The sequence below is a fragment of the Mercenaria mercenaria genome, chromosome 10, assembly GCF_021730395.1.
Source record: "Mercenaria mercenaria strain notata chromosome 10, MADL_Memer_1, whole genome shotgun sequence".
NCBI lineage: Eukaryota > Metazoa > Mollusca > Bivalvia > Venerida > Veneridae > Mercenaria > Mercenaria mercenaria.
The window spans coordinates 45,979,377-46,051,465 of record NC_069370.1 but is presented as its reverse complement, the minus strand read 5'-3'; the positions used below and the strand labels follow the sequence as shown (position 1 = coordinate 46,051,465).

At 35.4% G+C, this 72,089-nt stretch overlaps 2 protein-coding genes across 4 annotated transcripts; one reads left to right on the top strand and one right to left on the bottom strand.

Moving 5' to 3' along the window:
- Nucleotides 1-2,461: 2,461 nt before the first annotated feature.
- LOC123561718 (haloacid dehalogenase-like hydrolase domain-containing protein 2) lies at nt 2,462-21,934 on the bottom strand. 2 transcript variants are annotated; one of them, XM_045354278.2, is made up of 8 exons: nt 21,780-21,934; nt 15,632-15,745; nt 13,305-13,513; nt 11,065-11,149; nt 10,275-10,357; nt 8,762-8,895; nt 5,291-5,354; nt 2,462-4,493 (listed from the first exon to the last, which is right to left on the bottom strand). In XM_045354278.2, the coding sequence occupies exons 2-8, from the start codon at nt 15,727-15,729 to the stop codon at nt 4,381-4,383; spliced, it is 786 nt and encodes a 261-aa protein (XP_045210213.2). In that variant the 5' UTR covers nt 15,730-15,745; nt 21,780-21,934; the 3' UTR covers nt 2,462-4,380. The 2 variants fall into 2 exon arrangements, with proteins under 2 accessions (XP_045210213.2, XP_053408947.1); XM_053552972.1 differs by lacking the exon at nt 21,780-21,934 and having other exon boundaries at nt 15,632-15,870.
- Nucleotides 21,935-36,932: 14,998 nt separating this feature from the next.
- LOC123561720 (heat shock 70 kDa protein 12A-like) lies at nt 36,933-70,207 on the top strand. 2 transcript variants are annotated; one of them, XM_045354281.2, is made up of 7 exons: nt 36,933-37,150; nt 38,414-38,612; nt 55,096-55,247; nt 56,756-56,980; nt 59,511-59,655; nt 65,752-65,886; nt 66,384-70,207. In XM_045354281.2, exons 2-7 carry the CDS (start codon nt 38,465-38,467, stop codon nt 67,310-67,312), a joined length of 1,734 nt encoding a protein of 577 aa, XP_045210216.2. In that variant the 5' UTR covers nt 36,933-37,150; nt 38,414-38,464; the 3' UTR covers nt 67,313-70,207. The 2 variants fall into 2 exon arrangements, with proteins under 2 accessions (XP_045210216.2, XP_045210214.2); XM_045354279.2 differs by lacking the exon at nt 36,933-37,150 and adding an exon at nt 38,055-38,236.
- Nucleotides 70,208-72,089: the final 1,882 nt, after the last annotated feature.

Here is a 72,089-nt window from a genome sequence, read left to right as displayed (position 1 = left end):
AAGATTTCTTGTGGCGCCTGGAAACATGAAACGTGCCTAAGAATATGACAAAGTTCGAATATAAAGTTCTATTTTCGTATACAATACCATTCATAGAAAATGGACGGAGTGTAAGTAGTTCCGAATGCTATATTCTATGAAGCTGACTCCTATGTAGTGTTTTATTCGTTTTGTAATTGTCTATAACTAAACAAAGTTCAAATTTTCTCAGATAACTAGACATAAAGTTGTGTATGAAGAAAATAACGGAGGTGCATCGATGCTTACCAGAATTATGACCCGTATTAACTTGTTTTACATGCTGTGTATGATAGCACACAGCTGGAACTGAGGCTTGTTACGCTCATTCGACTTCGATTGCCGTTTGCAAGGTTGTGGCCGAACTCCCTGTCCTCCGAAGACGGTCATGGCTAACATTTGCATGGTCTTGTATTCCTACCGTGAGAGGGTGCTATCTACTTAGGCAGTACTAGTGGCTAGGATTACGGCACCTACTTTGATCTAGTTTAATCAATTCATACGAGCCTCAGAGTTAGAGTAGGCTTATTGGTATATCATTTGTATTCTTTTAATGACATTGGTGGTGTAGTGCAACTGAAATTGAATTACATATAAAAGAAGTTTTCAAGGACCCATTGGAAAGGAACTGCCTTCATCAGGGGTCCTGCCTTCATCTCCTTGGGATAGTCTTGGCTCTCTCGACTAATGCGTCCACGTTGCATAAGCAGCCCAATTTTTAGTTCCTTCTTGTGTTGCCGAAGAACAAATTATGTTGTATTAAGAGACCGGTCTGGGCCATTAGAATTCACCATGACGACATCGGCCATATATATTCCTTAACGGCATCGGCCATTTAAATTCCGCTCGACGGTCTCGGTCATTAGATGTATAATTCTGAATTCGCACCACTGTTATTCTACTGCACATTTGTGGCACTGCATTTGTACATTTTTACATCAGTATGCATTTCTGTTCTCTGTGTTCTGTTTTCAAAGTTCAATCCTAGATTTTGTTTCCGTTGGGTATAAAGTCACATCGACATAATTTCGATCAAACGGCGATATTGCTAGGCATTGTTTAAGGAATGAGCGGCCACCTGAGTAGAAACATTCTCATAAGCCACATTAAAGGAAATAAGAACTAATTCTGAACAAATACCCCTTAAACAAATAGGTTATCAGAAAACAAGAGGGTCATGATGACCCTGGATCGCTCACCCGAGTAATATGAGCTACATGTTTCAAATGTCAAACTGATGCTAAAATATTAAGAAAGTAGGTCAGTAGGTCACATTCATGGTCACTGTTAGATCGGTGTGCAAAACTGTATATGTCATCCAAACTTCAGGGCTGTATCTTAAAAAACAAAAAAATAGGTCAGTAGGTCAAGGTCACAGTCAAGTGACCCCTAATTAATTGGGATCATCAGGTAATTATAATTAAACAGTCTAAGAAATATGATCAGATAATTTTGCAGTATTTTTTCCTATGTAACTCATATACAGGTGACACCGGGGCGGGACCTCTTTTCACCCCAGGGGCATAATTTGAAAATCTTGTTTGAGAACCACTAGGCAATGCTACATACCAAATATCAAAGGTATAGGCCTTGAACTTCCAGACAAGTTTTTTCCTACAAGTCTATGTAAAACTTGGGACCCCCAGGATAGGGCCTCTTTTCCACCCAGGGGTATAATTTGAACCGGTTTGGTAGAGAACCACTAGGCAATGCAACATACCAAATATCAAAAGCCGAGACCTTGCAGTTTCAGGCAAGAAGATTTTTAAAGTTTTTTTCCTATATATGTCTATGTAAAACTTGGGAACCCCGGGATGGGGCCTCTCTTCCTTTCAGGGGCATAATTTGGCCCACTAGGCAATGCAACACACCAAATATAAAAAGCCTAGGCCTTGCAGTTTCAGACAAGAAGATTTTTGAAGTTTTTTTTCTATATGTCTATGGGGCGGGGCCTCTTTTCACTCCAGGGTAATAATTTGAATAATCTTGGTAGAAGTCCACAAGGCAATGCTACATACCAAATATCAAAGGCCTAGGTCTTGTGGTTTCGGACAAGAAGATTTTTAAAGTTTTTTCCTATATAAGTCTATGTAAAATTTGGGACCCCCGGAGCGGGGCCTCTTTCATCCCAGCGGCATAATTTTGAACAATCGTCATTGAGGACCATTAGATGATGTCACATCAAGGCTCTATACCTTGCGGTTTTGGACAAGAAGATTTTTAAAGTTTTTCCTTTCCGTTGCCATGACAACCAGAGTTCTATGTGGAATTCTTTGAACAATTTTGAAAAGGGACTAACCAAGGATCATTCCTGTGAAGTTTGGTGTAAATCTGCCCAATTTTTTTCGAAGAAGATTTTTTTAGAAAGACAACTTACGACTGACATCGAGTGGTAACAAAAGCTCACCATGGTAACATCTTTCAAAAATAAGATTACACACACTGTGAATACTTCACTTTATTGTGATAACTGCACTTTAAATAGACACAAAAATAGACAGATAAATAGACTAAATTATGCTAGTTAACAGAACAGCTTTTTTTGATAAATATATGTCTTGCATGACAGCCAGTCATTAAACTGAGCATCTATTTTTCTCAAAACCTAGTATAACCAAATATAAAACCCTTTGTTTTAAGCTCAAAATATTGTAGTTTTAAAACTAAGAAAACTCCTTCCATGTAATTTCAAGTGTGTTAACAATACATCTTCCTTTTTTGTTAAATACGAGTTCACAATTTTTTCATGACTGCCGAAAATTACACTAGGTAAATGTTTGCTCTGAGTATGGAATTTCTTCATCAAAATGTTCATCAGTTGGACAATCCTAATGGACTCGTGCGATTTGCAGTAATTCATCAAAGGCATTTTTGTTTTACCATGACATGTTAATTACAGACTTCACAATAATGAGCAGTTTGTAAAACACACATGTCACATTAATAGCTTGTACCAGGCAAGAGGGTAGGTAAATTTGAAGCCGTGACCTTGACCTTTGACCGAACAACCTCAAGAACAAAAAATTATTTTCTACTGACTACAAGCAACCATCCTGACTTCAAAACAATCAGGGTCACCTACTGACCACAGGCAATCCTATGAATTAAATGAATGTAGGCAAACGCATTCTTTAACTAGAGATGCTTTTGAGAAAAGCGCATGTCTCCCACAACTGCGCCTATGAAAAATGTTAGTTTCTCTAGATGTTTAAGACGAGTGGATCCAATTAGATGGTCTGGATGAGTGGATCCAATCAGTAATTCAAGGGCCATAAATCAAAAGTGCCTGGGCGGATTTGGCTATTTATCGAACTTGGGTAAGGTCTTATGGCCAAACACATTTTGTTTAAGTTTGGTGAAGATCGGATGAGAAATGTTCGACTCAGAGAGCGGACAAGAGTAAACAGACGGATTTTTTTGGTAATTCAAGGGCCGTAACTCTAAAATGCCTGGACCGATTTGGCTAGTTATCGAACTTGGCCGAGGTCTCATGGTCAAACACATTTTGTTCAAGTTTGGTGAAGATCGGATGAGAAATGTTTGATTAAGAGTGCGGACATGAGTAAAAAGGCCAATTTTTTGATAATTCAAGGGCCGTAAGTCCAAAATGCCTGGACCGATTTGGCTAGTTATCGAACTTGGCCGAGGCTCATGGTCAAACACATTTTGTTTAAGTTTGGTGAAGATTGGATGAGAAATATTCAAATTAGAGTGCGGACAAAAGTAAAAAGACCGATTTTTGGTAATTCAAAGGCCATAACTCTGGACCGATTTGGCTAGTTATCGAACTTGGCCGAAGTCTTATGGTCAAACACATTTTGTTCAAGTTTGGTGAAAATCGGATGAGAAATGTTCGACTTAAGAGTGCGGACAAGCTTTGTGACAGACACACACACAGACACACTTACACACACAGACTGGAGTAAATCAATATGTCTCCCACACCACTGTGCAGAAACTGTTTTCAACCTCATGGCCACTTTGAACTTGACCTTTGACCTAGTGACCCCAAGTTCAACAACTGCTGGCCAACCCAGTGGAACCAATTTTTTTGTATCAAATACATTGTGACCTTGACCTTTCATATACTGACTACAGTAAACCCTTTGACTTAACATATGATTCCTTCATTTACCATACACAATCATTCATAAAATATGATGATTTTAAAGCAAATGGTTCTCCAGTCATTGATCTGACAGAACAACAAATGCACAGCAATATTCCTAAACTTTTCACAAGTAGTGAAAGGGAGAGAACAAATGGCTACATTTTTATCCTCTCATTGGTCTTTCAGTGTCATGATTTATCCCCTCTTTGTCTGTTAGAATCGCGTTTTATCATAAATTTGGTCCTTTCAAATCATGTTTTATCATGACTTTGGTCATTAAGAACTATGTCCACTGCCTCGCTGAAGCTATTCACTGTTATTCCATTTTCTGGCAGGTACATTTCATCACCATCTCTATATTTTCCTGAAAACAACACAACCAAAAGATCATTTTCATGGTGCTAGTAGCTACATCAATGTGGATAAACGAAGGACAATATTTAAATCGAATCTTAAATTTTGCTCAGTTTTACTGTGATGCATAAAAAATCATGACAATAGAAATCACATTACAAATATGTCTACACCTTGTTTGGGGAAATGTAAAGCAAGGTTATTCAGTACTGCACAATGTCTAAGAGTGAAGATCATTAACAAACTCAATAAATTGACACCATTGCTTTAACCTCTAGTCTGGTAAACAGACAATTATTGTTCAAGATTGCATTACTTCAAAAAGGAACCTGTTCCATCATTAATGAATAAATCTGAAATGGTTTCTCCCCTTACTAAAATAGATTTTTGCCAATTTAAGTAAACCTGGAAAGGATAAATAACAAGAATCAAACTGGTTATAATTTTGATCAGAGTTCGATGCCTGATATGACTGTACCTAGTGATTAAGCTTGATGAGCCTTCCAAAGTCTTTTGTATCATAATAGTACGTTTATCTAAGAAAAATTGCGGCAAATATACAAGTCAGTGCACATTTTATAAACTGTGTGAAATCATTTATGTTCACGGGGGACTAATTTGCATGGATTTCAAGGTAGCATCAATCCATGAAATTAAACCCCAGCAACCAAGTATGCAAAATTCCTGTTCTTTTATCACGGTATCTGGAAATCCGTGAATTCATATCCCAATAAGATAGCTGTTTTGGGCAAAACCACAAAATTTTACATTGTATAACATTATTTGATTTCACAGTATTATCATTACCTGTTTTCACCAGTATTCCTTTCATTCCAGAAGCCATGGCACCCACAATATCATCTCGTGCATCCTGAAATATTACCACACGGACTTACTAGTAATTGGGAACACAACGGCATGTTCATTTATATATTTAGAAAATACACTATTTTCAAAATTTGTTTCGCAAAATGTCTTCATGTAGTTATAACTCTCTACGGATATATCAATATCAAATTTCAGTGACTTTGGAATATTTTGTGCCTAACATATTTATTGTTTGCTAGGAAATGATATCAATGTCATTTCACAATGCTGACATTACAGTGAATTTAAAGGCTCATAATACCTTTGTTCATAGTATGTGGCAACCACATTTTTTTATTACAAACATAAAATACATCCATTCCTTGTGAAATCCTATTTTCGGTAATTGTTTTTTCTTATATTTGCCAAAGGTTTGTATACTGAACAACATATTACAAATTTTTATTGAATACACTGTTTTTGATTACCTCCCTTTACAGCTCTAAATGTATATGTTCATGTGCAGTATTTCAAAGAGCTCCTTTCTAATGCATAAAATATATTTGGAAAGCATTATCGTCTGTTTTCAATATAAAATTTTAAGCATTATGGGACTTTAATTAACATCAGCACAGCATAAACTGGAGGTGTGAAATTTTACATATGTACATTTAACAAACAGCCATGACAATTCTGATGATTGAGGTATTCCAAAGGTAAGATAGTTGTAGACTGCCATCATTGGTGACCTTGACATTGACCTGATACAACTGGAACATTGGTTCTGCATGTCCTCTTTAAAATATGGCCCTTCAAGGCATATTTCATAAATATATGCTTTTGAATGTGCTGACATTACATCTGAAAGTATGTGACATTGACCACTGGCCATCATGACTAAACCATGTGTTCAATTAATTGCCTTATTTTTGCCACTACTTTGTACTGTATACACCGCCTCGGTGGCACCACTAAGAGAAATTTGGTGGTTGGAAGTTTCAACATAATTACTGTTAATACCTAGGGATGATACATAAAACACAATATATACAAAGAAACTATTAACAAACACATCTGTAGTTTGTTCTATCTAGGAGTAATGTTAAGTTAGCAGAGCAAAACGGAATCAAACAATATTATTACACCCAGGTATTTACAACAAACATAAAACATGCAGAAAATAAAATCTATGCAAAAAAAAAATTTCATTTATTTACAAGAAATTAAATAATTTCATAACCTACAACACAGCACAAATACAATCAAGTACTTTCTACAAAACTAAACTCAACAAGATACCTCGAAAACAGTGAACTGTTCAGTGATATTTATAAAACATTAACTTTTTACAAAAAAAAGATTGCTAACCATGGAAAAAGTTTACTTTTCAAAACAAGAGGACCATGATGGTCCTGAATCGCTCACCTATCTCCACATGACCCAGTGTTCAACTGAGTATGACATCGTTATTTCTATATTTTTTGACATAGTGACCTAGTTTTTGAGCACATGTGACCTAGATATCATCAAGATAAAAAATTCTGACCAATTTTCATGAAGATCCATTGAAAAATATGGCCTCTAGAGAGGTCACAAGGTTTTTCTATTATTTGACCTAATGACCTAGTTTTTGAAGGCACGTGACCCACTTTTAAACTTGACCTAGATATCATCAAGGTGAACATTCTCACCAATTTTCATGAAGATCTCGTGAAAAATATGGCCTCTAGAGAGGTCACAAGGTTTTTCTATTTTTAGACCTACTGACCTAGTTTTTGACCGCACATGACCCAGTTACGAACCTGACCTAGATATCATCAAGCTGAATATTCTCACCAATTTTCATGAAGATCCATTGAGTAATATGGCCTCTAGAGAGGTCACAAGGTTTTTTCTATTTTTAGACCTACTGACCTAGTTTTTGACCCCACGTGACCCAGTTTCGAACCTGACCTAGATATCATCAAGATGAACATTCTGACCAATTTTCATGAAGATCCATTGAAAAATATGGCCTCTAGAGAGGTCACAAGGTTTTTCTATTTTCAGATCTACTGACCTAGTTTTTAACCCCACGTGACCCAGTTTCGAACTTGACCTAGATATCTTCAAGGTAAACATTCTGACCAATTTTCATGAAGATCCATTGAAAAATATCGCCTCTAGAGAGGTCACAAGGTTTTCCTATTTTTAGACCTACTGACCTAGTTTTTGACCGCACATGACCCAGTTTCGAACTTGACCTAGATATCATCAAGGTGAACATTCTGACCAATATTCATGAAGATCTCATGAAAAATATGGCCTCTACAGAGGTCACAAGGTTTTTCTATTTTTAGACCTAATGACCTAGTTTTTGACCCTACGTGACCCAGTTTCCAACTTGACCTAGATATCATCAAGATAAACATTCTGACCAATATTCATGAAGATCTCATGAAAAATATGGCCTCTAGAGAGGTCACAAGGTTTTTCTATTTTTAGACCTACTGACCTAGTTTTTGACCCCACGTGACCCAGTTTCGAACTTGACCTAGTTATCATCAAGGTGAACATTCTGACCAATTTTCATGAAGATCTTGTGAAATATATGGCCTCTAGAGAGGTCACAAGGTTTTTCTATTTTTAGACCTACTGACCTAGTTTTTGACGGCACGTGACCAAGTTTCGAACTTGACCTAGATATCATCAAGATGAACATTCTGACCAACTTTCATAAAGATCCCATGAAAAATGTGACCTCTAGAGTGGTCACAAGCAAAAGTTTACGGACGCACGGACGGACGACGGACACCGCGCGATCACAAAAGCTCACCTTGTCACTTTGTGACAGGTGAGCTAAAAAAATGTTAAAACCAACTCTCATCAACTTCATAACAAAGAAAAATTCCTAATTTATACAAACAACAATGCCCAGCTGAGAAACATACCTTTTTCTATGACACAAATTTCATGGCCGTGGTTAAAACAGATCTCACCTGGTATTTGTAAATATACTTTATTTTTAGCTATAAGAACTGGCCGACTGCGCTAATGTGGAATATGCATACTAAAATAGCACAATACCAGACCAACTAGGTAAAAATGCAGCAAAATGAATAACATTTAGCAACTGTCACTGTGTGTTACTGTTGGGCTTTCAGATCATTAATTCCTCTATCAAATATCAAGCAAGTCAAGCTTCTCTAAAAAAAAAACATTTTTGAACCACTGAAAACATACAAGGTCATGTGACTTACAATCATAAAGTAGGAAAACAGAATGAACACAAGGATATGCATGCTCATTGTTTATAGATGAAATGTAATGACTGGTCAAAGGGATGTAACACCAGATTGATTTAAAACCCAGAATTCTAAACCTACTTTCATTTGCCTATAAACTGGGATAAATATCCTGACTATAATGATTATAATTATTTTTTCTACTATTCCATCTGTATGTCTTTTTTCACAAATAAATATAACATACATCACCAATCATAACACAGTGTTCAGGCTGGACTCCCAGATCCTCAACAGCTGACAGGAAGAAAGATGACTCTGGTTTACCCACTATTTCTGCCTGCCTGCCTGTAGAATATTCTAGTGCTGAAACAAATGGACCTGAAAATATATAAGCCATGCCATGAATAAACCAACATAGTGACTGTGCGACCAGCATGGATCCAGACCAGCCTGCGCATCTGCGCAGTCTGGTCAGGATTAGTGGCAAAAGAAATGGACCTGAAAATATATGAGCCGTGCCACGAATAAACCAACATAGTGACTTCGTGACCAGCATGGATCCAGACCAGCCTGCACATCTGCGCAGTCTGGTCAGGATTAGTGGCGAAACAAATGGACCTGAAAATATATGAGCCGCCAAGAATAAACCAACATAGTGACTTTGCGACCAGCATTGATCCAGACCAGCCTGCGCATTTGCGCAGTCTGGTCAGGATTAGTGGCGAAACAAATGGACATGAAAATATATGAGCCGTGCCATGAATAAACCAACATGGAGGCTTTGCGACCAGCATGCCCATTCGCGCAGTCTGGTCAGGATCCATGCTATTCACTAACAGTTTCTCTAATTGCAATAGTCTTTGAAACAAACAGCACGGATCCTAACCAGACTGTGCAGATGCGCAGGCTGGTCTGGATCCATGCTTGTCACAAAGCCACTGTGTTGGTTTTCTCATGGCACAGCTCAAAATTATTTTATTTCTTTTTTCTTAAATTTGCATACTGATATCAGTTTATGAATTAAAAAGATAAGGCAATTATTATTGTTAAAATAACTACCAGTTAAACTTTGATTCTAAATATTAATCTTAGTGGGAAACAGTAGTATGTTTTGCTTTAATCTTGTAGATATTTTAATGTTCAAAGACCTTAACTCATGCATGGTTTTAATAAGCCTTCTGATATGTCGAAATATAACCCTAGACTGTTAGACTTATCACTTCTTATAATTTCCAACTCACGGTTCTGATGTAGCCATAATTATTTTTTTTTTATTTCATGTATTTTCAATTTCACAGCTTGTAGTTATACCACTGAAAATATTACCAGATATATTTTCATGTTAAATAATTCTTTCAAAAACACGGATAAAATCCTTACAGTGAAACACCTCTCATTGCAACACTCCAGTACCAAGGCTGACTCAAGCACTTTACACGGTTCATACATATTTTCCTTGTATTTTCAAAATTTGGATCCCTCAAAACCCTAGATAACTCTTAGTATTTTGCTAATCCCCAGGTGACTTCCAGCAATCAGAGTTTTGCTGCATTTCTATAATACAGCTGTAGCTCAGTACTTCAAACTCTCTTATCTCAAAATTCAGCTATCTAGAAAATATCTTCAAACATCATAATATCAAATATATATGTCAGATTTCCTTTATCTTGAAGTAAAACCCTTGATCCCTTAGAATTCGAGATCTAAAATTTTGACTGCATATCCAGAGACTGTAAAAGAAAAGATTACCATGGTACCTGGACCTAAGGCAAGCCCTTCTTTGGTCTTGTAGTATCTTGCTTTATGTATAGCTATGAGTGGAGCACCGTCAAGCACAAGTCTGAAAAATACAATCAAACAAATGTTAACCTTTACCCTGCTCACTTTCGAAAATGGACTGGTCTATCATTCAATTTGGGCAGTACCATCTATTATTTAAAGGAGTGTTTACTGAAAATTTACTAACTGAATAGCAAACAGTGCAGACTGATCTTTGTGTTATAGCAGAGGGAGCAGACTGATCTTTGTGTTATAGCAGAGAGTGCAGACTGATCTTTGTGTTATAGCAGAGAGTGCAGACTGATCTTTGTCTGCACTGGTCGCAAAGGCAAAATTACTTGCAGCCAGCAGGCTAAAGGTTAATATCACATCCTTGCTAAGGATAAAATAATCTGAATCAAGAACTGCATTTAAAAAACACAAATGCCCCCCAAATGTTCCACCCGGCAACGGGAATATTCATGGTTGTGTTTATCTGAAAGATAATTGTACACTTTTAAACAATCTTTTTTACAAACCAATCTCTAACAAAAATGCCCCGCCTGTGACCTTGAACCTTGGAGGTATTGACCTTATTCACATGCACAACACACTTTTTCATCATGCTTAAACTCTGTGTAAAATTTCATTGACATCTCAAGCATTGTTTAAAAGTTACAGCTGTGAGACCAACCATTTCGGATGGAAAAGCAGACTACTGTAAACTTAAGATGAACAAACAGATTACTATATGTCTCTTACTAGTAAAAACAAATGAATGAAACTAACCTGAATGCTTCATTCATGTTACTATAGTTAAACTTGTCTGGTGCAAGACCAACCAAAACAGAGTCAAACTTTTCCTGAGGTACTTCTGAAAAAGGAACAATAAACATAGTACACACAGGAAGTCTGATGAATTTATATACAAAGTTACTATGTTTTAAAACAAGGAAAAATTTGGATTTTTTTTCCAGAATTTGTTCTAATGACACTGTTTCTAATGACACTTTTCTGATAATACATATCTCCATGACTGTTTGTCATTCAAAGCTTCTGTCAAATTCTTATAAAGGCATTTGCATGACTGTGAATCTTAATGGGAACACTATTATACCCAGATGTATCGGTTTGGAAATCTTTTAACAGCTGAATCATTGCCAAGATGGTATGAGAGAAGAGGACAGTTTCCCTTTTAATGCTGAGCGCCAAGCAAAAGTGCTACTTGTACCATTTTTCACGTCTTTGGTATGAGGCGGCTGGGGATCGAACTTACTACCTCCTGCTCTCGAAGCAGACGCTCTACCACTAGGCTTTCATTTTTTTTTTGTTCATCATGATCTCTAATTCAAATCAGGGAATTATGCATCTTTACTTTAATATGCATTTGTGTTTATGGTCTTTTTGAGAATTTTTTCGTTATATGATAATGGTGTGTACTTGAAACAATGCACACACTGCCAATTTTATACTTTGAACTTGACCTCTGAACCCCAAAACAATCATGGGGTCATTTGCTAACCACAGGCAATCATTCTATGAAGTCTGACAATTGTAGGCCAGAGCACTTCTTAGATACTGAGCGGAAACCATTTTCAGTCTCAAGGTCACTGTAACCTTGATCTTTCATCAAACAAATCTTAATATGAAATGTATCATCTACTGCCCACGGGCAGTAATACTACAAAGTATGAAGATTGTAGGCCAAAGCTTCCTTATGATATTAAATGGAAAAGTTTTCAATCCCAAATCACTGTGACCTTAATCTTTAAGTTACTGACCTTCAAAAGGATAGGTGTCATCTACTGACCAGTGTGACCACTGGCAATCGTCCTATGAAGTTAAATATCTGGACCAAATTGTTTGAAATTTTAACAGCCTATTAAACTAACCGCTGGTTAAAGTTTGATTCGAAATGTCAGACATGGTGGGAAAAACTAATATAATGTTTTGATTTTAATGTAAAGACGTTTTAATGTTCATAATCCTAACTGATACTTTTGCTTTTCTAAGTCTTCTAAAATGTTGAAATATAACCTTAAAAGTTAATCGGCCATTAATTTAATCGCCTGTTAAAGTTTCGAACAACTGGGTCCTGTATGCCAGAGTGCTTTAGTTACAGGGCAGCAACCATTTTCAGCCTCAAGGTCATTGTAACATTTACATCTGACATACTGACAATAAAGCAATTAGATTATCTGCTGACCACAGGCAATGATCCTGTGATGTTTAACAACAGAAGACTAAAGGGTTCTTTAGTTATAATACTGAGAAAACCGTTTTCAGTCTCAAGGTCACTGTGTTTGTTTTGTTGGATTTAACGTCGCACCGACACATGATAGGTCATATGGCGACTTTCCAGCTTTATTGGTGGAGGAAGACCCCAGGTGCCCCTCCGTGCATTATTTCAACACGAGCGGGCACATGGGTAGAACCACCGACCTTCCGTAAGCCAGCTGGATGGCTTCCTCACAAGGTCACTGTGAGTTTGACTTTTGACTTAACGACTCCCCAAAAATAGGGTTCATCTACTGACTATGGACAATCATCTTGTGAAGTTCTTAGTCCAAGTGTTCTCTAGCTATTGATCAGAAACCTAATGTCAACAGACCAATTGACCTCCAGACTGACTGACAATTAGCAAAACAATGTCCCCTCTCTTCTCTGAAGGGGGCTTTAAAATCTGTGCTTGTTTTCATTAAAACACTGCTATACTAATGTCAAATCGACATATCATCTGATGCTACGTAGGTATTGAGAAAAAGTGCTACCTTGTTTGATCTGCTATCCTATCTAAAAGGCATTTCAGAACGCACTGATATAACAGAACAAGAACAGTGTTACACTTAATTCACTAAACTTTGAACTGGATATGAAGAGCAAAGAATTTTTTAATAGCTGTTTACACATTTCTAAGTTATTCAATGGAATGTGTAAGCACTGAAATATATTGTTAAACCGCACAAAAATATCATGATTAACAGCAGGTTGAAAACTCAAAAAACAGTCTATTCAATGGCTAGTTTTACCCTTAAATTCTTCCAGAGCTCTGTCATCTAGTAACATCAGGGGAGATAACCCCTTTGTGTCAATCAGCTTCCTTGCTGCAGTAAGTGAAGTAAATATTTCTTCACTGTTTATGCTAAAGCCAATTTTTGTCAGTCTTTCCAGCAAAAGCCTCTTTGATTCTTTAGTCGTATTTGTGACAAATTTCACTTTCAGTTGACTATTTTTAAGCCTGAAAATAATAACAAATCGTAACAGGTACCTACAATGTCTAAATGCATCCCTTCATGAACAATCAAATTTACATTACTAATGGAACTATAATCTATACTCAATTGTTTTTAACTCAATCTGTATAAATCTGTCTAAACAAGAACACTGCTTATTACAAGACCTCTAATATAAATCACTGGTTCATAATTTGTGACTGGTCTGTTATTCAACAGATGTTTGCTGGGCTAACCTAAAATACCACTTGTTAACATGCTCTCATATGAGACTTAAAACTTAACAAGAGCACCGCCTTGCGGGTGCTGACGCTCATCTGACTTTTTTTTTGTGTAATAGAAATATTGTCCTACCCATGATTTTCTAAGTCTAAAAAGGGGCATCATTCTTGCAAAAAGCAAGATAGAGTTATGTTTCTTGATGTTCAGTGTCCACATATGATGGTGAAAAACTGTTGCAAGTTTTAAAGCAATAGGTTTGATAGTTTATGAGAAAAGTGGACTTAAACATAATACTCAAGCAAGAAAATGATTTTCTAAGTCCAAAAGGGGCAATAATTATTGCAAAAAGCAGGATGGAGTTATGTTGCTTGCTGTACAGGGTCAGCTTATGATGGTGAACAAGTGTTGCAAGTTTCAAAGCAATAGCTTTGATAGTTTAAGAGAAAAAGCTGACCTAAACATAAAACTTAACCAAGAAATCTGATATTTTCTAAGTCCAAAAGGGGCCATAAATCTTGCAAAAAGCAGGATGGAGTTATGTTTCTTGCTGTACAGGGTCAACTTATGATGGTGAACAAGTGTTGCAAGTTTTAAAGCAATAGCTTTGACAGTTTAGGAGAAAAGCTGACCTAAACATAAAACTTAACCAAGAAAACTGATTTTCTAAGTCCAAAAGGGGCAATAATTATTGCAAAAAGCAGGATGGAGTTATGTTGTTTGCTGTACAGGGTCAGCTTATGATGGTGAACAAGTATTCCAAGTTTCAAAGCAATAGCTTTGATAGTTTAGGAGAAAAGTTGACCTAAACATAAAACTTAACCAAGAAATCTGATATTTTCTAAGTACAAAAGGGGCCATAAATCTTGCAAAAATCAAGATGGAGTTATGTTTCTTGCTATACAGGGTCAGTTTTATGATGGTGAACAAGTATTCCAAGTTTCAAAGCAATAGCTTTGATAGTTTAGGAGAAAAGCTGACCTAAACATAAAACTTAACCAGGCAACGCCGACGCAGACGCCGACGCCGACAACCGCTCAAGTGATGACAATAACTCATCATTTTTTTTTCAAAAAATCAGATGAGCTAAAAATGAGTATGAAGGTTAAACGTAGTAACTAGTATCTGCAATTGTTCAAAACATGGTACTGTACTCATTGTTTTTGTTGGGTTTAACATTGCACTGGCATATTATAGGGTATATGGCGAATTTCAAGCTTTGATGGTGGAGGAAGATCCCAGGTGCCCCTTTGTACATTATTTCATCACAGGCAGGCACCTGTCAGTGAGTAGAACCACAAACCTTCTGTTAGCCAGCCGGATGGCTTCCTAACATGAAAATGCCAATGCCCCAAAGTGAGACTCGAACCCACATCAGTGATGGGCAAGTAATTCGAAGTCAACGACTTTAACAACTCGATCAGAGGCCACCAATTGGTACTATACTCATTGAAAACATTTAAACAAAACTTCTAACTAAAAAGGGGCATAACTCTAGAATTATTGTTGATAGAGTTGCACATCTTGTCAAACTAATGTATTTTAATTGTCCCTATGAGCAAGTACAGCAAGTTTCAATTGAGCATTTAAGTAACGAAGAATATATTGGACAACTTAATAAACCAAAATTTTAGGGGGCATAATTCTGGAGATTTTGCAGTAGTTACATAACTTGTACCACTACAGAACCCAGTCACTATGAGCAAGTACAACAAGTCTCAGTTGAATATCTTAAGTAATGAAGAAGATTTTGGACAATATAAAAGACTTTATCCAATGCCGACGCCAGGGCTGGGGCGAGGGCAATAGCCCTCCTTATCCATTGGATAGACAGCTAAAAATGGTAGTAACAAACAAATTAAGATTGACTGACAATTATTCAGGCAATAAACACCCAATTTTACCTATTAACAGCTTGGACAGATCCACTAACTTCAGTGTCATCAATATGTATTGTTCCGCTGAGATCTACCAACACAGCAAGCAACTGTCTGAAAGCCATTGCTATAACATTTTTTCTGCAACAGATAATAAATATATAAACTATAACAAAAGAGATAACAAAACATTTCATGGAAACGTCTTAGTCTTTCTTTGATATTTCCATAAACCAAACCTTCCATTCATAAATGAGCCGTGCCATGGGAAAACCAACATAGTGGGTGTGTGACCAGCATGGATCCAGACCAGCCTGCGCATTCGCGCAGTCTGGTCAGGATCCATGCTGTTCGCTAACAGTTTCTCCAATTCCAATAGGCTTTAAAAGCGAACAGCATGGAGCCTGACCAGTCTGCGAGATGCGCAGGCTGGTCTGGATCCATGCTGGTCGCACACCCACTATGTTGGTTTTCCCATGGCACGGCTCAAATGGTCAATGAAATAATGTTATTATACCTAACAACTCCAACTGTGGCCTCTAGATTGTTAATACGTACAGTTTTTCTATGATTTGACTTAGCAGTCAGGGGTGTAACTGTTTTAAGTTATGTAACCTATTTAAGTTACTTTTTCAAGAATTTTATAACCTGTATTACTTATAAAATTTAGTTAACTCAGGTAAGTTATTCAAAGAAAGTCTTTTTGTTGTTCTCACAAAGGGACCTTTAAAGTGTAATTAGTAGCAAACTCACAGTGGTAATCAAATTCTCTTTTAGTCTGAGCATGACCTGATAAGCATAATGGGATATTAAGAGTTTTATACCTTTAAAATGTTCGCGTAAAACTTTATCAGCCTTGTGTAAAACTTTATCCTTGTGTAAAACTTTATCAGCCTTGCGTAAAATTTTTTACTGCATAGCTGGAAAGATAAAAGGTCAAGGAATCAGGAAATAATTGCATTAGTCTCATTAATAATGAGGAATTGGCACAGGAGGGCTTTGTAATATTTTATGATAACTGAAACAAGTTATGAAAGTTTAAGCAATAACTCAAATGGGTTATAAACTGCTATAACTTGAAACAGTTACACCCCTGACTGCTTAGTGACCTTAGAGTTTAAGATCTCAGGTAACCAAGTTTCAAATTTGATTTATGTTTATTATAGAGACAAACATTCTGACAAATACTTAACATGATCATTAAGAAAATGTACGTGGCCTCTAGAATGCTTATAAGGGTTTGCTATGATTTTCTATGATCTGTTCTAGTGACCTAGTTTAATATCTAAGGTAATCCAGTTTTAAACTTGATCTTGATTTGATAGAGACGTACATTCTGACAATGTTTTATGAGGATCAAATGAAAAATGTTGCCTCTGTAGAATATTAACAAGAGCTGTCTGATGACAGCGCGCTCGACTATTCGAAGAATTGATTGAAGAATGGGGTCAAAATATTTCTACGGATATTCAGACAAAAGAAATAAATAGATTAGACAAACAATGTTCCTGTATTACAATGATTTCGATAAGTCTTGCACTAAATGGCAATATATGAGGCAATTTCAAAGTCCAACAAGAGCTGTCGGAGGACAGCAACGCTCGACTATTCAACAGCCTTGTCAATTGAATGAATACAAAAGTTGAAAAAGGGGCATAATTTTGTAAAATGCAAAGTAGAGGTATTGAACCTCTGTACTGCATGTCATATCATGACAGTGAACAAGTGTGTGAAGTTTCAATCCTTTCCAATTTGTGGATACTGAGATACCAGCTTACATACAAAAACTTAACCAAAAACTGCTAAGTCAAAGGGGCATAATTTTGTAAAAATGCCAAGTAGAGTTATGGGACCTTCACAGTGCATGTTAGATCATGACAGTGAACAAGTGTGTGAAGTTTCAATCCATTCCAATTAGTAGATACTGAGATATCAGATTACATACAAAAATTTAACCAAAAACTGCTAAGTCGAAAAAGGGGCATAATTTTGAAAAAAAAAAGAGTAGAGTTATGGGACTTGCTTAGTGCATGTCAGATTATGACAGTGAACAAGTATGTGAAGTTTAAATCCATTCCTATTAGTAAGTACTGATATACCAGCTTACATACAAAACCTTAACCAAAAATTTCTAAGTCGAAAAAGGGGCATAATTTTGTAAAAAAGCAAAACAGAGTTATGGAACCTGTGCAATGTAGGTCAGTTCATCACAGTGAATAAGTGTGTGAAGTTTCAGTCCATTCCCACAAGTGGTTACTGAGTTACCAGCTTACATACAAAACCTTAACCAAAAATTTCTAAGTCGAAAAAGGGGCATAATTTTGTAAAAAAGCAAAATAGAGTTATGGAACCTGTGCAATGTAAGTCAGTTTGTCACAGTGAATAAGTGTATGAAGTTTCAATCCATTCCCACAAGTGGTTACTGAGAAACCAGCTTACATACAAAACCTTAACCAAAATCGGGACGCGGACGCGGACGCAGACGCCGACGCCGACGCATGGGCGAGTCCAATAGCTCTACTATTCTATGAATAGTCGAGCTAAAAAGGGCCATAATTCAGTCAAAATAGTTATGTACTCTTGCCTACAGATGGAAATCACAATGATAAACAAGTGTTCAAAGTTTAAAAGCCATATGTCAAATAGTTTTGACAAAACATAGACTTGTATGAAAACAGAACCAATTTCAAAGTCCAAAAAGGGCCATAATTCAGCCAAAATAGATGACAGAGTTATTTTTTCTTCCTACAGATAGAGACTATTATACTAAACAAGTGATAAAAGTTTCAAAGCCATATGTCAAACACTTTACAAAAAATATAAACTGGTACGAAAAACTTAACCAAGATTTCTAAGTTAAAAGGGGCCATATTTCGGCCAAAATCCTTGATGGAGTTATGTACTCTTGCCTATAACTGGACATGGTGATGGTAAACAGGTGTTGAAAGTTTCAAAGCTTTATCTTAAAAGACTTTGTCAAAATATGAACTGGTACAAAAAACTTAACCATGATTTCTAAGTCAAAAGGGGCCATAATTTAGCCAAAATCCTTGATGGAGTTATGTGCTCTTGCCTATAACTGGGCATGATGATGGTAAACAAGTGTTGAAAGTTTCAAAGCTTTATCTTAAAAGACTTTGTCAAAATATGAACTGGTACGAAAAACTTAACCATGATTTCTAAGTCAAAAGGGGCCATAATTCAGCCAAAATCCTTGATGGAGTTATGTGCTCTTGCCTATAACTGGGCATGATAATGGTAAACAAGTGTTGAAAGTTTCAAAGCTTTATCTTAAAAGACTTTGTCAAAATATGAACTGGTACGAAAAACTTAACCATGATTTCTAAGTCAAAAGGGGCCATAATTCAGCCAAAATCCTTGATGGAGTTATGTGCTCTTGCCTATAACTGGGCATGATGATGGTAAACAAGTGTTGAAAGTTTCAAAGCTTTATCTCAAAAGACTTTGTCAAAATGTGGACTGGTACGAAAAACTTAACCAAGGTGTGACGCCGACGCCGACGCCGACACCGACGCCGACGCCGACGCCGACGCCGTGGTGAGTAGGATAGCTCTACTTATTCTTCGAATAGTCGAGCTAAAAAGGTTTCTCTATGATTTGACCAAGTGGCCTAGGTTTTAATCTCTGGTATACATACCAGTTTTGAATTTTTCCTATATTCCATTCACATTCTGACAAATGATAATCAAGTACAAAATGTGACCTCTGGATTGTTAAAAAAGGTTTTTCTATGATTTGACCTAGTGACCTAGTTTAAGACATCAGGTATTAACCCAGTTTTAAACTTGACCTAGACTTCATAGAGACAAGTATAAATTTCTGATAAAGTTTAATGAAGATAAGACAGAAAACTTAATTAAGCAGGTATACGCAGTGTTAATTAACAAGGTTTTTCTATTTAACTGACCTATAGTGACATTTATGACGCTTCCTTTTCCAACCAACTGATTTGTATTAAATAGTCCTGGGAAGAAGATAGAAATTTATATCATTGCTCCAGAATAGTTGTAGTTTAGCTGGTATTGGATTTTCTCAAATCAGTGTATAAGGTACAAATATTGCCGATTTGTTATATAAACTATCAAAGTTTAACCTCCAATACATAAAATATTTCTTTGAAATGACAAGCCAAACTGATTCTATTTACTAATGACAGATATGTTAACATCGATCATTACGTATTAGATTTATGAAATAAGTTTGAATTTGAATTTGTGTTTATATATTTTGACATATTTCTTCTTCTTAATACTACACTCCCTCATAATAATGAAGATTATGTGTAGGCGCTGGTGTATTTAAAATAACTAAAAATATAGTGTTTGTACATACGGAAATTTATAGTACTGAGCTAAGCCTTTTTTTTTCTTTTTTTCTTATACAAATTAATTTAGAATAAAATATTTGTACAGTAGAATGAATAGTTGTTGCTTAATTAACTAATAATATTGGCTGAGACAACAACAGGCACAGTGACGATGGTCTTAAACATGTCAACCTTGGCTGCTTCATAAGCTGTAATAGGCAACATGTTCCACTCAGGCTAACAGTCCTAGGATAGAATGAAAATTTATACGAGTCTTTGGATGTTCCAATGTGCCTGAATGTGTATATGCTACCATACCTTGTTCTTAAGCCTGTAGGGACCAATAAATTATTTTCAGGGTAAATAGCTACAATATGATGGACTATTTTGTAAAACATGATGAGTCTTGCTCTAGTTCTTCTGATTTCTAGGGTTGGCCAATTCAAATTATTTAGCATGTCTGAGACCGAGCTAGTGTTATGATAACGGCTGGTGACAAATCTTGCGGCTCGTCTCTGGACCCTCTCAATCTGATTTATATGACTTTTAGTGTGTGAGTCCCAGACTGTCGAAGAGTATTCTAATTTGGGTCTAACTATAGCTTTATAGGCATGTTCTTTTACTTTTGAGGAACTAATTTTTAAATTTCTACGAAGAAAACCAAGTGACTGATTTGCCTTGTTTGTAACGGAATTGATGTGTTTGTCCCATTTTAAATTATTCTGGATTGTGACACCCAAGTATTTTGAAGATTCAACTTTTTCTAAAGCATGATTATGTAATTCATAGCAAAACTTGATGGGGTTCTTTTTCTGTGTCACGGATACTTAAATAATATTGCATTTATCTGGGTGGAAGTGCATCTAAGTCCTGTTCCCATTTACCAGCAGCTTCTAAGTCGGACTGAAGCAGTTTTGCATCTGTTATGTTTTTATCTTCTCTATTGATAATGCTGTCGTCTGCAAAAAGTCTAAGGGTACTATATTTAATATAATCGGCAATGCTAAATTGTGCAGTCTCTTTATAGAAAGGTTCGTTTGTACCGATAGCACGTGCATGAATCTTGGTAAAACCAGACGTAAACCGAGTTCCGGAGTAAATCTACTGAGCACAGCTTGGCAATGAAAACAACATGTCCTCCAAAACAGGTAGAAACTAAGGTTCACTGTGTGTAGCCTGGGGGAGCTTTCTCGATATCGACATTATAGGATAAATCCCGTTTTCCGGTATTAACCACCAATAAACACCCGTTCCCGTTTTCACGGAGAGGGGGGTATCGGCCATTACGCTATATAGCGGTAGTGTTTAGATTATCCCTTTTTTTAAGTTTTAAACATATGCATGACACTTACCAAGAAACAATGTGGATTTCGGCAGCATTATGCATAGAAATAAAATTCCGGTTCCCTAGCCTAAGCACGGTATTTTGCTTAGAGAACCGGTTCCGGACGAAAGTTCGCAGTCTGGGGAACCGATTCCGGTTCTCTAGCCACTGCCAACAAGCCATAACCAAAATAAACAAGACTTCGAAGTTCTTGCCCATTTAGCATGAAATTGCCAATTTTTTGACACAATAAGAAAATCTTTAATATTCACTTCTGATATTGTTGATAAATATATGAAAAAGAACACGTCATAAACTTAGTAACCTGTAAATAAAACATGAGATTTTAGATTACTTTGCTGTCATATGCGGTAATTACAGACTGATAGAGACTATGGTGAAGCTGGATCGTGACCTTTACATTGTTTGCCAACCGCCTCTGCTTCGTGCGTAATAATTCAAATAAAGACAAATTTAAATACTTAAACAGAAACAGCGCACACATCAGTTCTTTAAATACATACCAAACTAGATCTTAGTTTTAAATCAAATTTAATCCAAGCGGGTTTTTTTTCTCGTTTAAATCCGCTTTAAATCGAATTAAAAGATTAGCTGACAAGTATCATAACTGTTACATTATCTCACGCTTATACACATCTCTGTGAAACATTAAGAAAATTTTGAATAACTATGCGATTGAATATCATTTTTAAATGGGTGAATTGCGTTGACATAAAGTATATAGAACTTTTTCGATTTGGTTGATAAAAGCTTTTGTAAGTTATATTTGAAATACACCGTCGCTTTTTGAATTCCTTATGCAAACAAGTGAATGAAGTATTGCCATGCAATACAAAGTCCCCTACTGGAAGGCACCTAATTTTCTCTACTGCAGTATAACATAATGAACTGATATCTGTCAATGATGTATAAACAATATTGTACTACATATACAATATGTTACAACAACACATTTGGATTAAAATGTGCATATATAAAAACCCACAGTTGTTTTCATATTGAATTTTTTTGGCTGATTATAAAAATGTTATCATGTAAGTTATTTATAGTAACAACAAAGGGAAATTAATCTTTAAAAAAAAAAAATCTTTATAATATAAGTCCACAAGAAACTCTTTACCAGGTAGAGATAGGTCAAAATACACCTAAAAATTGGATGTAACATGCATGCTGTACCACAGAAAAGTGGTCTCGATTTTTCTCTACCGCCAGTAATAAAAAAGTTACAATAAAATCTATTTATAGTAACAACAAAGGGACGTAATTCTAAAAATAAGGGTGCCTCATGGTGGTGAACATTTGTTCCAAGTTACATCAAAATCCCTCCATGCATGAAGAAGAAATGTTCCGTACAAAGTCATTCTTGAATTTGACCTTTGACCTCTAAATATGACCTTGACCTTAGACCTAGGGACCTGGTTCTTGCGCATGACATGTTGTCTCATCCAGGGGAATATTTGTGCCAACTGATATCTAAATCCTGCTTTGCATGACAAAGTTATAGACCGGACAGGAAAAAAATCCTCTTGACCTTTGATCTCAAAGTGTGACCTTGACCTTTAAGCTAGGGTACTGGGTGTTGCGCATGACACGTCGTCTCATCATGGGAAACATTTGTGCCAAGTAATATTAAAATCCCTTCATGGATGGCACAGTTATGGACGGGACAGGAAAAAAACTCTGTTGACCTTTGACCCCCAATTGTGACCTTGACCTTTGAGCTAGGGGTCCGGGATTTGCGCATGACACGTCGTCTCATCATGGGGAACACTTGTGCTAAGTGGTATTAAAATCCCTTAATGAATGTCAGAGTTATGGACCGGACACGAAAAAGACCCTGTTCATGCTATGTTAACATTTGACTGCTTAGTGTGACCTTGACCTTTGAGCTAGGGGTCTGAAAGTTGTGCATGACACATCGTCTTATTATGAGGTACATTTCTGCCAAGTAATATTAAAATCCCTTCATAGATGGGAGAGTTACGGACCGGACAGGAAAAAAGCCTTGTTGACCTTTGACCTCCAATTGTGACCTTGACCTTTAAGCTAGGGGTCCAGGTTTTGCGCATGACACGTCGTCTCCTCATGGGGAAAATTTGTGCCAAGTAATATTAAAATCTCTTCATGGATGGAAGAGTTATGGACCGGACAGGAGAAAAGCTCTGTTGACCTTTGACCTCCAATTGTGACCTTGACCTTTAAGCTAGGGGTCCGGGATTTGCGCATGACACATCATCTCATCATGGGGAACATTTGTGCCAAGTAATACTAAAATCCCTTCAAGGATGGGAGAGTTGTGGACCGGACAGGAAAAAAGCCCTGTTGACCTTTGACCTCCAATTGTGACCTTGACCTTTGAGTTAGGGGTCCGGGTTTTGCGCATGACACGTCGTCTCATCATGGGGAACATTTGTGCCAAGTAATATTAAAATCCCTTCATGGATGACAGAGTTATGGACCGGACACGAAATTGCGGACGGACAGATGGACGGACGGACAGACGGACGGACGGAATGACGGAAAAGTGCATTCCTATAGTCCCCGAAACTGGTTTTCAACCAGTAGGGGACTAATAAACTAAAATGGCGTTAATAGTTTTCCAGTAGTTTTTAAAGGTAAGGTACATTTCAATTTCGGTAATACATTATACAAATACCGTTCGTGTACTTTCTCTGTACGTTATGCATTAGAGTGTACTTGTATATATTAATTAAACCAAAAGTCATGTTGGACCTGGTCATTTCCCCGCTGAAGCCCAGCAGACGAAATAATCATTTTGAAATGATTAATAGAAAGAAAAGAGTATTATCAAGACTACTGTATTAAAGGCTCATAATACCTTAGTTTAAAATGTGGCTGCCACATTTTCAGTTATGAATACATTAATTTCTTGTAAAATGCTATTTCTGATAATTACTTTCATTAACATTTGTCAAAGGTTTGAATAATGCTGAATGTTTTATTGAATCTATTGTTTTTAAGCTCTAACTAATACATTTCATGTGCAAAATTAAAAATAGTGCTTTTCTAACCATGTAAGTGAGCATAACATCTTTTTGAAAAGCGGTTTCATCTGTTTTTAAGATAAAAAAAATGCTCGCAAAAGTTATAGCAGCTCCTTACGCTCGTAAAGCTTATTACTTCAATACATTCGAAGTCAAATCTTGTATACTGCACTTCCCAACAGTGTACTAAAGAGACATAAATAAAGAAGTAAGCAATGTAGAATTATGTAGAGTTATGTTTCTTGTACACTGCACTCTTCTTTATAGCAGAATCCCTTTCATAAGGTCCTGCTCTGAACAAGATTTAATAGATTTAGATAATCATTAGATAGTAAGTAAGCCAGTTAGAGTAATAGGCTTTTTACATTGCCTTTTCCTTCATTATTTTCCATCTTTGTGTGCAGTTTGAATAGAATTCCCTTCAATAAATTTCTATATCGGACAAATAGCTGCGGGTTTGATAAAGACCTATCAATAACCATGGAGTTAAGTTCTGGACAATTTTATTATATATAATTAAAAACAAAGTGTTTTATATACTTCACACTCATACGGTTTTCTCTTGTGTGAAGTTTTGATATCCCAGTTTATAATAATATTATTATGCTCGAGACAAAAAATGTTATTAGTAACTCGAAAAAGAGAAATAACAAGTGAATGAAGTATTGCCATGCAATACAAAGTCCCCTACTGGAAGGCACCTAATTTTTTCTACTGCAGTATAACATAATGAACTGATATCTGTCAACGATGTATAAACAATATTGTACTACATATACAATATGTTATAACATTATAACAACACACTTGGATTAAAATGTGCATATATAAAAACCCACAATTGTTTTCATATTGAATTTTTTTGGCTGATTATAAAAATGTTATCATGTAAGTTATTTATGTAACAACAAAGGGAAATTAATCTTTAAAAAACAAGAGGACCATGATGGTCCTGAATCGCCCCACCTATCCCACATGACCAGTGTTTTACTGAGTATGACGTCGTTTTTCTATTATTTGACAAGGTGACCTGTTTTTCAGCACATGTGACCTAGATATCATCAAGATAAAATTCTGACCAATTTTCATGAAGATCCATTGAAAAATATGGCTCTGAGTGGGGCACAAGGTTTTTCTATTATTTGACCCAATGACCTAGTTTTTGAAGGCACGTGACCCACTTTAAACTTGACTAGATATCATCAGGTGAACAATTCTCACCAATTTTCATGAAGATCTCGTGAAAAATATGGCCTCTAGAAAGGTCACAAGGTTTTTTCTATTTTTCGACCTACTGACCTAGTTTTTGACGGCACTTGACCCAGTTACGAACCTGACCTAGATATCATCAAGCTGAACAGGGCTCACCAAATTTTTATGAAGATCTCATGAAAAATTTGGCCTCTAGGGGGGTCCAAAAGGGTTTTTTTATTTTTAGACCTATGACCTAGTTTTTTTACCCCCCCGTGACCCAGTTTTGAACCTGACCTAGATATCATCAAGATGAACCTTCTGACCAATATTCATGAAAATCTATGAAAAATATGGCCTCTAGAGGGTCACAAGGTTTTTCTATTTTTAGATTTACTGACCCAGTTTTTAACCCCCCGTGACCCAGTTTTGAAACTTGATTAGATATCATCAAAGGGAAACATTTTTGACCAATTTTCATGAAGATCCATTGAAAAATATGGCCTCTAGAGAGGTCACAAGGTTTTTCTATTTTTCTTCCTACTGACCCAGTTTTTGACGGCCATGACCCAGTTTCAAACTTGACCTACATATCATCAAGGTGAACATTCTGACCAATTTTCATGAAGATCCATTGAGAAATATGGCCTCTAGAGAGGTCACAAGGTTTTTCTATTTTTAGACCTACTGACCTAGTTTTTGATCCCACATGACCCAATATCGAACTTGACCTAGATATCATCAAGGTGAACATTCTGACCAATATTCATGAAGATCTCATGAAAAATATGGCCTCTAGAGAGGTCACAAGGTTTTTCTATTTTTAGATCTACTGACCTAGTTTTTACCCCCACGTGACCCAGTTTCGAACCTGACCTAGATATCATCAAGATGAACCTTCTGACCAATATTCATGAAGATCTCATGAAAAATATGGCCTCTAGAGAGGTCACAAGGTTTTTCTATTTTTAGATCTACTGACCTAGTTTTTAACCCCACGTGACCCAGTTTAGAACTTGATCTAGATATCATCAAGGTAAACATTCTGACCAATTTTCATGAAGATCCATTGAAAAATATGGCCTCTAGAGAGGTCACAAGGTTTTTCTATTTTTCTACCTACTGACCTAGTTTTTGACGGCACATGACCCAGTTTCAAACTTGACCTACATATCATCAAGGTGAACATTCTGACCAATTTTCATGAAGATCCATTGAGAAATATGGCCTCTAGAGAGGTCACAAGGTTTTTCTATTTTTAGACCTACTGACCTAGTTTTTGATCCCACATGACCCAGTATCGAACTTGACCTAGATATCATCAAGGTGAACATTCTGACCAATATTCATGAAGATCTCATGAAAAATATGGCCTCTAGAGAGGTCACAAGGTTTTTCTATTTTTAGATCTACTGACCTAGTTTTTACCCCCACGTGACCCAGTTTCGAACTTGACCTAGATATCATCAAGCTGAACATTCTGACCAATTTTCATGAAGATCCATTGAGAAATATGGCCTCTAGAGAGGTCACAAGGTTTCTCTATTTTAGTCCTAATGACCTACTTTTGACCCCACGTGACCCAGTCTCGAACTTGACCATGATATTATCAAGGTGAACATTCTGACCAATATTCATGAAGATCTCATGAAAAATATGGCCTCTAGAGAGGTCACAAGGTTTTTCTATTTTTAGACCTACTGACCTAGTTTTTGACGGCACGTGACCCAGTTTCGAACTTGACCTAGATATCATCAAGGTGAACATTCTGACCAATATTCATGAAGATCTCATGAAAAATATGGCCTCTAGAGAGGTCACAAGGTTTTTCTATTTTTAGACCTACTGACCTAGTTTTTGACCCCACGTGACCCAGTTTCGAACTTGACCTAGATATCATCAAGGTGAACATCCTGACCAATTTTCATGAAGATCTTGTGAAATATATGGCCTCTAGAGAGGTCACAAGGTTTTTCTATTTTTAGACCTACTGACCTAGTTTTTGACGGCACGTGACCCAGTTTCGAACTTGACCTAGATATCATCAAGGTGAACATTCTGACCAATTTTCATAAAGATCCCATGAAAAATGTGACCTCTAGAGTGGTCACAAGTAAAAGTTTACGGACGGACGGACGCACGCACGCACGGACGGACGGACGACGGACGACGGACGCCGCGCGATCACAAAAGCTCACCTTGTCACTTTGTGACAGGTGAGCTAAAAAAAAATAATGATAATATAAGTCCACAAGAAACTTTTTACCAGGTAGAGATAGGTCAAAATACACCTAAAAATTGGATGTAACATGCATGCTGTACCACAGAAAAGTGGTCTCGATTTTTCTCTACCGCCAGTAATAAAAAAGTTACAATAAAATCTATTTATAGTAAAACAAAGGGACGTAATTCTAAAAACAAGGTGCCTCTTGGTGTGAACATTGGTCCAAGTTACAATCAAAATCCCTCCATGCATGAAGAAGAAATGTTTCGTACAAAGTCATTCTTGAATTTGACCTTTGACCTCTAAATATGACCTTGACCTTAGACCTAGGGACCTGGTCTTGCGCTGACATGTTGTCCTCATTCAGGGGAATATTTGTGCCAACTGATATCTAAATCCTGCTTTGCATGACAAAGTTATAGACCGGACAGGAAAAAAATCCTCTTGACCTTTGATCTCAAAGTGTGACCTTGACCTTTAAGCTAGGGTACTGGGTGTTGCGCATGACATGTCGTCTCATCATGGGAAACATTTGTGCCAAGTAATATTAAAATCCCTTCATGGATGGCAGAGTTATGGACGGGACAGGAAAAAAACTCTGTTGACCTTTGACCCCCAATTGTGACCTTGACCTCTGAGCTAGGGGTCCGGGATTTGCGCATGACATGTCGTCTCATCATGGGGAACACTTGTGCTAAGTGATATTAAAATCCCTTAATGAATGTCAGAGTTATGGACCGGACACGAAACAGACCCTGTTCATGCTATGTTAACATTTGACTGCTAAGTGTGACCTTGACCTTTGAGCTAGGGGTCTGAAAGTTGTGCATGACACATTGTCTTATTATGAGGTACATTTGTGCCAAGTAATATTAAAATCCCTTCATAGATGGGAGAGTTATGGACCGGACAGGGAAAAAGCCTTGTTGACCTTTGACCTCCAATTGTGACCTTGACCTTTAAGCTAGAGGTCCAGGTTTTGCGCATGACACGTCGTCTCCTCATGGGGAACATTTGTGCCAAGTAATATTAAAATCTCTTCATGGATGGGAGAGTTATGGACCGGACAGGAAAAAAGCCCTGTTGACCTTTGACCTCCAATTGTGACCTTGACCTTTGAGCTAGGGGTCCGGGATTTGCGCATGACACATCATCTCATCATGGGGAACATTTGTGCCAAGTAATACTAAAATCCCTTCAAGGATGGGAGAGTTGTGGACCGGACAGGAAAAAAGCCCTGTTGACCTTTGACCTCCTATTGTGACCTTGACCTTTGAGCTAGGGGTCCGGGTTTTGCGCATGACACGTCGTCTCATCATGGGGAACATTTGTGCCAAGTAATATTAAAATCCCTTCATGGATGACAGAGTTATGGACCGGACACGAAATTGCGGACGGACGGAATGACGGAATGACAGAATGACGGAAAGACGGAATGACGGAAAGACGGAATGACGGAATGACGGAAAAGAGCATTCCTATAGTCCCCAAAACTGGTTTTCAACCAGTAGGGGACTAATAAAAAGGTAAGCATTGTAGATTTATAGTTTGTGTACACTGCAATTTCTGTTAATACACACTATCATTGTATAAAGTTTCAGAAATATCCATTCAATAGGATTAAAGTAATGTTTCAGACGAAAGTGTTATGGATAGATAAATCATAAAAAGGAGATAATTAAAAAGTGTGCAAGGTAGTGTTATGGTTATTGTACAATGCACTTTCTCTCCATGACCTCTATCATTCCTTGAAGTCCCTCAACATTTTTGGAGATATGCTCTGAAATAAGTCATTGTATCTACCTTTTGACGCAATTTGCGTAGACACCGGAGACTCGCAACTAAAAATAAGTTAGTTTTCAAGATTAAACATTGTAAGTAAAAAAATTGCTGTTGTTTCGCAATAAATACGCGGGATTGTCTCTTCATGGAACTTGCCATATATAAATTTCTTATGAATACATGTGCTAAAACAAACATTAACGAGTAAAATGGATCATCAATGGCTGAAGACGGTCAATCGGGGACCAGCTGAACTGTCAGATATATTCATGCAACATAATGGAATAGCCTGAATAAGGCTTTATGGCAGCAGATAACGATCACAAGTCACCGGCGTAGTCACGACTTACACAGAGTATATTACATTAGTGTCATGTCATACTGAACTTATTAAACGAGTTGAATAAAATGCTAGTTTCTGTCGAAAATCTAATAATTTCAGTCAACGAGTTTAATAGATTCAGTGTTGAAAAATACAAATGTAGTTTTTATACTGCTTTCAATACAAAAGGGAAGCAACTCTGAATGAATCTTTGCATTGAGGAAAATCTGAATAGTTTGGATTCTAATCTAGTATGAAAAACACTTAGCATTGAAGGGCAGTAGGTTTCGCATATTGCTATATATACTTAAAAGTACAATACTGGTTTCTATTGAACCGCCATGTGATAGGAAAACAGCTAAATTTTGGCTAAAATTTAAATAGGTATGTAATAAAATTCAGTATTGTGCTCAACACCAACAACCTCACAATATATTATTTTAAAATTTATTACAAGATAGTATAGTGTACATGCTCTCAAATTAAAAATATATCGGTCACTATCTACTTGTTTCCGTCAGTCTTTACGTCAATATACAAACAACTGAAGACTATCCAAAGAAAGGAAGCTGCTGTAAAATAGTTCAGTAAATGTTGTCGAAGAAGTGGCCGTGTGTTCCAAATGGAATGTTAGTTGGAAGTGACGCAGATGTCATTACAGTTAAATCTTTAGCGTCAAGTATGGTGAAGTTAGTAGCGTTTAGAAAGGGGTCGAAAACTGGCAGCATTAGGATACCATCGTCTTCTTCTATACCATCTGGTGCGGGAACAAAGTACGCCTCGCTCAGGTATTTCCCAGGTGGCATCCATACACGTTCGTTTATACCTTGACACAAATCTTTCTTCACTATTGCGGTGTGCAGGAAATCTGTCTTGTCTACATTATATACTACACCGTACGTAAAACAGTGATGCTTAGATCTAAAGTTTTCATTAATGGTTGGGAAGTCAAAATTGTTTGCAAACGAAATATTTGATTTACTACTATGCGGCTGGACATTGGCTTGACCTTCAAAAATATCCACTGTGATTCTTTTAAGAACTGGTTCGGGCGACTGTGCTCTGGCTGTCGCATTCTCTAGCACAGAAAAATGCGCCCTTTTTATGACTTATTTAACAAGACAATTTAACTGGGTCAGTCGTATAGAAGAAATTATTTATAAACAACCTATTTGTATGTAAACGATATTGTATTTTGTGTATTTCAAATGAATCTGTGCTAAAAAAAATTATGAAATGACTCCATAGTGTGCAATTATTGTGCTCTTTCTAATAACTACTAGTAACTTCATTTTACTTCTTAATTGCCAAGCTTGCTTTTTGAATAGCGTTATAATATAAAAAGTAAAACATTATCCTGTAAACCATGTCTGTAACTGGAAGCGTACATAATAACCGTTTATTGAAACAAATCGCGCCGTGCACGATAAACAATTTATTTAACAGCAACCGAAACCAAGTACACCTTTAATTACTAAAATATGTTTAAATAACATAATTACTATAATTGTAATTTTATAACTTACTAATGAGGGAAATCTAAAACAATTTTAAATATAGCATGGCAAAAATAAGAAACATGAGTATTGGGAAGCCATAGCGATTGCATGACAAAGTATTATTATTATTTGTGACCAAAATAACCAGATCTTAATATAGCAGTTTGTCAAACAGTGCAGTAATTACATTTAAAGCTAAGTTTCATATATTTATTTATTCCATTTTGCTTATTTGTATTTGATAAATCTTGTTTTATATTGTATATTGTTGCAAATAATATATTCTCATTTTTATAAAAAAATGTTTTTTTGTGTGTTTTTTTTTTAAATCGTATGGTTTTACCAGACATGTGTCTGAGGTTGTTTTGTCAGGATACGAGTTATATGACACAGGGAAGTGCCTATGCCTTTAGTATCTTGAACAATGAAATGGGCCAATCGCTAAGGTGACTAGGTCTCAGACTAGAAGAAAAAATATGTAGAATGTCCTTTATTAAAACGTAGAGCTGGTGAGGGCCATATCTGACATATATTTTTTTTGCTCTGGCTACCTCGCCTAAACGATTCATGTACCAAGGATCAGTTATGAGCTAGATAATTTTCGGGATCAGGCAAATCACTCAGAGTTTCAAATTAAAAACCTTCAACTTATGATAATCAGCTCAAACTCCAATAGGCTGAAGATACTTTACTTGACTGGTCCTTTTTTTAAGTTCCCGTCAGATGAGGGCTTTGAATCAAAAACATGCGAGTCTCTATATGATTGCCCCGACTCCTGGATGCTCAGCGCCTATATGCTACAATATATAGAAAATTAAACTACCATATAGGTATGACCCCGATGCCTTGGCTGTACTTCGCAAATAATGTTGAACCTCGTCTGTAATTGAACTCTCCGACAGTCAAACCATACGTTTTTGTCTCAGCTTTCCGATACTCATCCTGAATTTGCTATCGCCTATAACATTCGACTATCCCGTAAGGTCTAATTCCATGCGCTGGCCCTACAGCCCGAAACCTAGTTACAATACTGCAACTTTTCGTTAGTCTATGAACTTTTAAATTATTTATCCGCCCTGACAGCGTATCAAGGTACTGGGATAAATTATTAGTTGAAACATCGTCTTCCTATTTATACCCTAGCAGAAGTGCACTTTGATTGGTGCTATTTATAGAAATTATTTCTAATTTGTCAAATTCGTACATAGTATTTTACAACGAGTACTTGCTCTAACAAATAGTTGGTTCCCTTTTCCCTTTTTGCTATTGTATATAACATAATCCGTGATCAATTCAGCTATAATTATAGCAATGGTAGAATGAAAAAGGAGTCAAACACTATCTGTGCTTATTTGTTACGTTAGCAATATTATATCAAATATACAAATAATTCTGACAATGGTAACGCCCTGAGTCTACCGTCATCATTTATCCAGCGTGTCACTATCTTATACTTCTTCTCATACTGTTCAGTATTACACCAAAATTAAACAGTAGCGCGAAGTATTCATCGAGAAAGAAGGAGGACATTTCCAAAAGCTGAAAAAAAAAATACTGCCTGATTCAAAAGGAGACAAATCAAATCAGCTTTGATAAAGAATATGTTGACTTTTTTAGGATTTAAGTAACACTGACACAATTAATGTCATAATTTGGCAACTTTCTGACTGGATATGGTTGAGGAAGACTCCAGGTGTTCTCCATGCATTATTTCAGCTGGACGAGCACCTGGCAAGAATAACCAACTTTCCTAAGTCTTTTGAAATGCTACTTCACAGAAAACAAGGAATATATCCCTTTTCAAAGAGGTAAGGCGGTATTGATTCATAGTCAATAAAATTAACCACTCGGCTGAATTTTCAAATGATAAGCAAAGTACAACATACATTAGAACATCATTACATTTTAGTTAAGGAAACAATTACAGAAAATTCCATACATAAGTTTTTATCAAAACCATAACATGTTGATTGCTGGTAATATTATTAAGCGTATTCGTTTATGTCGGTAAAATATAGTCTATACTTTTCAGAAAATACCACTTGCAAATATTTTTTGTAAAACTCTTTTTATGGCATTCCCACAATTCATCATAAAGAAAAGTATAAACTTCCTTAAAAGTAACGATAAAGGTTAAAAGTCTTTGTAAGCTTATATATTTGAAAATTATATAAACAATAAAAGTTAACTAAGAATCCCTGCAAGTACTGAGCACATGAAAAGTTACCACAGCCACACACCGAAAATTACGTCTCTTAAGATTTGACGCTGTAGTTGGAATGTTTAGCAGATTTGGTGCTATATGTACCATCAACGAGATTCATTTCATCGAAATTGTCAAGGATGAAATGACAAGGATGGACGCCCCAAGGTGTGTTAAATAGGGCTAAACGGAATGGAACGGTAAGTTAAAAATTCAAATTTAGATTTTAAAAATTATATATACACGGGTATTGGTACTTTGCGAAACGGAACAAAACGAGAACCTTTTAGTTTATTTACATGACATATTTCAGGAACTCATGTGATAATCGTTTATGTTTGCATGTACAATAAAGGTCGATCCTGGATCTCCAAGTCATTATTTTTCAAGTAATTGGCGAAAACTTAACAAAGTCATAACGGGAAATCACTGGTACCACGCAACACATTTTAACTATGTACATACCTATATACCTTCATAGATATATGTATATGTATGTACAATTGTCAAGCCTGGGTCTGCAAGACAATATATATATTAAGAATTAAATTTGATTTGATTATTTCCCCCATATAGTGTCCCTCGTTCCGTTTCGTTCCGTTCTGTTCCATTTCGCAAAGAACCAATAGCCGTTTAAATGTGTAATTTGTATGCAGCTCAGAGTAAAAAGAAAACAAGAAACGCGGCAATGCCACGAAACCAGGTTTTCAACACTTTTCATAAGAATAAACAAGAGTGCCAGAATGTCACAATATACGCCCGTCACAGCAAATTTCTTTACTCTAGCACCTGTGTTTGCAGATGTAATTTTAATTTTGTGGTTGTTTAGTAATCATTGTAATTCTTTTGTTTTTCTAAGTCCACAAAAAAACTCCTTACCAGGTAGAGATACCTTAAAATACACCTAAAATTAGAAAGTAACAACTATGTTGTACCACAGAAAAGTGGTCTTGGTTTTTCCCTACGGTCAATTATAAAAAGTTACAATATAAGTTATTTATAGTAACAACTAAGGGAAGTTAATCTTAAAAAAGAAAAAAAAATACAAAAAAAAAAAATTTTAAGTCCACACAGAAATCCTTACCAGGTAGAGATTGGTCAAAATACACCTCAAAATTGGATGTAACATGCATGTTGTACTACAGAAAAGTGGTCTCGATTTTTCCCTACGTCTAGTAATGGAAACGTTACAATATAAGCTATTTATTGTAACAACAAAGGGAAGTAATTCTAAAGAAGGGAACTGCGCAAGACACTTCGTCTCATGATGGTGTATAATTGTGCCAAGTTACATCAAAATCCCTCTATGCATGAAGAAGATATGCTCCGGACAAAGTTTTCATTCTTGTATCCTTTGACCTCTCAGTGTGACCTTGACTTTAGACCTAGGGACCTGGTTCTTGCGCATGACTCTCCGTCTCATGATGGTGAACAATTGTGCCAACTTTCATCAAAATCCCTCCATGCATGTAGAAGATATGCTAACCCTAACCCTATTTTTAGTAACAATGACCTTGACCTTGATCCCAGAAACCCCAAAATCAATCCCAAGCTACAACTTTATATAAGTTTTCTAAACACCATGTTTCATCATGATAGCTCATTCCTAAGTTAAGTTATTGACCGGAAACCCTTTTTCTGTTTTAAGTAACAGTGACCTTGACCTTGACCCCAGAAACTCCAAAATCAATCCCAGCCTTTGTCTTGTTATAAGCTAAATACATACCAAGTTTTATTCAAATATCTTTACCGAAACAAAAGTTATTGACCGGAAACCCTTTTTCTATTTTAAGTAACAGTGACCTTGACCTTGACCCCAGAAACCCCAAAATCAATTCCAGCCTTTGTCTTGATATAAGCTACATACATACCAAGTTTTATTCAAATATCTTTACCGAAACAAAAGTTATTGACCGGAAACACCAGTTTGACGCCGCCGCCGCCACCGCCGCCGCCGCCCGACCGACATCTACCCCAATCTAATAACTCAGGTTTTCGTTCAAAACCTGGTTAACAAATCATGGTAAAACTAGACTACGGTTAGGATAACTGATTGAAAATAATGTCGTGACAGCTATTTCTGGCAAAACTTGACGCGTTTTCCTACGTTACTGAAATGCCATAAAACCTTAGAATCTGTTGGTATCAAGCTGAAACCTTGTATTTTTTCTTGCATTAATGTTGCTTGTACATTTCAAATGTAACTGGCACAATCTTAATGATAGGGTTTTTTTTATAGGCAAACAGACACTAAACAGGAACATGGCGAGAATAAAATGGTAGTCGCATAATGACGGATTCAAATAGTCTTCAGGTTTTTTTCCTTATTTTATTTGCATTTATAGCTAAAATACATGTCAGATTTATGGCTGACATGTAGGTAGCATTTTCATACTGAAATAATAACATGACAGAATTTGTCATGGATACTTAGATCATACACCACTACTGCAATTTGATGTCTCATTTTTCATCTTATTTTGCAGTGTGTGTGTTTGATTGAAAATATTTTTCTTGCATCAAACATGACCCCACTTTTCGTTTGATTTTTATTAAGCACTGACAATATTCGTCAAGAAAATATAAGTTACAGACATTTAAAATGGGCCCTCCTGTGTGCTGCAGCCATTGGAAATATGTCAATTTTATATAGAATAAAGAACAGCTATTCAGCGTGGTGTAACCTCAAGAACAGACAAATTTCAAAGTCATGGTCATGGTCCAAAATGTATGCAGAGAATTCATTATACCATTAATTTTGATGAAAGAAACATCAAACTATTGGTAAACAATTATAAAACACACCAAAAGATCTGTCAGTATTTTTTTCTCTAGGGTGCCTCAAAGGGATTTAATGAGACAGAATTCTAACTTCAACACTGAAAAATGAGGTTCGAGTCCTTTGGGACTGTTTAAATGTCATTTATTCAAAAACAAGCTTGGGGGCAGAAGTACATCTCTACATTTCTTCCACAATATGTTATCTAAAGAGTAAGGCAAAATAGAGAAGTTTTACCGCATGTAAAGCTACAGTCACACATACGGATGTGTCCTTGCGTTGAGGTACGGTGCGGCTGAGATTGGTCTGTGGGGTGCGAACACGGAGAAGTGTACGGCGCAGTACGTCTAAGTACGGGAAAAAATGGGGAGAAACGGGGACCAAAAAGATATTAGGACGCGAATAAGTACGGATTGGTACGGCGTACTACGTTGTACTACGTTTTACTGCGCTTGGACCTGTCTGTGGTGAACTACGCTTAACTACGGGCAGCCTCGGATAAATATGTTCAGCTACGGATCAATTCGCATGATTACGTTCGCATTAAGGTTTAGTAACGTGTCGGTAAGTTTCATATAAATAGGCCACGTGTAGCCGGCGTTTTCATTACGATTATCTTTATCATCATGTCAAACTACGACAAGTTACACTTCAGTACGGATAACTATGTTTACTACGTTTAACTACCGGGATGAATAAGTTTCAACCAAGTTAGACTAAAGCCACGCTCAAATGGCTACGGATCGCTCAAACTTTTTGTGCATGTTCAAAAGTTGGAGAAACTTGCAAGTTTGGAATAAGTCTTGAATACGTTTTGACCAAGTGCTGGTGCGGATTGATACGGATTACTACTTTGCGGTATCTCACAGGTACGAATCGATACGGATTACTACGTTTCTATCCGTAGCTAGACGTAGTTATCCGCGCCGTATGTGTGACTGGGGTATAACTCAGTTTTTTTTAAAAATGCCTAACTCTGCCCCCTTCTGTTTCAGAGGTAGATTCACTTTGAACGGCAAGAAATTGCTTATCAAGTCAAACATTTCCAATTTTGTACAATAAATCATAAATAGGTCTTGAAAAAAGTAAAAATTTACTAAAATGAATGTAAGGGAAAAAATGTGGTCTCAGTGGGGCTTGAACCTATTCCTCCTTTAAAAAAAATAAGTCAAAAGTAGGTTTATGCTAGGAATTGAATACTCTTTAAACCAAAATCGAAAGAGAAAGTACTCCGTTTCACTGGCTTTAAATTAAACTGTGATATTTTACAGTTAATTCTTTAGTTTTGACGTTCAAAAATAAGCAACAATTATTTCTTATCGAAACTTCTTGGTTTATCTGTCACAAATTAGCATTAGTGCAGCATATAATTAAAAAAGAAACAAAGTATTGCAGGACAACATAATAAACGAGATCTATGTAATTCTAACCTCAACACTAAAAATTTAGGTCGAGGCCTTTGGAACCGCCATGCGTTCAAAAACAAGCTTGGGGTGGAAGTAAATCGTATCTACATTTCTTCCACAATATGTAATCTAAAGAGTAAAGGCAAAATAGAGAACTTTTACCGCATGTAACTGGGTATTTTTAAAAATATCTAACTCTGCCCCCTTTTATTTCAGAGATAGATTCACTTTGAACAGCAATACATCGCTTATCAAATCAAACATTTCCGATTTTGTACAATAAATCAATAATAAGTCGGGGAAAAAGTAAAAATTTACTATAAGGAATATGAGGGGAAAATGCGGTCCCAGTGGGTCATGAATCTATGCCCACTTTAAAAAATTAAGGCAAAAGTAGGTTTATGCTAGGAATTGAATACTCTTTAAAAGGAGGTACACTATTAGGTATCTAATACCTTAATTACAAGCAAAGGAATTATCATTTTCGGAAAATAACCGAAATCGAAAGAGAAAGTACTCACTGGCTTAATTAAACTGTAATATTTACAGGTAATTCTTTAGTTTTGACGTTCAAAAATAAGCAACAATTATTTATTATAGAAACGCTTAGTTTTATATGTCACAAATTAGCATTAGTGCAGCATATAATTAAAAAAGAAACAAAATATTACAGGGCAACATATTATACGAAATCTTAGTATGTTAGTATGGAAATGATCATTGCAGGATTTGCTGAACATATCGACTTAATACAGACACAGATTCCTTAAAGTAGAAATGAGTAACCACCTTTTGGTAGCGGCCATTGATTTCGGGACAACGTTCTCAAGTTGGGGATTCTCATTTAAACATGAATACGACCTGGAACCAACTAAAGTTACTGCCAAACAGTGGACAGGATTGCAATCTGCCGTTTCTTTGAAAGGTTGGAACTTAACTGTATTCTTTGTGTTGTAGACAGGCTGAATCTTTTCTGATATGTTAAAGGATATGGATAGAGCGAGAACATTATTATTTTATCATTTTAGGCATTGTTACAATTTATGTAATAATTTATTACCGGTTGAAGGTGCGGATGGAAATGTCAGGTTTGAGGGTAACTGTTTAGGCGGTAGCGAGAACCTTCAACTGGTGATAAATTCTTTTTCTTGCACACCGTATTCTTCAATAAAACAACACGAATGCTTTTCTTTTAAGCACTATTTGTAAAAGAAGCGTATGGATTTACGCATTTATTGATAAATCACAGCGCATGAGTATTCTTACATCCCGTGGTTTCTAGCACCAATACAATACAATACATATACAATACAAATTTTATTTATTGTCGGTATGGCACAAACAAACCGGCAAAACCACGTAAAACTCGTGTCTGGAATGCGAATAATATTGTCTGTTAATCGTAGTATCTTGATATCTCATAATCTGTGATGGAAACCCGATATTTTAATACATGCCGTGATATACGCGTTATTTAAAAATAACACTTATATACATGACGAGAGCAAATCTGTGTAAGCGCTTTTTTTAGCTCACCTGAGCACGAAGTGCTCGGGTGAGCTTTTGTGATCGCCCTGTGTCCGTCGTCCGTCGTTGTCCGTCGTCCGTCCGTCGTCCGTCGTCGTCAACAATTTAACTGTTAACACTCTAGGGATCACAATTTTGGCCTAATCTTAATGAAACTTGGTCAGAATGTTACCCTCATAAAAATCTTGGACGAGTTCGATATTGGGTCATCTGGGGTCAAAGACTAGGTCACCAGGTCAAATCAAAGGAAAAACTTGTTAACACTCTAGAGGTCACAATTTTGGCCCAATCTTAATGAAACTTGGTCAGAATGTTACCCTCAATAAAATCTTGGAGAGTTTGATATATATTGGGTCATCTGGGGGCAAAAACTAGGTCACCAGGTCAAATCAAAGGAAAAGCTTGTTAACACTCTAGAGGTCAAAATTTTGGCCCAATCTTAATGAAACTTGGTCAGAATATTACTTTTAATAAAATCTTGGATGAGTTTGATATTGGGTCATCTGGGGACAAAAACTAGGTCACCAGGTCAAATAAAAGGAAAAGCTTGTTAACACAGTAGAGGCCACATTTATAACTGTATCTTCATGAAACTTGGTCAGAATGTTACTCATGATGATTTCAAAGTTCAGTTTGAATCTAGGTCATGTAGGGTCAAAAACTAGGTCACCAGGTCAAATCAAAGGAAAAGCTAGTTAACACCCTAGAGGCCACATTTATGACCATATCTTAATGAAACTTGGTCAGAATGTGAATCTTGATGATCTATAGGTCAGGTTTAAATCTGGGTCAAGTGGGATCAAAAACTAGGTCACCGGGTCAAATCAAAGGAAAAGCTTGTTAACACTCTAGAGGCCACATTTATGACTGTATCTTTATGAAACTTAATCAGAATGTTAATCTTAATGATCTTTAGGTCAAGTTCGAATCTGGGTCATTTAGGGTCAAAAACTAGGTCACCGGGTTAAATCAAAGGAAAAGCTTGTTAACACTCTAGAGGCCACATTTATGTCTGTATTTTCATGAAACTTAGGCAGAATGTTAATCTTGATGATCTTTAGGTCAAGTTTGAATCTGGGTCATATGAGATCAAAAACTAGGTCACCAGGTCAAGTCAAAGGAAAAGTTAGTTAACGCTGTAGAGGCAACATTTATGACAATATCATAATAAAACTATCTTGATGATCTTTAGGTCAATAGGTCAGGTGAGCGATACAGGGCCTTCATGGCCCTCTTGTTTATATTTTTACACAAAGGAGTGATTTAAAATTTGATATTGTAAAAATTGTATTTAAGATTTCGTTTTATCGACGAAACATGTTTGATTTATACACATAAAACAGGAGTATAATCATTGTATAAATATCGCAGATTTTGATAACTTGCCAAAACCACTGAATTGATCAAGTTTACAATTACATTGCGCTTTTTTGCGTAGCTGTCTAAATATAATATACACTGTACTATTTAACAAACAGTTTCGTGTTACATTTTAACAGAGTATTAAATAGATAGACTAGATACTGACTGTAATGAAGTTTGCCCGATCGCTTAGCTCAGTAGGGAGAACGTTGGTCTACGGATCGCAGGGTCGCGAGTCCGATCCTCCGTGACGATTTGATAAAAGATATTGTGTACAATCTGACTAAAGTACATCTCCTATTACACTACGCTTAGGATCTGAAGACGAGCTATTGATAGCCTCGTTCTGACGACCCTTCCGCTAGCCAATCAAAAGGCTTACTTACAACATTCTGCAAGCTTAAAAAAACCTATATTTAGCCTTGGTTTTTGATATCTAGAATTCTTATGTCTGAAGATGTCAGATAGCCAGATAGCCGGTTACCTCAGCCGGTAGGGCACTTGCTCTGTAAGCGAGGGGTCCCAGGTTCGAACCCTGGACTGACTGCACATTTTTCTTACTCTTTGACATTCGAACAAGCCGTCTGCTTGGTTCAAACAAAAATAGATTTGCGAAAATAAAAATAGCAACATTGTAATTCTAAAATATACAGAGGGTCATTCTCAGATCTTCGTTTAGAAGATCAAGTACTTTAGTCAAATTGACATTGTGTATGAAATCATTCGTCCTCCACCTCTGATAATTCATGTTTGGAAGTTGGCAGTTACTTGCGGAGAACAGGTTTGTACTAGTACAGAATCCAGGAACACTGGTTAGGTTAACTGCCCGCCGTTACATCACAGAAATACTATTGAAAAACGGCGTTAAACCCAAAACAAACAAACTAATGAAATTTATTGGAGAAGCACAAAATATTAATGTAGGCAGGAAACACCCATAATTTTGAAGTTTTACCTGAATGATGATTGTCATTTTGTACAGGAATCGTAAAACTCTGAACTATTTATGTATAGCATAATGGACGGTCGTGGTTAGCTCGGATATCTCCGTAAACTGTAGTGTACTTGCAGATTAATTTCCACCTCTCGATTAAATTAATAGCGATAAAAGCAAATGTTTAATATGACTTTGAATCACAAATTTCTGTCTGTTTGCTAGTATATCTATCGAAAAGTGTCAATTTAAGGTGATGTCACGTTTTGAATTTCCGGTGAAAAACAAAAAAACAAAGAATATTCAGTTCTTTCCAAAAACCGTTATGTTATGATTAAATCAAATAGTTTCCTTTGTCTACCAGAAAGGAACAATTCTTATATCATAATATTGATGTTTGGTACCTTTATAACAGACAATAAACTAAAACAATAGAAATTCGTACGTGACTTCGGTGAGCTCAACAAAGCTATTTCAAGCACAAATATTAATGTGGAATGTAAAGTAAGTTACACACTACAATATCCGACCAAGATACTTACAAAAACAATACATTTGCAGAATAGAGAGATAAAAATAATTTTGACAGCTTGTGAAAACTAATGACAAATTTTGACAGGTATATGATGACTCATGACCTAATTAAAAAATGTTCTGTTATTTCTAACTTCCAGTTTGATTTTCTTAAAAATGGGTATTCTATATTGTTGCTTACAACTCGTGAATAAAAACAATATATAGAGGATATTTGTTTGTTTTAGTGAAATATCAATTTTATTTCACAAATGAGCATCAAAAACTGATATTTTCACGGGTGGCATAGCCACGAGTAAAAATGACTTTTTTTTTGGTGCTCACGGGTGAAATAAAATTGATATTTCACTGACACAAACAAATTTTCTTTTTATTTCATGTGTAAAACTCTACTTTTTGTTACGTAATTTATAAAATGTCTAAAATCGCGGGAAAGGTCAGCAGAAAGCATAACACAAATGACGTCATTTTAACGACGTCATCGTCATTATGGTCCCCGGTATTCATAACACTCGGTATACAATTTGATTTCAATCGCGACTGAGGACCGGAACTAGTTCGGCAAAAACAGTGAAAAATAAAAATGATAATCTACTGTTTTAAAACTGTGGATTATCATTTTATTTCACTGAGAAAACTCTATAATTCACTGGAAAACATAAAATAAAAGAATATATTGTTACCTCACTGTCGTTTTGTCTATCAAGTCACGTACGAATTCCTATTGTTTGAGTCCTTTGTCACTAATTAGAGCAACTCACAGTGTTGCAATCATACAAAACACATCCCTTATTTTCACATAGATATTGAGGATTTATCTAATGAGCACATGTATTGGAAACACAATTTTAATACCGATTATGTATTGCAATAATGCTAAACTATCTCAGCCGTGACGTGTCCTTAACATTCTAATATGTGTAGTGTACCTGACGTTTGTCTTTAAAACACAACACCATTATGACAGTTTTAACATTTTTTATTTCCTATAAAGAGCAATGCACAGTTACTTATAAATGTTCAGTCGAATTTCAAAGATTAATCAATGTTCAATTAACAAAGCTTATTGAGTTTCAGCTCCTTAGAGCGGGACCATGCCCCCTAGCCCTTCGCCTGGGTTGTTCCCTTCATCACAGTGTACATTGAGTTTATATTGGACAATACAGGAAAACACAGCAGACACATTATCTAACTTCCTGTCCACTAATAAGGATACGTAGAAAAGAATTCACTTATGTGTGCATGTTCATACCCTTAAGCTACTGAAGATTTGACAATCTTGCCTGACTTTTATAATTCATGAAATGTAAAGTTTTTGTATGATTCAGTTCAAAATCTTAAATCTCTGAAAGAAATATCCAAATTAAAACACAGAACCTAACCATTACACTACAAATGTTTCCTCTGTTAAAACACTCTTACGCTAGAATCACGTCACGTTAACGTGCAGTGACGTTATGACTTTTTTGCAACCAAGAAGGAGCGCTACTATATTTTATCTACTGTTTTAGATTAAAGGCATATTAGAAAATTCGAAATAATTTATAGCAAAAGCATGTTTTAACACTATTTATACACTCGGGCGGTAATACGTTGTACAAATAATTTCACTCGGGCTGTGCCCTCGTGAAATTATTACGCCCGACGTATAACCGCCCATCGTGCATAAATAGTATTAAGGTTCATGTAAAGTGTTTGGAGACCACCCCTCAGGTGAATTTTGATTTTGGAAATTTTTTCTTCGAAGACCGTTTCTATTTATTATAAATACACTGAATTGTTTAGAGGAAGTAGGGAAGACATTATACAAAAGTAAGCTTCTTTGAGAGTAAGTATTTTGTCTAAAATTACAGGTACTTCGACCATCACGGTTCTATTTTGTAGAAAATATCAAACTTTTTTTTTCAAAAGTATTTTTTCTTTAAATACGTTTTGTTTGTGTCTGTAACATATTTATCTAGGTACTCCTAGTATTGAAATACAGTTAACGTACATATTTTGTGAAATATAGGAGTATTTTGTCATTTTGAAAGCTCTACTTTCACTTTCCTCTTGCAATTTTGGCAACTTTTTGAAATGTAGATGTATTGTAGCAATTTTAACACTAGGAGTACCTGGAGAAATATGTTAGGCACACAATAAGTAAAGACCTGATGTCAAAATACTTTTGAAAAAGAAGTTTGATATTTTTTTACAAAACAGAATGTGGACAAGCAAAGTACATATCATATAAGAGAAATATTATTATACCGAACAAAACAACCTCTCTTGAATGACACGTCTACTCTTTCTGAACAGTTTGGTATACAACGTATGAAAAACAAAGGCCTATAAAGGTCTCAAAACATGAAACAAAAATTCACTCGAGGGGCAGTCCCAAACACTTTACATGAACCTTAAAACATGGTTTTGCTATAAATTATTCCTTATTCTAATATGACTAACATTGCTTTGAATATAGCCAGTCTATTTATCCCTCTGATCCGTGTCATTCCGTGCAAAGCATAGTTGTAAATACATGTACACTGCTGACTAGACTAAACCAATTAGACCTAATGTGGCTTAATATATTATGTTATCATTAAGTTATTAAGCATATATCTATTTCAAGAATTATACAAAAGCATTTGATAATTTAAGGTTTTTATTTATTTACATTTTTGTATTAATAACTTCCTTACTTCTTTTACGATGTTCAGCAAATAACTTTTTATATACACTATAGTATGTTCTTTGATTTCTATGCCTCCGAAGGTGGGCATATTAAAATCGCACTGTCCGTCCGTCCGACCGTAACTTTGTAAATTCTTGTCAGGGCTGTAACTCATGAAGGAAATTTGAAATAGTTTGGCATAAATATTAACCTTAATGAGACGACGTTTCATGCATAATACTCAGACCCCTAGCTACAAGGTCTATGTCACACTTAGAAGTCAAACGTTAATAGGGTCTGTTTCGTGTCCGGGTCGTAACATTGCCATTCAACAAGAGGTTTTGAAATTAATTAGCATAAATGTTTATCATAATGAGATGACGTGTCATGGGCAAGACCCAGACCCTGAGGTCCAAGGTCAAGGTCACACTTAGAGTTCAAATGTTAACAAGGTCTGTGTTTGTGTCCGGTCCATAGCTCTGCCATCCATGAAGGGATTTTGGAATATCTTGGCATAAATGGTAACCATAATCAGACAATGGGTCGTGCGCAAAACCCAGATCCCTTGCTCCAAGGTAAAGGTCATACTTAGAAGTCAAAGGTTAATAGGATCTTTTTATTGTCCGGTATATAACCCTGTCATCCATGAAGGGATTTTAAGGAGATGTCACGGCTGAGATAGTTTAGCATTATTACAATACACAGTCGTTTCATATACATGTGCTCATTAGATAAATCCTCAATATCTATGTGAAAATAAGGGATGTGTTTTGTATGATTGCAACACTGTGAGTTGCTCCAATTTCTGAAAAATGACAGAAACAATAGGAATTCGTACGAGAGATGGATAGACAAAACGACAGTGAAGTAACGATATATTCTTTTATTGTTTTAATGTATGAATTGTAAGCTACAATAAAGAATACCCATTTTATGAAAATCAAACTGGAAGTTAGAAATAACAGAAAAAAATTAATTAGGTCATGAGTCATCATATACCTGTCAAAATTTGACATTAGTTTTCACGAGCTGACAAAATTATTTTTATCTCTCTATTCTGCAAATGCATTGTTTTTGAAAGTATCTTGGACGGATATTGTAATGTGTAACTTACTTTACATTCCACATTAATATTTGTGCTTGAAATTGCTTTGTTGAGCTCATCGACATCACATATGAATGTCTATTGTTTTAGTTTATTGTCTGTTATAAAGGTACCAAATCTCAATATTAAGGTAAAAGAATTGTTCCTTTCTGGTAGACAAAGGAAACTATTTAGTTGAATCATGATATAACGGTTTTTGGAAAGAACTGAATATTCCTTGGTTTTTTGTTATTCACCGGAAATTCAAAAAGTGACATCACCTTAAAACAACTTGGCATAAATGTTTACCATAATGAGGCAATGTGTTACGCGAAAGACCCAGACCCCTTGCTCCAAGATCAAGTTTACACTTAGAAGTCAAGGCAAAGGTTAATAGGGTCTGTTTCATGTCCTGTTCGTAACTCTGCCATTCATCAAGGAATTTCGAAATAACTTAGCCTAAATATTCCCCATAACAAGAAAACGTGTCATGCATAACAACCAGACCTCTAGCTTTAAAGTCAATGTCATATTTAGTGGTTAACGGTTTACATGGTCTGTCTCTTGTCCGTTCCATAACTCTTCCATCGATGAAGAGATTTTAAAATTATATGGCATAAACGTTCCCTATACTGAGATGACGTGTCAGGCGCAAGACCAAGACCCCTAGCTTCAAAGCCAAGGTCATTCTTAGAAGTCAAAAGTTTCATTATATGTTTCTTGTCCGGTCAATAACTCTGCCATTCATCAAAAATTACTTGTCACAGTTCTTCCCTATGATGAGTTGGCGTGGCATGCTCAAGACCCAGACCACCTAGCTCCAAGGTCAAGGTTACCTTCGGAGAACTTTTTTCTCTGGTCGCAAAATGATTCATACCTAACCGTTATTCTGGCATATTTTGCGCAGACAACTGTAGCATTCTTGAACACACTTCGGGGGCGTTTGTCACTTATAGTGTCAGCTCTTGTATTAGGTTCAATTCTAAATACTTAGTTTATTTTGAGAGTTATATATACTTGTATTTTTCCCTATAAAATGTCAAGGTCAGTTGTGGCTATTGTCAAGTTACCTTAAAGACACACCACAAAATAACTGTAATCTTTTGTATTTCCATGATGGTAATTATACATTTTTTTTGTATGGAGAAATGAGAAATAACAAGTATCTAGTTACAATTTGACAGTAACAGATATAAGGCTAAGACAATGTATCTTATGTCTGAATATATCATTCAATTAATGTAGTAGTATGCACGGTACTCCATGTATTAACACCGTGTCCAACGTATACGTCGCATTTATGGTAGGTACGCTGCATTATCGGCATTTCCTGTTGGTTTTGTCAACATCCCGTATAATGAGGTAAGAAAAACTACTCATTTTCATTAAAGTTCAACGTGTTTAAAGAAGCGATATATTCAGTACGAGCTGCAGATCATTCAAGCTCCCCATGGTAATGTGATTTTGGTCAGCAATTCTCTAGTTTCTTCAAACGTTCGAGTAAACTGACGTGTGAAGTCGGGTTTGAACTCGGATGTTCACTTTCAGGTTCATTTTCTGTCTCTTAAAATCATTCTATTGACCATTCATCGATTTAACGCGAGAATAGTATCACAAGCTACAATTTGAAATATATATCATGGCGTACATTCATATTTAAAGGGAGCTTTATGCCAAAATTAGCGATGTACGCCCTATAAAACGGCGCGTCTACAAAAGTACCCCACATAAAAAGGCCGTTAACTTTATCTAAAATGCAACAGTTACTGTCATTATTGTAAGGAATTTCTGAGGAGGATACTTAAACCCCACCACTGCGTACTATGATAAATTCCCAGCAAATAGTCTCTTTAAAATATTAATTTTAATGTCGAAGGTTATCAAATAGAAAAAAACTTGACTAAATATATGAAATAACTGTGTTTGTAGAGCTACATTCACAATTAGATATCATGTATAATAATTTTCAGTCAGTTGTCCGTAAGCATTTACCTGACACTCATTAATCTTCGCCAATATTTTCGGGCGTTTACGTTAGCTTACGAAAGAATCGTATCCTGAAAATAATTACATATGTAGAAAACACATTACACGATGGCGTAGTGGTGTCTCAGTATTACGCAATGTTATTGGCATTGATTTTATTCTTATATTATTTCACGTGCATGTAACATATTTAACGACTTTTAATTGTTTTCATTTGTAGATTTGAGCCGCAACATCAGAAAACAAACAGTGGCTTTGCGATGTATGGATACAGGCAGCATGCGCATGCGCGCATTCTGATTAGGATCCATGCTATTCGGTTATGGTTTCTCTAATTGCAATAGGCTTTGAAAGCGAACAGCATGGATCCTGACCAGACTGCGCGGATATGCAAGCTGGTCTGGATCCATGCTGAAAGCCAATATGTTGGTTTTCTCATAGCATTCCCTAAGGTTAAATGCCATGTACTTTCATACTGCTATATCACACTGAAAGGTAAGGGTGTACCCCGCACAGAGTACCCCGCATACTGTCACAACCTACCCCAGACGTGGGGCAGGTTGTGAAGTTACAGGCCATGTTCACTCTAGCAGTATTCGTTTTGTCCGCACTCTACTTGAAAATACGACATTATGTTACTCGTGAAATACATTTTCAGTTTTTAATTCGTTTTAGGTAACGACACCGAAGATTAAATTACGAAAAGATATGGAATGTTCATGATTCCCAAGTAAAAACTTAGACGGGCAATTCTATACCGGACTGTTTATACAAAACAAGCATGTTTATTTTATCTTTTGAATAATCAATATTACTGTTATTACATTATGTAATTCCAAAACCGTTTATAATTGTTAAAACGTGTAAATAAAATGAAAGAATAGATGCGAGTGAAGACATGCGTAATCAGTTGCTATAAATATAACGGCCTTTTTATGTGGCGTACTTCTGTAGACGCGCCGTTTTATAGGGCGTACATCGTTAATTTTGGCATAAAGCTCCCCTAAAACATGAATTTACGCCATGATATATATTTTTATTTATAAATTGTTATACTATTCTCGCGTTAAACAGATGAAAAATCAACAGAATGATTTTAAGAGACAGAAAATGAACCAGAAAGTGAACGTCCGAAACCGACTTCACACGTCAGTTAACTCGAATGTTTGAAGAAACTAGAGAATTACTGACCAAAATCACATTACCATGGGGAGCTTGAATGATCTGCAGCTCGTACTGAATATATCGTTTCTTTAAACTCGTTAAATTTAAATGAAAATGAGTAGTTTTTCTTACCGCACCACATAGGATGTTGACAAAATCAACAGGGAATGCCGGTAATGGAACGTACAATATACCATTTATTTAGCGTACCCGCCGTAAATGCAACGTATACGTTGGACACTGTGATTAAGGTGAGTTTAGACCACACTTTGTTTCTACAGTGAAAGATACTTATTATTCTATGTTTAAAAAAATATATACTGAGAAGAGAATGACTGAATAAGTTTGCAGATGAAGTTGTGAAAATAGGGCCTAGATTGTCCACCTGTCATCTTGTAGAATATCTAAAAATTATACCAGTATTACCAGAATTATTTGCACCTAGTTCATGTGGGAGGAAAAAGTAAACCACTAGGTCGTGGTGGGTCTTTAACACTTCTAGTAATTTCTTGGATACCAATGGATAAAAATAAATGCTATAGCCTATAATTAACGGTTAATGCGAATACGATAATGTTAAACACCGATACCCACACGAGAACTACATGCAGATATAGACTTGCCATAGTTCGCTACTGCGAAAAATATAAAGTGGTAGTATTGGACTGGGAATTCATTGCATCAAAGATATTGAGTAGAAGCCATTTTTTGTTTTTAGTAACAGTGAACCCAAATATAATTCAAAGCTAATTTTTCAGATAAGCTTGCTGTACACAAATTTTGGTGGCAAAAAAGTAAGTCCAAACTAAATTTATAAAGTGGAAACCACATTTTTGATGATAACATTGAGAAAAAATCTATTTTTAGTAACTGTGACCTTGACCTTGACCAAATTACATTAACATAATATTTTTATTACAAATAAAAGAAAAACATGTTTTTGGATCTCAATGGAATTTGATCCAACGTCCCTCCGTTCCACCGACCAAACAATCCCGCGGGCTTCTGCACACGTTAATATACAAAAAAACGTGTAGTATCCCTACATTGACCTTGACTTTAAATCTAGTGACCTCATATGCGATCTCAAACTCTGTCTCTATACAAGCTACCTATATACCAAGTTTCATTTAAATCGGTCACTCCCCACAAGTTATTAAGCGGAAACCAAAAGTTGACGCCGCCAGCCCGCCCGGGCAACGACATTCGGCAATCTAGTAATCAGTTTCTTTTTTTTTTTTTTTTTTTTTTGAAAAACCTGGTTAACAAAGAGTGGACTGTACACAGAAAACATATAGAGAAGTACTGAGGTCAAATCTGGTACACCCAGTTTTGTATGCATGCAAATGTGAAATATACGGTGGTATGTTTAGGACATATGTTATTTTTTTTTAAGATTAAATTATCTCTAGCGCACGACATGTTATCTTGAGCTATCAACTTCTTATCTCGTGCGCACGACATCTTATCTTGAGCGATCAACATCTTATCTCGAACGATCAACATATTATATTGAGCGATCAACATCTTATCTCGAGCGATCAACATCTTATACTGAGCGATCAACATATTATCTTGAGCGATCAACATCTTATCTCGTGCGCACGACATCTTATCTCGAGCGATCAACATATCATCTTGAGCGATCAGCATATTATCTTGAGCGATCAACATATTATCTTGAGCGATCAACATATTATCTTGAGCAGTCAACCTCTTATCTCGAGCGATCAACATATTATCTTGAGCGATCAACATCTTATCTCGAGCGATCAACATCTTATTTCGTGCGCACGACATCTTATCTTGAGCGATCAACATATTATCTCGAGCGATCAACATCTTATTTCGTGCGCACGACATCTTATCTTGAGCGATCAACATATTATCTTGAGCGATCAACATCTTATCTCGAGCGATCAACATCTTATTTCGTGCGCACGACATCTTATCTTGAGCGATCAACATATTATCTTGAGCGATCAACATCTTATCTCGAGCGATCAACATCTTATTTCGTGCACATGACATCTTATCTTGAGCGATCAACATATTATTTTGAGCGATCAACATGTTATCTTGAGCGATCAACATCTTATCTCGAGCGATCAACATCTTATTTCGTGCGCACGACATCTTATCTTGAGCGATCAACATCTTATTTCGAGCGAACAACATATTATCTTAAGCGATCAACATATTATCTTGAGCGATCAACATCTCAGTATCTCGAGCGATCAACATATTATCTTGGGCGATCAACATCTTATCTCGAGCGATCAACATATTTTCTTGAGCGATCAACATCTTATCTTGTGCGATCAAAATCTTATCTCGAGCGCACGACATCTTATTTATATATATTAAGGCCATTAGGGTCCCGCCTATTCCGCTGTTATTTAAACTTCCCACAAGTACATGTACAAGTTTATCACATCATTTGGGAGAGCAATGCATATAATTGGTCATCCTTCCTTCAAAATCAAATGAACATAACCAATGATGCATACTGCATATTAGAAAAGCAACAAATTTCAGTTCTAGCCCTGCAAACATGTGAAACGGTTATAAGTATAATCGGAACAAAAACAAACGGTGGCAGCCGTATGTTTTTACTAATGATCTGAATTCACACAAAGGTCCTTAATATAATATTGAAAAGATGACCGAGAAAAGATGTTGATCGCTCGAGATAATATGTTTATCGCTCAAGATAATATGTTGATCGCTCGAGATAAAATGTTGATCGTTCAAGATAATATGTTGCTCGCTCAAGAGAATATGTTGATCGCTCAAGAGGATATGTTGATCGCTCGAGATATAATGTCGTGCGCACGAGATAAGATGTTGATCGCTCAAGATAATATGTTGATCGCTCAAGATAAGATGTTGCTAGCTCAAGATAGGATGTCGTGCGCACGAGATAAGATGTTGATCGCTCGAGATTAGATGTTGATCGCTCAAGATAATATGTTGATTGCTCAAGATAACATGTTGATCGCTCGAGATAAGATGTTGATCGCTCAAGATAATATGTTGATCGCTCGAGATAATATGTTGATCGCTCGCGATAAGATGTTGATCGCTCAAGATAAGATGTCGTGCGCACGTAATAAGATGTTGATCGCTCGAGATAAGATGTTGATCGCTCGAGATAAGATGTTGATCGCTCAAGATAATACATTGATCGCTCGAGATAAGATGTTGATCGCTCAAGATAATATGTTGATCGCTCGAGATAAGATGTTGATCGCTCAAGATAAGATGTCGTGCGCACGAAATAAGATGTTGATCGCTCGAGATAAGATGTTGATCGCTCGAGATAAGATGTTGATCGCTCAAGATAATATATTGATCGCTCGAGATAAGATGTTGATCGCTCAAGATAACATGTCGTGCGCACGAGATAAGATGTTGATCGCTCAAGATAATTTAATCCTAAAAAAAATAATTGCATGTTCTAAACATACCACCGTAGAAATACATTAAAGGCAGCAAAATAAAATCAAGATTGAACAGAACAGAACATACACTGTAAATAGTAAATAGATGATATTTAAAAAGTGATAATTATTTATATATTTAAACGAAAAGGTATATACACCTGTTGAATAATTCACGAGGGCATAGGGTTAGCCCAAGTAAATTATTCTTTCAGGCATATAATTAGATGAAGTGTTTAAATATCTATTAAAACACGGTTCTGCTTTATATTGTGTCGACTTTAATATGTCTTTTTATTTAATAAAACAAAAACTTGAAAAAGTGAATGAAATAGGGAATTACTATTTCTTGTCGTAAGACCCAAAATACTTGCTAAGTGTGATGTCAATTTGACCAAGTGTGATATCAGGGCACAGCAAGGGTTTACTTGTAATGCGAATAGTTTAGAAATGCGTAGTGGTCATATGATTAATTGCGGGCCAAGAAAGTAATAATTAAACGTAACACCATTCTGTTTTGTATAATTTAATTATGATATGCCTTTTTTATCATTTATAAATCAAATATGGTAGCACTTTTTTCGGCGATTTTATGGCGTCAAGTAACATGTGACTTCACGTCAATATTGCTGTGTTTTAATGATTTTTTTTTTCTTAATGAAATTTATAGTAAACTTTCAATGTGATACCTTTAGAATTTTTTAATAGTTCTGATACACTTTGATACACATGCTGCATGAAATATCTTTCATCTGAGTGTTGAAATCGTATTTTGTGTCGTACCCTTCACAGAGTTAGATTTTGTTGTTTACAATAACAAATTTCAGAAATATATATCATTCTAAAGAACAATGTATACGTCTGGGATGGGAAATAACCGTAAATTAATTTCGTTGGTGTTGCAGCAGGAGATCGTAACTGGCGATATTGCATAGCGACAACGCATAAAAGCAGAAGCCCATATTTTAAGCTGATAACCATGAAACTGACAAGATGCATGATTTTTGGAAGTGCTCTATGTAACCGCACAGAATGTAATCAGGAATAGACTGTCTCGTAACCATTTCGTATCTATTCGCTGTATAATGTAGTTCAATGCGGAATAATTTACCGCCTCTAACGTCATTACTGTTACAGACCGGAAAATTTGGCCTACTCTATCACCACCTTTGAGGCAGCCGTGGACATGATAAAAACTCATGCCCAGTACAAAAAATAGTTCAACATATTTTGAATATAAACAAATGGCGCAGTAATTTACTGCGAATAACTATCGGCTGCATGCCTTTTCACTTTACAGGGGATTTGATTGCATAACTGAATATAGCACCAAAGCGCAGTATCATATTGATGATATGGTTAGACAAATCAAATCCTACATAATAATATATTGGGTTTCTAACTATCAATGCGCTGTTAGCAGTTGTGCCATTTTGAAATGGATTTTTTTCATATACGTACTAACATAAATCTCCTTCCATCAGTACTGTACTATCAATAATTTGATTTTCATAGCTGATGGAAAATACCCATGAAATAGTTGGATCTTCACTTCACTTTGAACAAGATTTACAAGTAATGGACTAGAAGCAACTTGCACTTTTCCATTCACTAATGGCATTTCCAAAGTTGGCAAGAACCTCTTAAACTAAGACACATCCAGTGCAAAAGATAGATGTGAATTGTCTATCTTTTTTCATTATTATTCAAGGTCTGCTTTAAGAGGTTGCTGCAGCTGAATCCATGTAACACCAATATAAGATATGGATAACGAATATTTTCTGCAGGTACATTAGGACAATCTAGAATTATGAGCGTTATTTTATTAATATTTGTATGATGCAAGTGTTGTATCGTCTTTATCAAAACAAAGTGTCACTTACAAAATGTTTTATGCTCACTTAAACAAAGGACAATTGAGACATAAGTTGCGATTTAAACTGTAAAGAAATTCAAAATGTTCACTGCTTTTTATATTTATAGACGAATATTAAAATGTTGGCCCACTATAACGTTTCATTTAATAAAATAATTGTTCGGAAAATTGTTTGTGTAAATGTAGAACAGCGCTGCATGATACGGTCGGTGCCTGACGTATTGTACGTTGGCATGTCTTGGACTTCGTAAAAGTAAACAGTAATCTGAGCCTGAAAAACAAACTCACAGCAGAAATACGTTATATTGACGAAATGTATTAGTACTAAAGGGGAAAGTTGGAAAACTATTTCGTTAGCGTTTGTAACACTAACAAACTGTGTGTGCCTTTGCTGCCAATTGTATAAATTTTATAAACATGTTTAAACGGAAATTATATGGTACATGATTATAATAACTTATTGATACAAGAGAAGACAAACTGGATAGTTACTGACAAGAGTTTTCAACCAACGTGGAGACTAAAACAACAATGAACATGTTTACTGCTCTAGTGACTTTTTTCCTGTTTAGATTCATTTATAAGAACTTTAATTCATAAAAGGATTAGTAGGAACATTTTAACCTCTAGCACCCCTTTATCTTTGTTATTCTGACTTTTGTTTTATCTTAATAGGTGAACTGGTTTGTCATTAACTGCATGTAGTTAATTTTCGGTCTGAATGTTTTAGTTCTTTACGTAGTATATATAGGCTATATATATATATATATATATATATATATATATATATATATATATATATATATATATATATATATATATATATATATCTCATTATGTTGCAGGCCCTACAACAATATTGATCAAACCGGATGGTAAAACTATAGACAGTTTTGGTTTTGATGCGGAGACAAAATATGCCGAACTCGCAGAAGACCAAAAACATAAAGAGTGGTACTTCTTCAAAAGATTTAAAATGCAGCTGTTTGACAAAATTGTGAGTTAAGCTGTTTTGTTTTTCAATGTATATTATTTTCTTATGTTGATTCAAAGCGAACGATTATATTATTCTGAATATTTTTGTTCCATTAAAATACAATTAAAAAGGTTTATAAAGTTTCTAACCAAGCTGTTTTGTGGCGTTCGTGGCTATCGAACGCACGATAAATATAGCGCGAAAATTATCCAGTCCAAGGTGAGTATGATATCAGGCGGACACGCTCTTTTAAGGTAACTTGACATGAACAAACAAGATGGCGTCACGAAATTAGGGTTGGTCACATTATTTACTCGAATAGACAATATGCTGCTATAGAAGTCTAAAGATGCATTTTAATCAGTAATACACACATAAACAATTGTAAAAATGCATTTAATTCATAAAATTATAAAATCAAATGTTCTGAAACTCACCATGAAAACTAGTCAATTTTTGTGCGCATTTTGCGGAAAAGTTATGTATCCAAACTGAAAATAATTTATATCCTCATATCTTTGAATATGTCCTTCAGGTGCTCCACCTATGAACAAAAGAACTTATCCACTGAGTTTTATGCTATTTGCTCTGGAATTTCATCAGTAAATTATAAATTTCAATATTTTGTTGCAAATAAATTCAGTAACAAGGGGCTATGCAAGTCCAAAAATAAGTTTATCGTAAAACTCACCCAGTCCTATGAACGGAAAGTGAGCCCAAACATAGCTGATTTTGGGTATATTACATTATGTTTTATGACCCTTGCATGTTCAAATGCAGAAATCCTCATCTAAACTGGCTCAGTATATTTTTGACATTGAGGGTTATTCAAACAGTAGCAAACACATTTGAACTAGGACACAGATTGAAAAGATTGTAAACGTTTTATAAAATTAAAATACAAACAATGTAAAGTTACTAAGAAATGAACACATCACTCAAAACTCTTAATATGTAAGGATATAAAGTCTCAGAAATATGGACAAAGTAAACTTACATGTACTTTGAATTTTTTTAATGACCCTCATACTGCAGGCAGGTTTCAACATTTTAGGGTGTAAAATATTGAAATTTATAATTTACTGATGAAATTTCAGAGCAAATAGCATAAAACTCAGTGGATAAGTTCTTTTGTTCGTAGGTGGAGCACCTGAAGGACATATTCAAAGATATGAGGATATAAATTATTGTCAGTTTGGATACATAACTTTTCTGCAAAATGTGCACAAAAATTGACTAGTTTTCATGGTGATTTTCAGAATATTTGATTTTATATTGTTATAAATTAAATGCATTTTTACAATTGTATATGTGTGTTTTAAATGATTAAAATGCATCTTTATAACTCTGTAGCAGCATATCGTCTATAGGAGTAAATAATTTGACCAACCCTAATTTTGTGACGCCATCTTGGTTGTCCATGTCAAGTTACCTTAAATAAAATTACATCATACAAAACAACTTTTTTTACGTTTGAAAGTTACATACACATCATTATATTACTAGTATCTGTTAACATTAATGTTTAGGGTCTCAGACGGGACTTTACTATTGATGATGCTACCGGGAAGGCGCTACAAGCGAAGACAGTTTTCAGTTTATCCATTAGATACCTAAAAGATGACCTAATGGATATGTCTAAAAGGCAACTTCTTGATCAACACCTGATGGAAACAGATATTCACTGGGTACTGACTGTGCCTGCTATATGGAATGATGTCGCGAAACAGTTCATGAGGGACGCTGCCGAAAGTGTATGTTATATTTCTTACAGAAACTAGGTCTGTTTTTGACTGTCGTATATTCATGACAGATTTTAAAAAATGATTTTTTAACAGATCTATTAATATACAAAGTATTCTTTTTCAATTGACAGTTACTTCTTTCTTCGTTCAGGTCACTTTGAAATCCACAAATTTTCATATCTTGGTCACACATAAAATTTGATTATGATGTTTTATCTAAAGATTATATTATGTTCACCTTTCGCATAAATATTTTATCATATTAAGATAATGCTATATAGAATCATGATATAGAGGATTTTTGTTTGTTTCAGTGTAAGATCGAAAATGTAAATTATGGTGTTCACGAGTGAATTTTAGTTCGATCTTACACTGAAACAAACAAATTTTCTATTTATTTTATGCATTTTTAATGGTTTTAACCAAAATATATTCAGTATGACCGCGCAACGTCACGTGCTTCGCACCATAACGTAATAATGTCGTGACGTCAGGATGTCTTTGTAGAAAAACTATAAATAGTTCTATTACGTTTTCTGATTTCTTTAACATTTTATTATGATAAAATGTAAATATTTATGATCCTTTATACATCTTTACCTTTACTGAAGAATATTTTGCAAGGAATTTTCTATCATTTATAATTCATATCATTTCGCATTCAAATGTAGTTCCGTACCAGTGAAAAATAAAAATGATATTTTCACTGTTTCAAACTGTGAAAATATCAATTTTAGTTCACTGATAGCTTTCAGTATTTCACAGAAGAGTATAAAATAAAGATCTACATGTAGATCGACATGTTTTTCTTTGCTTACCATATAAACTGTGTATATAGACTAAGAGCTGCAGTTACAATTCAATATCACATCTGGCAACAACCATTTGTCAAAAAAATCAATATTTTAGTCAAGAAATAATTTATCTCATTTTCCGCTTTGTCGCTGAATAATTCATTGCTTGGAGTTCAGATGTGAGGAAGTTAATCACGAGGGTGCAGCCAGAGTCATATAATAATACGCATCTGAACGACAAACGGGTTTTATTCAAGATCAAATTACTAAAAGAGATATATTATTTCAATTCCAACACATAACTGAGGATGTCCAAGAAATGCTCATGTACGTATATTCAGATATTCCTACATGGTTTCATGACTATACGTGAAATATATTAAGTAAATGCAAAACATACTTTTAGGCACATTATGAACATTTGTACTAAGTCTGGTTGATTGAAATTCCGAACAGAACACCAGATGCAGAACTCCACATGCTATATAGCAATTCTATAAGATTTAAAAATTACTTAAACACTTTTAGGGATACTTGCAACACATACCTACATGTATATGCCATTTAGGCATATTATTGACAAACAAGTGCCGTAAGTCTGGTTTGACCGACAAAATCAGGAACAAAACCCAAAGTGCACAACTTCACATGCTGAATGATATATTCTTGCGTACCAGACGGGGATTTCCGGTATTTCTATCGGTGCTGGAAAAATCCATTACACCCCTGGGTGTAATATGACTATCGTGCTGATAATGACATATAACGGACTACATATATGTAGCAGATTTATGTAGTAATTTCTATTTTATAAAAAAAAAAAAAACGGAATAAAAATCAAATACCTTGCCAGTTCCTCCTTGTTCCTGATATATTTATCGATTCAAAACACGTTATTTTATCAAAAATTCATAACGTAACGTTGCAACTGATAAAACAAAACCGGAACTAAACATTGTTATTTGTTTTTGAAACGTCATGGCGTCTTTCCTGTTTATGGACGTTGGTTTCCCGCGTTTGTCTATACGAAATAGTTCTAAAAGGAAAGCCGTTCGATTGATTTTATTTTTGTTATTATTTCTTGAAATCGGTATGCAAGAAAAAGATTCTGTCACTGGTTATGGGTGCAAATGGGAATATCCGGCTCTCGGGTAACTGTTTAGGCGGTTACACGGCACTAAGCCTTGTTACCGCCTAAACAGTTAACCTCGAGGCCGAAAATTCCCATCATCACCTACAACCAGTGATAGAATCTTATAATAATATTCCTATGATGTTTCATGACCCTAGGTCAAATACGTTTTAGGAGACGTACGGCAAAAATTTTATGCACTTTTATTTTTAACTAAGTCAAGGGTCCTTCCTCTGGTCTAGCTGAGAAAAATCTCTAACAAAACTCAAGGTGCACAGCTTCACACGTTGAATAATATTCCTGTAATGTCTCATAATCTTGGGTCAAATAATTTTTGAGATACAGGCACAAACTTTTAGGCCCTTTGTATGCATTTTTGACAATGTCAAGGGCCATAGATCTGTTCTGACTGAGTGTGAAATCTCAATTCAAACGTCAGGTGCACAACTTCACATGCGGAATAACATTCCCATGAGGGTTGATGACATGAGGTCAGGACGGAAGAACGGACGGACAAGGGCAACTCTAAGTGACTTCTAAAAAAACTTTGGCGGAGGCCGCTAAACACTGCAATATTCTGTACGTTAATACGATGCAGTTTCCTTTTATACAGGCAGGAATATCGTCAGAAAATGTGACAATTGCTTTAGAGCCCGAGTCTGCTTCTTTATATTGTCAACATTTACCTGCAACACGAACTCAAAATTCACTTGGAAAATTACCATCTGGCAGCAAATATCTCATTCTAGATGCAGGAGGTAAGAAGTGTTTGAGTACGGTGTGTTAACAAGTCATCTTGGTAAGACTGAAAGATATGATAGTGACCGTCAAAAGTGAATGTTTACTTTAAGAACGTAAATTAGTTAAAACTACTGTATCAATGATTGACTTAAGTATAAAATAATTTTCTATTTTTGATTTGTAAAATGATCACAGTGCATCGTTCAGTAGATTCAATTAAATCTCTGTCAATGTATCAACGTTCGTAGTAAAATCGATATCACATTAATGTCGATTTATTAAAACAAATTGTGGATTTTAATTTGTATTCAGCCAACAAATTTAATCTACTAAGGAGTGCTTAACTTATATCAGTCATACATGTATTCCACATAATCGCAGCTACCTGGAATAGAAGAGAACGCACACCAAAATAATTCATTAGCGGTTGTTCAAAGGCCCTGAATGCAGTATGGTAATTTTTGATAAGATTTTCTTTTCTTCGCTATAAATCAAACAATTCTAAAAGGCCATGAGGAACCTAAATCGTCAACACGAAAAGGAAAATGTTAACTAGAGTGCTAATAATATAATGTTATTAATCAAGCAATTTCATATTGGCCTTGTTATTTGTCCAAGGGTTGTCGTATTGGCCCGAGGCTGTAGGCCGAGGGCCAATACGACTGCCCGAGGACAAATAACTAGGCCAATATGAAATCGCTTGATTAATGATAATATTATTATTCAACTTTCAACTGTTGGCGGTAACAGTATAAGAACCCTGTGAGTTACCTTATGACAGCTATGCACGTTCAGGTGTAAAATCTTGACAAGTTGTTTAGACGTATTTTAGAAATCATGATCATTTTCGCCAGTAAAAAAGAATGAGTTGTATGTAGGTACTTGAGAATAATTTTGAGAGATATTTTTAATGCGACAAAATCAAGAGTAACTAGAACTTACCTTATTTTTTGGAATTCCTATTTATTTTCTTTGGCGAGTATCTTATCATTTGAACTGTGATAAAAACTGCTTTAAAAGTCATTTCCTTTTAGGCTGCAGACAACGAGACACAAAATTATACACATATGTGTTGATCAAGATAATACAACCAACCAAGCACATATTATATAGTCCCATGCCTCGTTTAATTCTTATCCGAAATTGTTTGCAGTTCACAACTGACACTCTTGTTCGCCAATTTATTTATCCGCTTTCCAGCACTTGAATCGCTATTTATCATTGCACAAATAGTCCACACTATCATAATGTCTGTTAAAGATAAGTCTCATCCTTTTAATTAATCTGAGTTTCCATATTTTCTTATTATTTACTATTTTCCATGACAACTGCCAGAATTTCTGACAGGAAACACTTGCATTTTACACAATACCGAATAAGCGAAAGTACCGTTGTAATCTCTGAAGACGTACATCCCGCTCAGTCATACTTGGTTATTAAATGAACATGTTGGATGATTTTTTTGTCAAAATGTGAAAAAAATGTAATCTATAACTCTGATGTAAAACAAATTGGCATCTTTAAAAAATCTAACGGAAGTGGCTTCTCCGTATTGGCCCTCTCTTTTGAACCAATCAAAATGCTTGAATTCCGTATTGGCCCTGTTTTTCTCGTATTGGCCCTGTTTTTCTCATATTGGCTCAGTTATGTTTTGTATTAGCTCTGTCTGTTTCATATGATGTTTGCCATTGATCTAATACAGTGTGTAATATTGTAGAGTTGAATAATAATGTTTTCTACAATTTGACCAAGTGGAAAGCGTGTCATTTCCAACAAAAGTCAAGTCTCAACGACAGGGTTGTGCCTAATTATGATTTAATTAATCATAATTAATTAACAAATTTGAAATAAATACTAATTGAGAAAAAGGTCAATTAAAATTGTAATTAATTCATTACAGACTCTGATTTGACCAATTATTGTCCATTAAATCTAATTATTCTTAATTATTGTGCTTTATCTATTAGTGTTGGGTGAAATTTCACACTGTAAGGTAGTCAAAATGGATACCTACGTTGCTGTAAATAACAAGATGCTAACACCTTTATTGTACATTAAATCTTATTATTCATAATTATTGTGCCTCATCTATTAGTGCTGGGTGAAATTTCTCACTGTAAGGTAGTCATAATGAATACCTATTGCTGTAAATAACAAGATGTCAGCATCTTTTGTATTCTTTCATCACTTATAGCTTTAAGGTGCATAAAATTTCTGGTGTGTAATAACTTTAATTGTGGTTGCCACATAAAACTGTCATTTGCATTAATTTTCTTTAGAAAATATTGTATAATTGATGAAAATAATGTATCTTATAATAAACATGCTCTAACCTTTTTTGAATCTTTTTCAAAAGATAGAAAGGAAACATACGCATTCAGCGGGATTCGGACAAATTCCACTGCGAACAAAACCCCCTTTACTCACTTTTGCATAGGCGGACAAAACCCCTTTCATCTTTTTTACAAGGAGGACAAAACCCCCTTCGCTGAATTTTACAAGGCGGACAAAACCATCTTCGTGTTTTTACAAGGAGAACAAAAACCCCTTCGCATTTTCTGCCCTCCTTGTGAAAAAAGCAAAGCGGGTTTTTGTCCTCCTTGTAAAAAACGCGAAGGTTTTTTTGTCCGCCTATGCAAAAATGAGCGAAGGGGGTTTTGTCAGCAGGGGATTTTGTCCTACACTCGAACTCAGCGGTTGTCGTTATATCCAGGAGAACCAGTTGCCAATTCGCAACATGTTTCAGAAAATCCTTTTTTTTCAGACATGAAAGAATAAAAGCATTCAATTTAAAATTAAATTGATCTTACATATCAACATACAACATTTTCAATATATAACTAGGTCTTTAAAACATTCAGGGGAGCCGGTTGCCAATTCGCGTGTGGATAAGCAACTGCCTACTGGTTGGCAATTGGTTATTCGACAATTTTCAGGAAATCAATTTTTCAGTCAAAAGTGATAAAATAATTCAACTTAACATTTCATTCGTTAACCAGGAGAATAACCCGTGGTGCAATATTGTGTTGTACGATGCATGAGTAGAAAGTTCTTAAATTCTCTAACTCACCTATTTTGTTTTCAACATCTTTTCTGATTTTGAATGTTAATTTTCTCATGGGTTGAGCAACTGATTTGACAGACATTAACTGAAAATCTGTTAATTCCCCTATGTCCTTGAAACTGTTCTGAAATGAATTTAGGCAGTTTAACCTGAGATGTTCAGCGTTGGTGAATTCTATACATTGTTTAACATTCTGATGCATAATAACCCCATTAACACCGTCGATTTATGACCTAAGATTCCTTGGTCGGGTAAATTCATGACTTGAACTCTATTTCATGAACAGTATTATTGAAATTGACCTGCAGGTTTGTTTTTCTGAGAATTTTTACTTTTGTGATTTGCTGCCATATGGATACAGTTTCGCATTTGACTTTTCCAAGGTTGATTAAGCTCTCATAAGTTTGTTTATAAATACCATTGATTGAGCTACTGGAATCAATTAAGATATTTGTAATTTTACTGTTTAAAAACAAAATGCGGGGTAGAATGTATGTTATAATCATTTTCGACCGAACAGTTGACTTTCTACCAGTAGGCAATTGGTTATTCGCACTCGAATTGGCAACTGGCTCTCCTGAGTGTTTCCAAGACGATCTATATATTGAAAGTGTCGGATATTGATATGAATGAACAATTTAAATGTTAAATTGAATGATTTTATTCTTTTATGTCTGAAAAAAAGTTTTTTCTTAAACATTTCGTGAATTGGCAACTGGCTCCCCTGGTCCTTGCGGAGACAGCTGCATGCATTTAAATGGATAAGTATTAATATTCAAGAACGAAACAAGGGATAAATTAAATGCTTTTATCATTTTCGCCCGAAATATTGACTTCCTGAAAAAGGTCGAATAACAAACTGCTTACCGAAAGGCAGTGAGTTATTTGCATGCGAATTGGCAACTGGCTCTTCCGTGTGTTCCGAAGACTGATCTATATATTGGAAGTGTCGGATATTGATATGTAAAAACAAATAAAATATTAAACTGAATGCTTCTGTTGTTTTATGTCTGAAAAAAGATTTTCTGAAACATGTCGCGAATTGGCAACTGGCTGCACTAGTACTTGCTGAGACTGCTGCATGCATTTAAACTTTAAAGTGATAAATATTAATATTCAAGAACAAACCAAGGTTTAAACTGAATGCCTTTATATCATTGTCGACAAAAAAATGATTTTCTGAAAAATGTCGAATAACTAACTGCCTACCTACCATAGTTATTCGCGCCCGAATTGGCAACAGGCTCTCCTGAGTGTTCCGAAGACTGATCTATATATTGAAAGTGCTGGATATTGAGATGTAAAAAGAAATCAAATATTAAATTGAATGCCACTTTTGTTTTTTGTCTGAAAATAAGATTTTCTGAAACATGTCGCGAATTGGCAAATGCTCCCTTGGTCGTTACGAAGACTACTGAATGCATTTAAAGTGATAAATATTAATATCTAAGTACAAAACAAAGGTTTAAATGAATGCTTTTATCATTTTCGGCCAAATGATTAACTTCCTGAAAAATGTCGGCAGTAGGTAGTTGGTTATTCGCACGCAAATTGGCAACTGGCTCACCGGAATGTTTTGAAAACTGTTCTATATATTGAAAGAATCTAAGAGCAAATTAAGCCTAATATGATTAAAATGTGATCCCTTTAAAAGAGGTTCTGATTTTTTTTTTCCAAAAATTTAATAACTAACTTCCTTCCAGTAAGCAGTTGGATATTCTTGCGAAATGAAAACTGATAAACCAATGTCGCCACATCGATGTTTGCTACACTGTGTTTTGTTCTGAGTAAATCAAACTTGCCAATACATTTTGAATAACAGACTGGCAACTAGTATGTAATTGGTTATTCGAATGTTCAACTGCCTACAAATTTTACTGTCATACAAGTATGTCCAGTACTGTTTATCAATATAAAATGATTTTATATAACTGAAGAGTGATAAATTTCTGTATGCCACTTCATATACACAGGCCAAATGGCCCAACTTGTAGAAAATACATCATTAGCCTGGTTTGCTTAGGGACACCTTGAACTTGGCTGTAGCCTGGCTCCCTGGCTGCATGGTTATTTTTATATAAATACTGGAAACATTTTATAAGAAAATTGTACGCCTCTAAAATAGCACAATTTTATCTGATGGCTGAACCATACAACCTATGTTCGGAGCCAGGGGCAATAAAAAATCTCAATGTAGAGACACCCTTCTGGAGTTACTTCCCTCTTAATGAAGAAAACTGATATATGTAAATAAGAACAAACACAGGGACGGGAGCCAGTCTAACTTGGCTGCACTGAATCGTTTTATTTTGTTACATGATACAAGTAGACATTTACAGGATTTGATGAAAATTAATTATAATTAATTACTTGTCCTCAATAATTGTAATTAATTAATTATTTGTCCCAAAACCAAGTAATTAATTGTAATTTAATTGAAAAGATTGCAAAATAATTGTAATTAATTAATTAGTTTATAAAATAATGAGGCACAACCCTGCACGACGATTTAATCACGTGTCTCTCTCCACAGCTGATTTACAGTGAAGTACAGTAGCCTACCGCAAGAGTTGATATTCTTTGCAGATCGCAACTTTAAATTACACATTAAAATTTCTGTTATTGATATTAACAAAAATATCATAAATTTCACATATGTAAAATCATTTTTGTCACTTGAAGGACTTAGAAATCAATTTCTAAACTTTATTGAAAGCATATCTTTGAACAATTTAGGGTCTATCTCTTTATGATCCCAAACGACCAGAAAATATATCAATACAGAATCCAAGTACGCCGTGGCGTTACTTTCTAGTGTTTTAATGGTACAGAAATACCCAAGGTGCCCCTGTAGACATTTTAGGCATGATTTGATAATTGGGTCTAACATTCCACAGTCCATTTTGATAGTTTTCTTGTATCTCACTTTGTTGTGCTTGCTATTCAAAGGAAGGTTAATTTGAATACCAAATGTAAAGTTTCAACCATTTCAGTGGCCAACTATACGGGCGGTTGAACTAGCTACTGCCATGAATTCTCTTATTTGTAGGTGGAACAGTAGATATCACAGTACATGAAATCATGCCTAATGGAATCCTGAGAGAAATTCACAAAGCCACTGGTGGTGACTGGGGTGGAACAAAAGTCGATCAAGCATTTGAAAATTTTCTCTGTGAAATAACAGGTAGCAGTTTTTTACAAACAGTTTTTAATCGAGTATAGTTTTCATAACTATGCAACCTTTATGAGTATTTATTTAGCTGGCAAAAGGAAATTTGTTACAACAGTATAAATACGTTGTGGTGAAAACTTTTGTTTCAAATGTTAAAACTGATAGCTATTGAGGGAAATAATCCATAACATGACATGTTGAATGCAACATTGAGTTTCAAATGATCATTTAACTGGAATAAACAATCTTTAAAAATTATTGAAACGCATGTTTAATATTTTTCCGAGACAGAATGAAATTTAGGACGGAAATTTAAAGAGGCGTCTGTAAAGTCTAGTTAATTTGATCTTGTATGTTTTGCATAAATCGAACATCCATAAAATGTAGAAAAGTACCTAATTTTAATAGCATGAAAAAATCGTAGGTGATTTTTAGCTTCTTTTCTATCACAATTAGTCAGAATGAAGAAAAATTCAAACTGCTTTTTTTTTTCATTTTGCGTTAAACAGGTGAAGGGGTGTTGGAAAAGTTCAGAGACAATGCGATGGAAGATTATCTGGATCTCTTGAGAAATTTTGAAGTAAAGAAAAGAGAGGCTAAGTTGAATAGTGACAGACAAACATCTATCAAAATACCTGTAGCTCTGATCGATCAAGCTACGGAGGTCACGGGAAAAAATGTCATAGTCAAAATATCGCAGTCGAGATATCGGGACAGAGTACAGCTTGCCGGAGACAAACTAAGACTTGACCCAGTTGTAATGATTGGATTCTTTGAAGAATCAGTGAAAAGCATTACTGCTCATATGGAATCTCTTTTTGTTCAGTCGCAATTACAAGATTGCGAAGCAATATTGATGGTAGGCGGGTTTTCCGAATCGTCGGTACTTCAGGAAAAAATTAAAACCCATTTTCCAGACAGAAAAATAGTCGTTCCAACTGATGCGGGACTTGCTGTATTGAAAGGAGCGGTACTGTTTGGTCATAACCCAGCACTCATTGCGGAAAGAATTTGCAAGTATACCTATGGAAGTGACTCTTCTCATAGGAAAAGAGATACCTGTACGCATCGCAAAACAAATACATTTATCGCAGAAGGAAAAACATATTGCGATGATATTTTTCAAGTTCATGTTCGTGCTGGAGATGTGGTTAAAGTTGGTGAACGGCAAGAAGAACAGATATTTTATCCAATCTACCGAGAACAGACGGCTATGTCATTTGGTATATACTGCACAAAAGAACGCTGTCCGGAACTAATAACAGATGAAGGTTGTGTGAAACTAGGTGAAGTAGAGATACCGATACCAGAAACAACAAATGGTTGCAAACGTGATGTTGGTATCAGTTTCCTTTTTGGTGGGACAGAACTGGAGGTAAAAATTCAAGATAAAACGAAAGGAGCGGAGAGAAAAGCATCACTGTCATTTTTAGGATAAATTATACAATACGACTAGTTCTTTAACTTAACTGATCATATTAATTATTCAATGACTGAAATTGTAAAAACATACTTGATTATGTTTGTTCATCTTTTATAGTCTCTGACCGAATGTTGTCGACTAAATTTGATAAGCTCTAGTATTTTGTCTTTGGTGATATAATCTCTAAACAATTAAGAAGTAAAAACTGTGCAGGAAACACTACAAATTCTGTCGTGAGGTTGTTGGGGGCAATGCCCCCAGATTTAACAAACCGTCTTTCAATTTTCTTGTCGAGCTTATGACCAACCTGACAACACAAAGAGAACAAGTTCCAAAGTATTTACCAAACATAACTTTAATATTGCATTTTGCAATTATATTTTTGATCCAGATATGATTAAATAATAAAGACGCTTGATTTGATCACGTGATCGATTATGAAACCGACACTTGTTTTGATCATGTGACCTATTCTGAAATTCAATAACTAGTTTCAGTACGCTCAAAAAATGTGTTCTTGATTCTGCGTGAAAATAGCAACTACTAAGGACTTGCAACGCCACTGATAAGCCGATAGATTATTGATTGCCTCGACACCGTTGTGGATGTGTATTATGGAGAAACTTTATCAGTTTGTGGCGATCAGTACCGTTTATCAGTAGGCGAATCTATAAATATGCGGCAACATCCTATAGATCCCGATTCGCATTATGTTAAAATATCTTTTTATCTTTTCCGTGCAGGTGTTATTTCTAAAATATTAATTCAGAAAATACAGTGCTGAAATGAAATACTTTTCGCATGTATAAGAAAATATTTTCAAGAGATATGTTATTCATAAAAATTAATACTATATAAAAAAATAATAAAAACAAAAATAAAATAAAAAACAGTGTTTTACTTGAAATAGAATAGGTAGAAAAAATTCATTACTTATTCGTCAGTTTGAATTTATGACTTATTTGGTTCGGGGTGGTGGGGGTTGGGGGATTAATTTGACAGTTTGATCTTTTATAATTATCATATTATCTAATCTAATAATCAGCAGTAGGTTTTTTCTCTCATTGTTTGAATTCGTAAAATCAACTATGAACAGATTACTTCTGTTTTACACCAACTACATTTGTATTAAGAACATTTTAAAGCTTAAAGGCATATTTATGTGCTTGGTCGGACCGTCCTTATTCGTGATTGTATATTATAGGCCTATAATTATATATTTTGATCTCGAAATCAGCTGTAAATCGTTAATCAACATGTCTTGTCCACACAAGTTGCATAAAAATGAATTGAATTTCAAATAGTTTCTAAAATTTAATACGCAATTGCACGGTGCATATCCATATCGGCGGACTCTTTGCGAAATATGCTTATCGGCGGTTTCTTGCGTCGGCACCGGCGATTCTTTGCTATAAACAGGTTGGCAGTTATAAAAAGTCAGATAATTAAAAAGTAAACACTACAAAATATAGAAAAGACATTCTAATGTTCCGCGCTCTACATAGTTTTGAGCAGCATACCTATGATCACGGATGGCAGCTCGATTTTTCGCCTCCCATACCAACCTGGACACTGTTTAAGGCAAAGAATAGCCGGTGCCGACGCAAAGAAACCGCCGATATAGTAGATTTCGCAAAGAGTCTGTCGATATGGATATGCACTGTGAATTGGAGAGAGCATCCTGAATATACATGTCATCTAGGGAAAGTCTGTATCCATGGAGATGTTGTCAAAAGTTATGGCATCAGAATCTTGCGGGCATGCAGTAATTTCAATAGCAACCACAACACCACCGCAAATCAGGGGAGATATTTTTTTACTTTTTCCAGAAATCCGACCTAACTATAGGGCCAATAGAAACGCGCTTATTCTGGAAAAGTACGGCATTTCCTAAACTGAACATGTGCCCGATTCTTTAGTCCAAAGATCAGAACATTATGTATATGACGTGTTTAACATATAATGTTCGGGAAATCATTGAAAAAAGACCGAAGAAAAAAATTCATTCCAGATTTTTATATCAAAAACGCCATATACGCTGATCAAATTGGTATTTATCTGCAGGAAAAATATCGTTTAACGTAAAGAGTGCGCTAAATACTGTTATAATTGCGCGTACATATAGGTATTTTATCATTTTTCAGACCGAGTAATTTTAGCTATAGTAGGTAATTCGTCATTCCGCAATGATAACTTGCCGCAGGTGCCCGTTATATTTTGGCCTCATTTTCTTGGTAATTATCCCTGCAGATGTACATTTATATTACCAGTTTAATATATTTCATCTATCTGAGGGTGCAAATGGTTTTTCCACGGGCGTTTTGTATCCTAATTACTCGAACCTAACTGTATACGCCAGTTCGGTAGGTTCATTGATATGACGAATCACGGTTTTCATAGTGTTTAATGTATTTCTTATATTATGATATTGATAGTTTGAAATACAGGTGTATATTAAATAATCTAAAATTGAAACAGACAATGTTATTTAGATCGACAAACATAGCAAACAATATGAATAATCATATGTCATGTATGTTTTTAAGAAAACAGTTACTGAATTTTAGCAATAGTTGGAATGGAAAAAGGTAGACCTATAAAAATATAGATGTGTTTGTGTCTTTACGTATGACGACTTCTTATTAAAATGATGCTTATTTGTAACAAAAAACATTCCTGACTTTTTAATTGATAAGTATTGTACACATTAGAATACGTAGTCTAGTTTTTTTTCAATGTCGGTTCAAGGAAATCCTGTTCCTTTAAACTTTCACAGTGGAATATTTTGACTTTCTTTCCAAACTTTCATAAAGTGTTACAAAATTTGCCTGTTTTTGTTAGACTGTCAAGAACACATGATGTCCGGACATAGAGAGCAAACAGAAGTATTGAAGAAATTGAAATACATTGTATAGCTTTATCTTTTTTATTTTATCAAACCTGGAAATGAAAGGTTTTTGTTTGTCAATGAACAACTGCTATTGAACAAGACTAGATCTTTTCATCTTTACCTTTAGAACAAAATATAGAAGTGTACACAAAGTTAATAAATTTTATTTTTATGTACTGTAAAAGTTGTGACCACATCATTTCTTGCCACACACAAGTGCATTACATAATGCCTGCATGTACTTCCCTGACATGAATGGGTTACATCAAGTCTTGAAAATGCAAAGCATTGCCCCCATCAGTCCTCTCAGTACTTTGATTTTTTTTGTCAATGCGAATCAAGAAAGGTTCCATTACTACTGTGAAAAAAGTAAGGCCTGCAAAACAAAGCTTTAGTTTCAATGCTTGAGCTACTATCCATTTTTATCTACATGACGAGATTTCATATTTTTCCTTTTCTTGAAGAGGTTTCTACCACCACAAAGTAATTTGCAAACTATGGCCACACTATTCACGAAAAACTCTTTTAACGGTTTTTGTGAATGGAATGGTAGATTTTCAGAATGAGGCCAGGAGAATGTTACATTATACTAATTCCTTTCCTTGTTTAATTTTTATGAATGATTACATCTATAGAGCATTTCAGTGATAGGACACCCGGATTTAGTCAGTATATTTAGTACAACATGTCTACTTACGAAATATCTCAAACATTGAGATGTTATGCTTAATCAGCTAGCAGTATGTCTTGAATGAGGATGCATTTGCATAAACAGTTGAATAAGATTTAGATTCCATTTACTTTCTTATGCTGCAGAAATCCTTTTATTCTAAAAATCTGAATCATTTTGTTTTCAAATTTCGTTATGTGCTTCAAAAGCAACAACATATCGAAATGTCCTTAATCAGCCACCATACACTTTAAATGGAAACGTAATTTTACTTGGACTGTTTTCTGATGTAAAGAATGCAAATTCGTACTGGAACATGTTAAAAGAATCTGCTGGTGTTAAACCAACAAGTATTCATATATGTCCAGTTTTAAGCAATATTTTAGAGCAGTGAATAACCCAGAAGATAGATTTTTATACCTGACGAAGATACAATAGATATAGGGAAAATGAATTTAAAGTTATGTTTGAAGAGTTGAATACAGTACTATCATATCTGAAAATAAAATAACAATAAAACAATTAAAATACAATCGTTCTGCAGGCCCCGACTTCTTACTTAATGAATTTTTCATTGCAGCAAAGGACATTTTTGTACCTTTATTGTGTATTGTGTAGCACAGGTTTTGAAATAGGATACTTCCCTGACATGTTCAGACGGTTACATCATTCCTTTACATAAGAAAGGACTTATTATTACTATTGTTATTATTACTAATATTGAAAACTACAGAGGAATTACACTACTGAGTAGTCTAAGTAAATTATTTACAAGTGTCATAAATACTAGATTGAAAAACTGGGCAGAGTCCTATAATGTATACGTTGAGGCTCAAGCTGACTTTAGATCAAACATGAGTACCTTTAGATAACGTGTTTGTATTAAATTGTTTAATTTCCATATTTTGAATCAAGGGAAGCAACTTTTCTGTCTAACTGTTGATTATAGTAAAGCATTGATTATTCTCTGGTACAAATTTATTAGATTAGAATAACTATCATTCAATCCATGTTTGATTGTGTGAAATCAAAAGTTAAATACTTGAACAACTTGAGCAAAGAGTTTACATAATTGATATATAATTAGTACATAATTACATAATTAGTTTTTTCTATGCTGTTGAATGATCTGGATGAAACATTCACATATACATCTATATAGTGGTATTGAAGGTCTTGATATTCGTACATTTAAAGTTTTTTTGCATCTATACGCCAATGACATAGTTATT

Coding starts and splice junctions, on each gene's coding strand:
- LOC123561718 (XM_053552972.1), bottom strand. CDS start 15,801: ATGAAATGTTTTGTTATCTCTTTTGTTATAGTTTATATATTTATTATC. Junction 11,150..13,304: donor AGCTCTGGAAGAATTTAAGG/GTAAAACTAGCC, acceptor TTCCTTTTTCAG/AAGTACCTCAGGAAAAGTTT. Junction 5,355..8,761: donor ACTGTGTTATGATTGGTGAT/GTATGTTATATT, acceptor GTAATATTTCAG/GATGCACGAGATGATATTGT.
- LOC123561720 (XM_045354281.2), top strand. CDS start 38,465: ATGAGTAACCACCTTTTGGTAGCGGCCATTGATTTCGGGACAACGTTC. Junction 59,656..65,751: donor TCTCATTCTAGATGCAGGAG/GTAAGAAGTGTT, acceptor TCTTATTTGTAG/GTGGAACAGTAGATATCACA. Junction 65,887..66,383: donor TTTTCTCTGTGAAATAACAG/GTAGCAGTTTTT, acceptor TGCGTTAAACAG/GTGAAGGGGTGTTGGAAAAG.